The sequence below is a fragment of the Styela clava genome, chromosome 3 (genome assembly GCF_964204865.1).
Source record: "Styela clava chromosome 3, kaStyClav1.hap1.2, whole genome shotgun sequence".
NCBI classification, from domain to species: Eukaryota; Metazoa; Chordata; class Ascidiacea; order Stolidobranchia; family Styelidae; genus Styela; species Styela clava.
Window position 1 is genome coordinate 22913499 of NC_135252.1, and position 72089 is coordinate 22985587.

Genomic DNA, 72089 nt, shown 5'->3' on the forward strand with positions numbered 1-72089 from the left:
GGCGAGCAGATTTCAGGCGAGAGCCAGGAAAAATAAATAGGAGTAAGTAAATCGATCAGCGGGATGGCCAAACGGTCAGTGTGGAGTAAAAATGGAGACAAGGCCGAGCAGTTGAGGAGAGGTCAGTGTGGAGTTTAATAATGGAGACAAGGCGAGGTCAGGCGAGAGCAGCAGCCGAGGAGAGCAAGATGAAAAGAAAAAAAAAATCCGCCATAAGGGCGGATGCAAATAGGGAGAATTGTTACGTCACTTTTTGCATCTTGCTGATAAAATTAATCAGCGGGATGTCCAAGCCATAAGGGCGGATGCAAAAAGGGAGAATTGTTACGTCACTTTTTGCATCTTGCTGATTGGCCAATGTCACGAAGTAAACAAAGATGCTCAGGGAAAGGTCCATTATCTTTGAATGACCTTTCTATCTCTGTCCTCTGATCTCATTGACGACCAGGATGAAATAGCCTCGGGACTATGCGATTGTCAATATATAAGTGCAAACGATATTGAAGAGATTTGTCCAAGCTTAAAGCGAAACAGTTATCTTTTCACAATGTGCGCAAATATGCGTTCGCTTTCTAACCCAAAAAAATTTGCCAAACTGAAAGTTTTGTTAGAATCAATGACTAGTCGACCCGATAAAATTGCGGTTAACGAAACTTGGCTTAGACCCGACCAAGTTGGCGCACATATAAGTTTACGTGATTACAGATTCATTTCTCAAATGCGAGAATAAACCCTAAGTGTGGTGGAGTAGGCTTGTATATTAGAGATGGTATTACCTTCAAAACCAGACCGGAATTGTCCATAATGAAAGAGAAAACGTTCGAATCATTATTTGTCGACGTTTATCTCAGAGACCGAATTGTAACTTGTGGTACTGTTTACCTATCCCCACTGTCTGATAAGTCGAGAAATAAAGATTTTTTAATCTCATGAACACTGTTTTGTCCTCACTATCAAGACACAGTATACTAATGGGTGATCTTAGTTACGACCTGATGGACTACTCGCACCGTTTCGTCAACGAATTGACTGGGTTGATGAACCTATTTTTCTCCCACTATAAACGAACCGACCAGAATAACTGAAAACAGCGCGACAATTCTTGATCATATAATATATGGACAAACATATACGATCGAAAACCTGTCAGTGCTATTCCAACCGATGCAATCTCTGATCAACTACCTGTAATAGCCATGTGACCGATAGGACAAAAAAAACACTTAAAAACGAAGAAAAACAGTTTTTCTCGATCATTTAATTCGGCCAATATGACTAATTTTAGTGGTTCCATTACATTTGAACCCATGACAATTGCACCTGCATACTATTGCACCTATGGAATTTTTTTTTGTTTCACGGATATTCGTTCGAACCCATACTAACCCTAACCCATGGGTTTTAGCACCCGCATATAGATTGAACCCGCGGATATACACATGGGTTCAAATGTACGTGAGTTCAAATGTACGGTCACCAATTTTAGTACGTCATTAGAATGTATCGATTTCTCTGTAGTGTGTGAAGAATCAGACCCGGACGATGCCGTTAGAAAATATTCTTGCAATGTTATGCCAGTTTATAATCGTTGTTTTGCTCAGATTTTGATCAAAAAATCTAACAAAAAGTGGTTTGATAAAGAATGAACAAAACTTCATAAGAAAAACAAAAACTGTACAAATCAACTCTCATAAACAAATTGCACTATTCTAGGAAATCAAGAAAACGTACGAAAAATGATATTGGCCAAAAACCATTCTTACTACAGATTGCTCTTGAGTAAAACTAAAAACGATCTGAAAAAATCATGGCAAACAATGGATACCTTGCTAGAGTGATGCAAATCTAAACAGTGGTAAGATTAAAATTTTTTGTCAGCCGGTTCCTTCACAAAAGTTTTATTTTTCAGTCGGTTCTGTTACAAACAGAACATTGACAGTAACTCAGTCACGCTAACCGGTTCGCTGATCTCATAAAATTTCGAGAGACGGTTCTATAGAACCACTGAATCTAAACTGTCGGAAGTATTTGTTGTAGGAAATAAGGAAACGTGTGATCCTGTATGGATAGCTGATAGTTTCAATGAACATTTTTCTACGATAGAGAAGCGAATGGCTGATAAATTTACTCATGATAATGACGGTAACTTCATGGACAAATCTAGTAACTCTTCAATGTTTCTGTCACCGGTGACAGCCACAGAAATCAGAGCAATGCCATGAAACTTATAATCTTTCCTTGCAATTGTGACAATTTATTGATGTATTTAAAATCGCTAAAGTAGTACCGCTTCATAAGGGCGGAGACATGAAAAATGTCAAAAACTATAGTCCGATTAGCTTACCGCCGATTTTAAGATTTCAGAAAACGTCCTGTACAATAGACTAGTTAACTTTTTAGAACAAAAGAGTTTTTTCTACCATCAACAATTTGGTTTTCGCAAGGGACATACCACCTCTCAGGCTACGTCCCTACTTACAAGTAAGGGTGAATTTGAAACATCTTGCTTTCCAAACTCTACCACATAGGTGTTAGAGGTCATTGCTTTTCGTGGTCCCGTAGTTACCTGTTCGATCGCAAACAAGTGTTAGTTTATGACGGGCACTCTTTAAGTAAATACTGCGACTTAACAATTGGGCCCCTCAAGGATCGTTTATGGGGCCTATATTTTTCTTGATTATGATTGATGACTTCCCTAAATCACTCGAAGACGTTGATGCTATCCTATTTGCAGATGGTACCACTCCGTTCCTACAGGGTAAAAATTTACCAGACATTATTGAAAAAGCTTATGCTGACCTTACGAATATTCAGTCATGGCTAATTGCTAGCAAACTAACAGTAAATGCGGAAAAGACCAAGTACATGATTTTCAATGCAGCTAGAGTAGACAAAAACTATCCATTCTTAACGATGACCTCATTCTGCAGTCCAAGTGCATTCAAAGAGTAAACCAAATTCGTTTCCTGGGTGTTTTGTCCGATGACAAATTGTCATGGAAATATCATTCACAATTGGTACTATCAAAAACAAGGAAAGCATTCGAGCTATTTCAAAAATCAATAAAAATCTTAATAAGTCGTGCCTGTTATCATTATACCATTCATAATAGAAAGTCATATACGATATTGTATATACACTTGGATGCATCGTCAAAATGGTATTACAGCAAAAATTCAAAGTGTCTGTAATCACTTCTTGAAAATGACTTTTGATAGGGGTCGGAGAGACAGTGTTGCGGATTTGTTCAAAAATGAAAAACAACTACGTGTTGAAGATTTACTAATACTTGAGATTTGCACATTATTGTTTTTATCTTCTACTGGTCAACTCCCTAGTTGCTTTGATTGCGTATTCTCGAATAATAATTCCCGGAATAGCAGAAGTCATTACACTGGAACCTGAGACATGGACGTACACGTAGTCATAAACAGACTATTGTACATATCGTCGTTGTCCCGTATCTCGTTGTATTGTGTATTTTACAAGAGTTATATTTGTAAAGTCAATTTCATGTCTGTTGTCCTAGTACAGCGTTTCCCAAACTTTTAGGCCACGGAACACTTACGCTTTTTATCTCGCCTCGCGGAACACCAAAAAATGAAAGGGTGAAATTGATAAAGAAAAATGGTGTAATGGCCCCAAAAGGTATGCTACTAGTGCGCTGTAGCGTGTTGCAAAATGCGCCGCGAAAACTTAACAGAATTGTGTTCAACATAACTGAAATATGATCGAATATTTTGCATATTGCATTTATTATAAATGTTTATTGCTCCGTATTCTAAATGCTGTGTATATTAATCAATAATTCATTTTACATTTCTTTGTCGTTTACTTTCTATTACGTAGTGTTTGCCTCTAATGTTACCTAACAATGGAGTTAGAAGTAATTGCTGCAATTTTGCGAGCTGTTGTTTGTTTATTTGCTGAATCGAGTTTAGCGAACACGAGTGATTTTTTTTCAGCATTTCTAATTAAAAACCAGGCAGAGCTCGAGAAAGAAGACCTTTTGCTTTTATCCGTTTTAGGCCGACCGTGACGCGATATTGAACGGTCGCAGGTTGGCACGTGGCATAAACTGACTATTGTACATATCGTCGTTGTCTCGTATCTCTTTGTATTGTGTATTTTACGATAGTTTTATTTGTAATGTCAATTTCATGTCTGTTGTCCTAGTATAACGCAGTAGTCCTAAACTGCTGTTACAATTGTCAGGAGTACATGCCGCACATATGTGTCTTAGGCCAGTAAGGTCTTGAACATGTATCTCGTCTCTGTTTTACTGTTTAATTATTATGCAGATACTGTTACATTTTTAAGGCAAACAAACCTACATACATACACAATTCCATATTTATCTCAGAAGAGAGAGAGAGAGACCCATAAAATGGTTTTCAAGTTTTTATTGGGTAGGTATACTTATACCTAAGTAGCTCAGCCGAAATTGAAGTTTATCAGATCGCATGACTCTGCTGACACAGCTTAAATCAAGATATCCAATAAAATATAGTCCATTGAGCGTGAAAAGATAGAATTATTTCTGGCATTGGGTGGGGTTTTCATGATAGTTTACACGGCGAAGTCCGGTTACCAGCTCATGTCCGAGTATAGAAATAGTGAACAACTAATCCGTTTTCAGACCGCTTTGATTTAAAAAAGACACAGAACTCCATCGTGATGGAAAAAATACGATCCACAAGATGGAATTACAGGAACATTGCCGAAGATTTAAATGAGAATTTGAAACAAGAGACATAAAAGTGCTTCAAGAGCAATCTCGACCTACGACACTTGACTTTGGAAAAAAATGCACGATGGAATTGAAGATACGAATCTCTAAAGCAGCGTTTCCCAAAATTTTTCAGCCAGGAACACTCACCATTTTTTTCTCGCCTCGCGGAACACCAAAAAATGATATGGTGAAATTGATGAAGTAAAATGTTGTAATGAAGCGGGTCATGAAGGGTGCGCCGTGGCGGGTTGCCAAATGCGCTCCAGAAATTAACTAAATTGTTTTAAACATACCTAAGATATGATTGAATATTTTACATATATATTGAATTTAATATAAAATGTTTTATTGTTTCTTATTGTAAATGCTGTGTATGTGAATCAATAAATTCATATTAACTTTCCGTGTTTACTTTCTATTACGTGGTGTTTGCCTAACGACCAATTTAGACGTAATCTTAATTCCTTTTCCGTAGAACACTCTCGGAAGACGCTCGCGGAACACTAGTGTTCCGCGGAACACAGTTTGGGAAACGCTGCTCTGAAGCATCCCGACAACCCCAGTAAAACCACCCGTTTCAAATTTATCGGGAGTTTCAAATAGAGTACGGGATTTACACTTCTTTAAGTTTTTATACAATTCACTCAAAGGAATATCTGATACTTGAAATAATAAAAAATGGAATGAGCACTGGATAATCAGTTGCAAGCACCTCTGGTATAACAACGTACACATATGTTCATCAATGTGACTGAGAAGTCGCGGATTTTATCGTCATGCCGACGTCGTTAATGATAATGTCGTTCAGTTTAAGTTGGCGGTTTTAATTTATAAACAAACATAAAATCATAACAGCCGACACGAAATATTTAAATCAGCGCAGACTCGAAAATTAAAACACGTTTTACAAAGGTACATTAACATACCGTTCGTAATTTTTATTCGTTATTTCTGTGTTCTTTCCACGTGTGCGTGTTCTATTTATGCAGTAATCTAATTCTAACCTATATTTGTTACGGGTTTTCAACTATTATTATAATTTATACATAAAATATATCCTAGTTTTGTGTGGGCTTGGAACGGATTAGGACATTAACATGTAAAATACGTCCTTACGGAATTTTCCAGGCGCTTCCAGAACGAATTATTTCTACTGTATAGCTGTTGATAAATCATTGAGTAAATCTCCAAAAACAGCGATAAATAAAAGATATCAATTTTTACATTTATTGAACAAATAAAAGTAATATATGCCTTGACACTTGACATGACCTTTGACACAATGGGGCAAGAAAAAAGAATAAAGAATTTTATAGAAAATAAAAGTGAGCCTACAGATGCAGCTAAGTGCGGGCCACAAATAATAAAAACGCTACTGCCGAAGTATGTGAACCAAGATGACGGACATATTAAAAAAAAAAAAGATGGACACCGGAACGTAGTATGTGTACCAGGTCAGAGTTAGGCCATAATAGGTACAAATACTACGGGAGTCACTTGGTTAGTACCAGAACTCGTAATAGAACTAAAATAAGGAAAATTGGAGTAAAATTATGGCCTAACCCTAACATGGTACACATACTATGTTCGGATGTCTACCATCTTGGTTCACATACTCCGGGAGTACCATAAAAACAAGGCCAAGGAGTTATAAGAAAATTTATATTTTGACTTCAAGATATTTTATTACTATTTATTCAAATTGACAGATTTGCCTCAATAAATTCCGGTAATGGGAGACTTATACATTATTGGTTTCAAAACGATCCAGAAAATCGCAAGTGTATTGTGGCTAATAGAAACATATGACAGTTTGGGTAATTATGAGAGTTGAAAATATTTCATATGTAAAAACTACATAAAATGTTATAATTATCATCAGATGATTAATTGAAAAATTGTGAAAAATTAAAATGATGGTAATTTATGATAGTAGGGCTAGGGAAATTAAGAGGAATTGAATACTAAGACTATAGCAGGAATGGCATATTTATTATTCCTGTATGTAAGTATTGTACTCAGATGGATGGTAATTTAGGGGGTGAAATTTGGGGTAATTATGTGAATACAGGTACTAAGACTATAGCAGAAATGGTATGTTTATTATTCAACTCTTATGATCTCAGTAAGGTCAGGGTGATAACGAGGTTGGTTACCAAGGTTATAATAAAAATGATATATTTATTATTCATTTCTTGTGATACGTATTGTGCAACGTAAAACGACGTACCAAGTACCGACGTACCAAGTACCACAGAATGATTAGTTATTAACTGATAATTTCACCATTAAATATTTTAACATATCCCGCAGAATTGTGAACCCATATTACACCTTCTAATGATGATTAGCATAAGACAACTGAATTGGCTTGCCAGATTTCCAAAACAAAATAATATCGAAAAAAATTAATCTTCAATATAAGCTAGGTTAAATCTTGTCATGTTCGTCCAAGGAACTTTTAATACTCAGTACCTTAATACTCAGTACTCACATTCACTAATAAAAGTATTTTGTTTATGAGGGCCATTAATTTTTATCAATGCATTCACCTTAATTTGGGTAGATTTCAAAAATTTACACATTATCAAGCAAAAACTTAAAATAGAAGAATTATTGATATTAGTGGGGGGATGTAACTGGAAATGGTCCGAAAAAACTATGTTTTCCATTCCTTTCCAACAATTTTGAAACACTAGCTTGTAACAATGGTCACATTGTAGAAAACGAGAATATCGGTCAGAGACCGAAGACTCATCGACCGAAAGTTAAGGGATCCCCCAAAACAGCGCTCTTACTCCTTAGTGACACCTTGTGTCCCATCACTAATTAATCAATAACTCGCTAATTATACGACATAATCCATCCAATCTTAATAGGCTTCTAGTCCGAGATACGATGAATGCACATGCAAAATCTGGAGCAGATTCAATCTCGCTTTCATGAAATATCGCGTGCATCTAACAGACATACAGACAAATACCTTACCGATTAAAATCGATAAGTAACAACATTACAGAAATAAGTAATAGTACCGAGAAGGAGCACAAAATTGTGTAGCCAGACATAAGCCCAAACAAAAGTGATAAAAATTATAATTAAAGTTAAAATTATTCGGTAATAGGTGAAAAAAATTGAAGATGAAGTTTTTAAAAATATATAATATGATGATTCTTCAAACACAATGATTTCAACCACACATTATCAATTGCTAATGATATAAAACACTAAAAATGTGGAAATGGCACCGCAAAGATTAATAAGATAAAAATACTCAAATATATGAACACAAATACCGATACGAGCATTAGTCATTATTTCATACCAGAAATAATTATTTCAAAGTAGTTTAGACCCCAAAAACAGGAATTAGAAAAAGAACAATTTTTCTGGATGGAATTACACCAATATATGAAGATAGAAATTTTCAAATATACGGACATTAAATATTATTCAAAGTTATTCCATATCGTATATCATTATTCCAAAGTAGTTTAGTTCAGACCCGAAAACAGGATTTGAGGAAAAAATGATTGGAATATTCCAATATATGAAGAACAAATTACATGGTATTATTTCTTATTCTGTATATTAGGGTGTGCTTTTTATCTCCCCATGTATGAAAAAAAAATTTCCAATGTTTAAGGACAAGGTTTGTTTTGTTCAACCACGAATTACAAATGGCGGATGAAAAGTCTGAATTGAGAAAAGTCCCTTTTTAAGAATATGTTCTGTAACTTCATTTAATCCAGGTGAAAAAGTAATATTTTGAGGCAAAATATAGACTATCATTTATGGGTAATTAATATTTCTGCATTCGTGATAATAGCCCATAGGCTATAAAGTGGGCTAGATTTAAAAACTGCTATCCTACTTTTAGGCCCGCCCTTTTTAAGTACATTTTCCAAGATAATGAGATAGAAATAGTCCTCGTTCCTGTGCAAATACTATTATGGGAATAAGTGAGCACAAATACTGAAAAATTATACTAGTTCATTGAAGATTTGAATACATTTGAAATTCATTATATTCGATATGGTTTATTTTTGAATTTAGGAATAATTTAGAAAACTTTAATTTGAAAATTTTGAGCCGTTTTGAGACAAGTAATTCAAAACTTATGACATCTCAACTGGTAAGAAACATAAGAGAGAAAAAAACAATGACATTTTATTATATTCATGTCATTTTAGATGTGATTTACGTAATTTTTCATATGAATTTACTCCCAGTTTAGAATGTATTCGATATTTCATATCCAAAAATTTTTTTTTAGAATAGTAAAATATTACGTTTCGGACATCCCTGTATTAGTTGCTATATTGTACCATATATTTATGACAATTTCAAATTATTATGAGGTACATTGACATGGGGATAAGAAAAAAAAGAACTTTTCAGAAATCCTAAAAAATATGGGCATAAATACTGGCACCATTAATAGTTACCATCCAATTTCCTATCTATTTCAGATCAGATTGCTCCAAATGAAGAGTACAAGGGGTACTTTCCATATTTTCCACCATAAAAGCGATTATTTTCCGTTACACAACATTTTTTGAGAGGACTTAGGCTGATTAAAAATAAAAATGTTTGTTAGGTTTGATTGCTTTGATTGCAAATCTTGCGCGTTTTTAAAATTTATTTCATTATTCTCGTTCTATCCACGTATTTTTTTAATAAACCATTTTTTTGCCTCTCTCTCCGTTATTTATAAAATATTGTTAGCTAATTATTTTTGGGGTTGGACGCTAGACTTGACAAGTGCTAAAGAGGGGGCACGGCTTAAAAAATTTATCAACCAAACAACTTTAAAGGTTTGCCAATATCCAAGGTAGAGTTAAAAATATCAAATACAACAAGTTCCAAAAAAGTTAAGCACTTTCAGTAGCTAATGTTTGAACAAAAATAAACCTGATAGCACCCTTAGTTGAATTTTTGATCGATATGACTTATTTAGAGAAGCTTGTGAGCTCTAAGGCAGGGGTCGGCAACCTTTTCATCGTAGCGGGCCAAAATTAAAGGTTGCAAGACATTGGCAGGCCGCACATATTTTTAGAAAGTTAATAAACGAACGGATGGCCGATGAATCACACTTTTTCACACAGATCAGAAGTTAAATTTTGAGCAGCGCGCGAAGACGAACAATTACAATATTTTCTGCACTAATCATAGCATCAACTCTCCTGCGTTTTGTTGCCATTTGTCTAATTATATTTAAATTAGAGGCTCATTAAACGAGTAATTGAGAATTATATACTTACCGGTAGGTTAGGTTATAATATAATTTTGTCTGCACATGTCTCACAATAAATTCTGTTATGTAAAGAATATAATTGTCAAAACAGCTGTTTTGTTACTATAATTCAGTGAAGCGTCGCAGGCCAAATTATATTGCCGTAGGTTGTCGACCCCTGCTCTAAGGCTTTATGGGTTTGGCTTTGATGTAAATTTCGATGGTCATTGAGTTAAAAATATCAATTACAACAGGACTTCCTAAACTTTTAAGCTCGCAACACCTTCCAACATATTCAAAATTTTCCGTGCCCCCTGTTAAGTCGAATATGTTATGTAATCTCGCCGCTTCTCTGATCCTATGTATTCTCTAGAAATCGTGAGATTTATGTTTTGCACTAGTTTTAATAATTGTGTTTCGAATCAAAAGTCTAAAATGGTACTCTGTGTGAAATTGGTGTATTCTTTGCGACCCAAAGCGGAGTCGCGACTCTCAGTATGGGCAGCCCCGAAAAACAATTTCTTCAAACGCTGCACCTTCAGTACTTAATGTTTGAATAAACATAGCCCTGATAGCACCATGAGTTGAATTTTTAAACATATTATACCTTAATTAGAGAAGCTCGTTAAAATTTGATAATTAACAGTGTAAAATAATAAGCATTAGAGCTCATATTTTAAAAACAAACCATGTTGACAAAAGAAAAGATAATACACAGCATTTTAAATGAAAATGCAAAAAAGATAAAATGTGCGAGAAAAAGCAAAAAAATAATGCCTCAAAAATGAATACTTCTGAGTTATTATAGGGAATTTAGTTTCTGACTAGGGAAGACTATTCTTAAGAATATTTCGTAAGACTGTATGTCTTGTATGTGTGGCCGTCATTTACAGAATGTTGCCGGTCTGGTTTGGGACTTTAAACTTTAAGAAACAATGCTAGTTATAGAAATGCTAAAGACCCTAATTCCTCATATCGTATTCATTTTTGAGGCAAAAATAATGGAAGAAAAATGATTGTATGTAACCTATGTTACAATCCATCATAGAGTTGGACTCTCTGCTGCGGTGTGGCTTCTTGCGACTGTAAAAACAGAAAAATATTTGTGAAAACTGGGAATAATACTCAAAAAATGTATATTATAACTTATATTCGGGGCTCCCGAAGTATGCGAACCAAGATGGCGGACATCGGAATGTAATATGTGTACTAGGTTAGGGTTAGGCCATAATTTTAGGTATAAATACTACGGGAGGCTCTTGGCTAGTCTTCGAACTGATAATAGGACTAAAATAAGGAAAATTGGAGAAAAATTATCGCCTAACCCTAACCTGTTACCCATGATACATTCCGATGTCCGCCATCTTGGTTCGCATACTTCGGGAGCACCTTATATTCTTTAGACCTAATTTATTCGGGATTGGTACTTTGGCCAGACTTTTAAGAAAATGACTATACTTGATCCTCCTTCTGAAGAATTCTACAATTGGTCCTGCTTTCAATAGAATCTCTGTAAGACCATCCTTTGAGGGAAGGTTATTTTCCATTTTTTCACCCTTTTGGCAGAAATCTCACTATGCAGGACACTTCGTACTCAAGGGTTGGGAACTTTAATCGGAGCTCCAGAAGGGTCAAATTTGTAAAACGAGAATATCGGTCAGAGACCGAAGACTTATCGATCGAAAGTTAGGGGATCACCCAAAACAGCGCTCTCACTCCATAGTGACACCTTGTGTCCTGTGTGACATAATTCATCCAAAATTAATAGGCTTCTGGTTCGACATATGAAGAATGCACATGCAAAATCTGGAGCAGATTCAATCTTGCTTTTGTGAGATATCGCGTGCATCCAACAGACAGACAGACAAACAGACAAATACCTTACAGCATACTTACAGAATAAAATCGATAAGAAATAAGTTTGAGAGTTTTAATTAGGTTAGCATGTTGGATAAAACTTTAGTTTATTTTTTGCTGGTTTAAGCCCTAAACTACTTTTCTAATCCAGATGTAACAATGGTGCGGCACACAACCTGAACATAGTATGTGTACCAGGCTAGGATTCGACCATCTTGGTGCATTAAGTTTCGCTCATCTAGACTGATGGGCCATGTAAGTGTGACATAAAAAGTTACATTTTATGAACAGAAAGTGTATTGATTTAAAAGCAAAAATGTATGTGTACCAGGTTAGGATTCAGGTTGTGCGCCATCTTGGTGCACATACTTCGGGAGTGCCCTTTAATCTTTCTTTTAAACAACTCTGTATGCAAGTGACCTACTTTATGAATAGTTGACCCTGTTTTCAGAGAGTTGCTAATTCTCTTTTCAGTGAAATCCAAGGTCACGAACCTTAGAGTTGAACACTCTGACACTCGTTTTAAAGACTTCTTTATGTACGTGAACAACATTATTACGAATTGACACCCCGTTTCAAAGGATTCAACATAAGTGATTACTTTGATCCCTCTTTTAAAGAACTTTCTATTTTTCACGCATTTCACAGAAATCTCAGTATGCAGCGTACTAAAGAGTTGGGTACTTGAACCTTCCTTTTAAAATATTTTTCAAACCTTTAAAACACTTCTGTATACAAGTGACCTGCTTTATTAATAGTTGGCCCTCATTATAGAGAATTACATACACTGAGTTCATTTTCAGTGAAATCCAAGATGCACGTCCCTATATAATTTAAAATAGAACGCTTTGACTCCTTTTAGAGAATTCTTTACGTACGTGAACAACCTTATTACGAATTGACACCTCCTTCCAGAGAATTCTACATATTGACCCTCCTTTTAGAGAAATATTTATATGCAAGTAACCTACCTTATTTAGAGTTGAATACTTTGATCCTCCTTTTAAAGAACTCTCTGTATGGAGGTGATCGAACGTTGTCATTTTTTCATCGACTTTTAAATCTTCTATTTCCGACTTCAAAGCAGCGAGTTGTTGCTCTATGTGGCGACTTTTAGCCTGGTATTCAACCCTGGTAAATAGATAAAAGTTACAAGTGTTGAAGGAAATTTTCACTAATAATGATCCAATCCTCCAAAATACATATTAGCTTCCCTCATATCAGTAGTTGTAACCACGACCAGCGTGTCAAATCCAGCGCGCTGGGTAATTCAATCTGGCTCGCCTGATGCTGGCACAACCAAATTTTTATGTTTAGGCAGAAAAATGGATCAAGGTTGAGATTGCGATTGAATTTAGGTTTGACACAAGGCGTACTGTTTTCCTCTTTTGCTATCACACACAACACTGTGAATTTTGTTCATAAAATGTAACTTTCTACGTCACACTAACATGGCCCACGACTACCAGTCTAGGGGGGGGAGGGGGGATTTTTGGCCCCTCGTCTAAAAACCTTGCCCACCACTGATGTAGAACCAAGTGGCAAATGTGACACTCCGGGGTGCGCCATATGATCATCTTCTCTCTTCCCTGGGAAAATCCTTGCTTGTTCACACATCGTAGATGAATGAAAAATGAAAGCATTGTACAAAGAGCTAAAAATCAACAAAATGTTGGTAGCAAAATAAAGTTCAATTCGAGCAATGTACATTAAAACAAACCTTTCTTTTTCAATTTCTTGTGTCAATTGCTGCATGTAGTTTTGGCCACCTTGAATCGCTGGAGTCGCCGTGACATTAACACCATTATCAATAGGTGGCGCTGTTGTGAAAGGAGCGGTCGCACCACCCCCGTTTCCACTAGAATACGCAGGGGGTGAACCGTTAGCTGTCGTATTTAGAGGAGCCACAGTGACGCTTTGAATAAGGCTTAGATGCTGAGAGGTAATCTGAGTGCTGTTTGAGTTTGAGCCGTTATGGGTGTGAGTTCCTGGTGCTGGCGTCGATGTCATCAAAGGCCCTCCTGCTGTGTACATGTCTGTTGTCCCGTTGCTTTCCTGGGTACTGGTGTGCTGTAAAATAAGTTTGGGATGTTTAATGAAGCTACGAGCTCCGATTATGTATCTAGTTGTCTGGATGTTAAACCCAACTATGCCCGCAATGCTTAAAAATTTGTAAAACGAGAATATCGGTCAGAGACCGAAGACTTATCGATCGAAAGTTAGGGGATCACCCAAAACAGCGCTCTCACTCCATAGTGACACCTTGTGTCCTGTGTGACATAATTCATCCAAAATTAATAGGCTTCTGGTTCGACATATGAAGAATGCACATGCAAAATCTGGAGCAGATTCAATCTTGCTTTTGTGAGATATCGCGTGCATCCAACAGACAGACAGACAAACAGACAAATACCTTACAGCATACTTACAGAATAAAATCGATAAGAAATAAGTTTGAGAGTTTTAATTAGGTTAGCATGTTGGATAAAACTTTAGTTTATTTTTTGCTGGTTTAAGCCCTAAACTACTTTTCTAATCCAGATGTAACAATGGTGCGGCACACAACCTGAACATAGTATGTGTACCAGGCTAGGATTCGACCATCTTGGTGCATTAAGTTTCGCTCACCTAGACTGATGGGCCATGTAAGTGTGACATAAAAAGTTACATTTTATGAACAGAAAGTGTATTGATTTAAAAGCAAAAACTAACTGCTGATCTGATGAGATACGTTTCGTATATTATCTACTCACAGATGAATTTGCGATTTGCGACAACTTCTCTTTGGCATCAGCTTGTGCTTGCTTAGCTTTCCTCAATTCGTCACGGAGATTGTCAGCTTCTGAGGATCTGAAAGTAATTTGTAATTAGTGTTGGGTGGAGTCTCGGAACATCGACTTGACCCAATCCCCTATTTATTAAACACAATGAAATGATTCAAATTCGTCCTCAACTTATAGGCAGTGGGTGATGGACTCGACTTTTGAATCAGACTTCGATGGCCCGTGATTTGCGACTTGGTGTTTAGGCACATACACCCGGCACTGCTTGTGTACATTTCATACACTGTTCGCATAAGATTTCAAATAGTAGTGCTGGGGACGCTAAGTTGGACTCAGGTCACCATAAAAACGCTATGGAGAGACTGAAACTCGTCAACTTATCGGCAGTGTGATTTAACCCAGTGATTACCTCGAGATTTGGATTAAGATTTTGTTTATAAGCAGAGTTGGGGAGGAGACCTTAACTTTACTCAAGGTCACAAGGTTTATCAAATCTTCGAAAAGTCGAGTCATCCAACTGGAATCACTCAGAATTGCCATCAAGTAGGTGCAAGTGAGACTTAACTTACTTGATCCAGGACTCCACTTGATTCGAGGATTAGGGATTTCTACCCATCACTGGTCGTCACATCGAGTCTTAATCATACTCCATTGGGTTCAGCAAAATTCAAAGTAAAACAACAGACTTGTAGCCAAAGGGGATATGAAAAAATATTGGCGCACACCAGAAATGTGTATACCAATATATATGGAGGTGACTAATTTTGTTCGCCTACTTTACATCAAGTTGTGTAAAGGGACTGAAACCTATGGACAGGGGGTATATATTCACTTTGCTAACGCAGACAGGCCCAATAATAAAACTAAAATGAGAAAAATCGGAATGAAATTATGGCCTAACCATAAATTGATACACACACTACAGGAGTACCAAGATATTGATAGATTTCATGGTGACTTCACTATGTATTCTAAATTGCATACGCAGCAGCCGTGTCACATAAAATATATGATTGGAAAAAACAGGTGAAAATGTTTAAAATTGCTTACTTTGACCTGGACTCCTCTCTCAACTGATGTGTCATCAAATCATAATTTTGAAGTTTCTGTTGGAGTTGAATATTTGCTTCTTGGGTCTGAAGACAGAAATTCAATGGTGATTACGTTTATTAAATGACAAATATCATGAAACTTTAAAAAACCTCAAGTACGAGTCTGATAAAATTCCAACATATAGAAGTGAACGTCTATTCAAGGATTTGTGTCTGAATAGAAACCTTGTATAGCCAATTGACTCGGTTTGGCTCATAGCTTAGCGTTTATGCACCAATATACAGCATTAGAATCTGGAATAGAATTAGGATACGACTTACATATTATCCTGGGGGAGCCAAAGCCGGCAAGACAGCCTAATCATAGAGCGACTCTCGTCCGGTTACCAGTCCATGTCAAGTATGGGATTAGTTAGCCTGTTATTTGTTTTTCGGAAGCATTGACTTGATGGTGGAGGAAGCCATAATCGACCATCAGTAACGCAAGCCACCCTATGGCGGCGAGGATTCAAGAAACCCTCTTACACATAACTATACCTGCGAACCGACACAGGGTAATCAGAGGTACCATGGCAAGTGTTTCCCTAGAGCTTAACACGATGAGCCACATCCGTAGTCTGTAAATACTTGGCAAACAATAACCTGTGTGTTCACTCAAAAGTAAAATGAATGCATTCAATGAAGCAAAAATATGCAATACCTATCTAGTTCATAGCCCTAGTACGGTGGCACACTTGAATTTTTGACCCAAGATCCTGGGAAACTGATCAAATTTGAATCATGAGTCTGCTCACCTTTGCAAACTCTGTTTTAACCCTTTGCATTTCTTGTTCTGAATGATTGGCTTTTCTTTTTAGCAGCATTGCTTCCTCTTCTGCTACCTTTGCTTTTTCTGCCAATAATTCCGCAGTTTCTTCTGAACGACTCTAAAGGATGATAATGTTAACTGTATCTTTATTGTATTTCTGGCAACTAGCATTTTCCCAGATGGCTAAGCACGACCTGTGATGTCTTCAGTCACAGATGAATAATCATGACCAATCAGCAGTGAAAGTGAAGCAGCCAGGTGCTCTCTATAGTCTGGGGCACAGATCAGTTAGTATTGCTTATGGGTTACTTTAGTTGTTGTTCTGGACAATTATTAAAAATGCTTTTGAACTGAATTAACAGTTACAACTCGGGATATTTAGAGTGAATCAGATATTTAGCTATTTTTATGAAGCATATTCACATATTCACTCTGGCTTGGTATAAGCAGCCATTCATAAAGGAGGAGCTGCTTAGGGTTATATTTATGTGGGAAACTTTATGGGTGGCTATTTCCTAGCACTATTCAATCTCAAAGAAGGACAATTAATTTGGTACTCCCGGAGTATGTGTACCAGGTTAGGGTTGGGCCATAAGTTTATTCAGATTTTCCTTATTTTAGTTCTATTACGAGTTCGGAGACTGTCTGTGTTGGTCAAGTGAATATATCCCTGCCCATATAGGTTTCAGTCCCTTTACACAACTTGATGTAAAGTAGGCGAACACAATTAGTGACCTCCATATTGGTACACACACTTCTGGAGCAACATTAATTGTTCCCAAATTTATTGTTGAATTCAACATCTTTTGAAAATATATATATATATATTTAGTGCAATTCTGTGTGATGATTCTTACCAAAGCATCTAGGGCAGCTTTACTCTCATCTTGCATTTCTTTCAGCCTTCGAATGAAAAAAAAACGTTTTAAAAAATGCGATATTTTTGATTTTGCTTAAAACAAGGGTCTGGATAAGACTTCACCATACTAGGCTATTTATATGGTTGATTGTTATTAGATAGTTAATGGACATTATTTTTTAGACAGATGGTTAAAAACGGTGGGGCGCGCCCCACATTAAGGTGTAGAAGTTCATTTAAAGGGGTGAAGACACCCCCTCACGAGACGAGCAGTTCACAACAATTCTTGCTACAGCATCCTTGCATTATACTCATACGAATCCACTAGCGCAATAACATTGAGGAAAAATTGGGAGTTGGTCTCGCATACCCTCTACTGATAGTTACATCTAGCTAATGATTTCAATTTCTGAAAATGTAAAACTAACTTTCGTTCCAATTCTTCCTTCTCCATGAGTATTTTCTCCCGTTCATCTTTTTCCCTGAGAAGTCTCGCTCTTTCCATCTAGAAAATAAAAGCACCAGAAATGTGAGATCAGTGGTTTCCAACCTTTAATGGTGCGTGCCCCCCTGTTTATAACTCCAGCGGTATTCATTGTGTTATTTTGATTGGTGGATTCCAAATCCCATTATGTTAAAACAATTCAAATTCTAAAATGTTATACCTTAACATCTAGTCATCTGAAATTTTAAATCTTGAACTTAATAATAAGGGGGGAGTTGACTTTGATGACCGCCCGGTCGTATCACTCCCGCCTGTTTATATCAAACTAAATCATCATGTGTTATTATATTTAATTACTACGATAATTGTTCTTTTATTTTGGTTGACCAAAAATAAAATCTCTCTCTCTAAGGGTAACTCAATTCATTTTCCAACTCAAATATACCTAATCTCTCACACTAATAGGATACAATTATCCAATAATAAAAATAATGAGACAATTAAACTTGTGGTGGGATTTAAGTAATTAAGCATTCCTAATGATTGCAATTAGGACGGATTAGCTATAGCAGCCTCTACTAAACTCTCAAGAGAAACATGTGATTCTTAAGCACAAGAATTATTTTACTTGTGTGAAGTGATTATGAGTGCTCTAAACTAGGCACTTCACAAGATGCAACTAATATGTAAGAATGGAATATTTCAACATTGCCCTATTTATTACACCTTGGGTGGTTGGAATAGGATTTGTACCCCAAGATTTTACCCTGCAGTTCCACCACGGTCAAGTCTAATGCCTAAACCAGGAATGTACAACCTTTCATACAAGAGGGCCAGATACAAAGAACTAAATGAACACCATTTAAAACTGGCGCTTCTCCTCAAAGTATACAATTTCGCCTTGTGGGACAAAGGTTGGATACCCCTGGCATAAACCCCTAAGCTTGGTTTGAATAAACCTGTATTAGAAAAAACTGACCTGTTTTCTTGCTTTTTCTTCTTGTGCCTGGCTCTTCATCTGTTGAATCTCCATGCTGTCAACTTTACGTCTCTGCATGAAAAGATCATGGTTTCCTCTGCAGAGTTCTAAGATCTTGAAATGTAAAAAGAAGTACCGGTAAATGACTTTTTGTATAGAAAGAATGTTTAAAAATGAATCAAATATCCGAATGCATAAAATTAGACTTCTGATCAGAGGTTTACTTAAGTTTCTGTTGACTATACTAGAATAATCCACATTTTTATATTACAGTAGAACCTCCAGAAATATGCGCACCAATATGGCGCACAACCTGAACATAGTATGTGTGTATCGGGTTGGATTTAGGTTGTGCGACATCTTGGTGTGCATACTTCTGGAGCACCAATTTTTTTTAGGGGTCGGACGACATCGTTGACCTTGTAGTCTTGCCGGCCCCCCTGATTTTATTTCATGATTGCTTTTTGTATCCATTGTAATCTGTACATTTTTGATATACTTGAAAATAAATTAGTATCTCTCTCTCTCGCATTCAAAATGATTTATAATCGGCTCGCCGTTGTGGCGAATCATGCTAAGCGTTAGAAATAGGCTCGCCACCGCACCTCTGATCACCCTGCACGTTTTTTTTTCCTCGCAATAAAATTACTGGAACACATGCAACTCACCAATTTATTTATCCCCGGTTCATCAGTGAAAAAAATGAAATCATTTTTGTTCATATCGATCATATCAGCGGGTGATGACTCTTCTGCACTGGTAGACTGCGTTCGACGAAGCGTTGCGGAACGAGAAGATGGATTCTGTTTTATTGTGAACTTATTATCGTTAAATAACATGTCCGATAACTCGCTCCATTGAAACGATACGATTGGGTGCAGTTGGTTTTCTTTTTCGTATACTGATACGGATACAGCATTTATTCCAAGCCATAGTGATGTTCCTTTGCGATTCTAAAAAAATATATATTTTCTTTGTTATGTTTCATATAAATTTCATTAGAGAAAATGCATGGATAAAGCGGCCACCAGGAATGTCCAAAACGAATTTATTATTCAAATATCGTTTTTAGTGTTTATAAGAAAATCGGGCATCGTGCACACATCTCAGTGTATATTTTGAGATCTCGGTGGCACGGCAATAAATTCATGAGCAGTTTGCGCTGTAATTAATCGTATTCATCCTCCAGTAGCGTTTTTTGCAATTTAGAGCGTATAAAATAGTTTTCAAATATTAATCAGCATCTATCACAGATTTTGTCGTTACTGTAAAATAAGAAATCCAACCTTTATACTAAAATATGAAACTCCACACATCTCAAGATCTTGTGCTATCTTCAAATATTCTAGTTCAGCTTCATCTCGTGTCAAACCTCTATGTTCTGTGTACCTGTGATTAGGAGATAACTAGTTCGGACATCGATAATGGGGGTTGGAAATAAAGTTTTGCTAATCTGAACTTCCGTAGTAATTTTTTTAATAAGGCATTTTACTTCTGTCCATGGGAATTAGGAATAATCATACACATACACGTTTTATTATGACTAAAAATAAAAACTACATTTTTTTTTCGAACATACCAGCTTCATACTCAGGGGAATAGCCAGGGTTTGTTTTGAGGTTCGAAGTATGTCATGAAATATAAATTACAAGCGATACAATTACAATATATAAAATTTCTTTTTTACCTAGCCACAGTTAAACAAAATGAATAAATCTTCTAAAATTAACATTGAGAGGAGAAAAGTGTAACTGGCGATATCAAACATTCCATCGTGTTATAATAGTTTATGTACAATTTTGTATCATGCTATGTGTTGCAAGCTCGAAATGAGAACGGAGTGGAGGCAATTGCACCCACAATAAATTCAAAACAAAAAAATTTGAAGTTAAAAACTTACCATGAAGTTATTTTCTCCTCCCACATCGTCTCAGACATTTGAAATTGGTCAATGACACGTTTTGGTAATAATTCCTGAATCTCAACGAATCCTGGTGCATGGATTTCAGGATCATAATCACCATACTGTATTGAAAAAAGTCAATCATGTACTATTTGAATATCCATTTTGGGCATTCCTAAGTCAAATGACTCAAACCCTGTATGGCATGACATATTGAATTCATCAAACATTAATTACTTCTAGTACACTGTGGAAGTGGAAACAAAGACTTGGAAATTTTGATACAAGCTATTGACTGTCTTGAATTTGAAACCAAATTATGAGATACTATTCTGTTATCTGATATTTTTCTTGGTTTCGGTTAGGTTAGGTTAAGTTATTGTCTCATCTCTCTCTGAAAGGTTTGCAGAGAGATGGGACTTTCTCAAAGTGCTGCAAACGAAGCCCGAGGTTCCGTGAGACTTTTGGCTAACTTTAATAACTATCCAAAGAAGCAAAAACGGCATCAATAAAATTTGACAACTGTAGCGTTGAAATTTGGCAAGAAGGCGGATGTTCAAATATGACTTTATTCATAAGTTTCTCAAAAACATGATTCAAAGAATAACAATGTATTTTTTGTTTGTGTTTATTTTAATAAATATATTGTGGGCTCCATAAATAAGAGTCAACCTCTTCATGGGCTCAGTGAAATCGAAAATTTGAGAAATCCTGATCTAAACCAACTTATCCTATCCTATGCCAAATTGAGAATAAATGTTCACCGATGCAACAAAATACAAAATCTATCAATATATCAATGAAAACACGCACCTTTGCTTGAACAGCGAACGAGGCAAGCAGTACAGATGCCTCTGGAGGGCAGTAAAGATCTTCAGACAATATTAAATGCTGAATCTGTAAATATAGTCCAACATTAGAAAAATAAATTAGGAAGGGAATGCTGAACGGGGAAGTATCTAAACAGAGTGGTAAACTGGATACACTACGATATTAGTTATGTTAAAATATTTATGAATATGGAATATCTAGAACCAACCATCTAGCACAGCCACACAAAAAAAATAGTTTTTCGATATACACAAGAAATTAAAAAATTCTCACAATGAAAAGTCTTAGCTTAGCTCGCTCAGCCTTATAGTATTAATAGATTAATAAATGGACAATTGATAATACTAATTAGTTAATTAATACTAAACTATAGTCATAATTAATTAAATAAAAAGCTAAAAAAGAAGTTGGAGATGAATTTTTATCAACAAAGAACCAAGAGATAAAGCCAAAATGATTTTTTTTACATGGCAGTGAATTTTGAGTCAGAGTCGAGTGCAAATGTTCTACAATCAAGTGAAACAATATAGCATTAAGCAATAGAACCATGATTAGAGCAAAACAAAAGAGCTATGCTCAAATATATGGACATGTAGCCACACATAGTGGCAAATTCGGATGACATCATAGCACACAAAAAATGAATTCCATGCAGCTCACCGGTATATTTGAAATAAATGGAAGTACCGAAATAGCTTTCTGGCAAAAAAATCAATCTACAACCACTGGAAATTTCAAAGCAATTGGTCCAGTATCCGAAGAGAAGTGATTTTTTATTGAGGAAAAAAACAAATAAGAATAACAACAAAACACTAACACGATCCATAGGTCTTATCCAATAACACTATATTACCTGCAGAAAGAACAGGTGTCTCGTGACCTCTTGTATAAGTTCATCTTCCATTGACTCAGGATAAAACTTCGCGAGAAACTTCAACTCAAGTTTGTCGCCGTTCACTGGTTTTGGAATTGCATGATTCAGAAGCTGAATATAAAGAATGGATTAGTAAACGAATGACGAACAAATAGTAAACAATGATTGGTAATAATATCCCTCATGAGAATGTTAAGAAAATAAATCTCTGAAAATCTCTCGTCCATGGACTATCGTTCGATTACCATTCCATATGGAGTATGGCAATTTTTCATAACTAGTTATTTGTTATCGATACATGGACTTATTTTTATTCGGTTTTTGCCCAGTGAATACTCAACAATTGAGGCAATTTTTCAAAGTGGATTTTGGCACAGAAGACATCATTTTAAAGTTAGCTGCAATCCAATAAAACCAAAAATAGATCTGTATGAAAATAAACACTTTACGTCTTTACCTATCAAATTTCATCTGTGTGAATTTATATAAATAATAATAATTTATATGTTCTCTCATTGTGAAAATTTCTATGGTGGTTTAGGAATAAGTCAATGCTGTCACTTCAAAGTGAATTGTAAGTACTCCCCAAGTATGTGCCCAGATGGCAGACACTGAAACGTAGTGTGTGTACCAGGTTAGGGTTAGACAATAAGTTTATTTCAACGAGTTCGGGGAATAGCCAAGTGACTCCTGTGGTATTTGTACCTGAAATTATATCCTAACCCTAAACCTGGTACACATACTACGTTCCGGTTTACATACTTCGGGAGTATTGAATTGTAGCTCTTCCTCAACAATCTCGATAAAAAAAGAAAGCTTCTTGTCACCTTTTTGTCAAGTTTTATCCATGTAAACCTCTTCTTGACATCATGAAATGCGAGACCAAAATACCAAGTTTCTCTCAGACCGATTGTCCGACATATCAAATCAAATACAACTTGAGCTTTCACTTGATTTGAGACCCTAAAAGAATATATTTCAATAGGATTGAGATAAGTTCAGATATTCAATGGTAATAAAATAAGTCGAAATTGTTACAAACTTTACAACTTACTCAAAAAGTTCAAATTTACTAAGCAATCTTAGCATTCAAAGTTTGCAAAATAAAACAGCTGACAATAATGATCTTATGATGAAATAAAGTGTTCTCATATTTTATTAAAAAATGTCCGCATCATTTAAAATGAAGCAGCAAAATGACTCATAAGTTTGAAAAAAATATAAATTTCATTAAGGTTCTAACGGCTACCATCTTTAAGTTTTGAATATTTGGAATCGCTTGGTTCGTTAGTTGTCCAGTAAAGTCGAATTTTCCAACACCAACAATTTAACCAAATGATTGATAGGGTGAATAATTAGTAAAATAATATTGTGGGACCCCAAGAAGTATGCGCACCAAGATGGCGCACAACCTGAACATAGTATGTGTGTACTGGTTAGGTCAGGTTGTGCGACATCTTGGTGTGCATACTTCTGGAGTACCATATTGTGCTTCTTACGTAAATTCTAAATCCGCATCCAAAGTGGATACTCTGATGTTGATGCTTTTCTTTTTCTTGAAGAGTGGGAACGGCATCTCTTATAAATGATGTTAGTGACATCAATTCAGGAATAATTGTGAAGCGATTATCAAGAAGCCATATTATTTAAACTAAAATTAACAAATGTTATTTTCACAGACTCTGAAAAAATGGTGGAAATACTGGAATAGAGACTTATACAGAGATCTATCAAATAGAACACCAACATAGTTTAGATTCAACTGTTAGACCACAGAGCTACTGGAGTTGAAGCGATCAAAGTAAAATGAAAAAAATAGGAATAGGAAAAAAAATAGACTTACTGACCTGGTTCGGTCAACATCCTGCAGTTTTAACTTCAATCTGTCAGCACAGCAGTAACCTGCTATGTCTTATCAACCTCAGAATTGTATTATAGTATTATCATGGGTTCATGTCAACTATCATAAATAGGATGGCTTACCCACTTTGCGGCCACGACCTATTTGCGGCCATCAAACTAACGAACCATGACGATATTCCTCACGCGCTTTCGTCCACTTGTCCCTCGTAGCTCTGGGAAATTACACTAAAATGCATCCACAAACAAAAAAGTTACGATCGAAAACCCGCCCGAAGAAAAAAAAACGAACCCTTTTTTCATATCGCCAACTACCGGTACCCATTGTTCCTTCAAAAAGCTTGAAAATCTATACAAATTTAAAAGATAAAAAGATGAAACTTGGCAGGTCAGCAGGTGGGTAGAGTTGTGTTTCTTTTAACCATCTTTAAAGTTTTGCGTTCCAACATTTAAAGGAGGGGGAATAGGGGGTGCACATTTCAAATACGTCGATAATATCTTTGTCGACCAATTTGCGATCACCGTGTTATTGTCTGTTTGATTGCTGTGATACCGGTACCGTACCGGTACGGCACTTTATTTATATTTTGACGAGTGGTGTTCTTAAAATATATGACGGTCAGAAATGCAATTAGGCTATATGTTTAACTTTATAGAATATATTCAGACATTACACATTTCTTAATTAAAAAAAAGACAGTTAAAAAGGAAACTTACTGAAAGTTGCTGAAATACCGGTAGCCTACCGGTAGTAATTCTCTATCTATCTAGCCTTTGAATTATTACAATATTGTCTCATTATCAGCGAAACTAAAACACAAGACGACGGCAAGTGTGAAAGTTTGTTTATGGACACAGTACAGCAGTAGGCCTACAGGTCAGCAAGTTCATCACCTGATCAATGTCAGACAACATCTTATCTAGCTATCATTCAATACGATATGATTTGAAACAAATCACAAAATTAAAAAATTATATCTCTAAAATTCAAAACTTATCAGCAGGCTAAAAACCATAACGACGTGAAAACAAACGCAAAAGAGTCAAGACAGCAAGAGGAAACCTGAAAATTTCCAGAAATAAAATAAATCGCTGATATACTTGAGTAACTTTCAGACGAGATTGACCCGACCTGAACTCGTGACCTTCGAACCTATCATAACTTTTGCACAACTATCATTCTTCAACGACTTTATCCATTTTCTTCACACAATTACTCGTACCGGTATTAAATTCATTGTGCAATAACTAAAAGAGTGGCTAATATTAAAGATTGATATCTTATCTATTTATTTTATTAGAAAGTGACGCAACGCACTGCAATTTGAAATTTTGACTCGATAACTTCGTTGGTGTTTGCATTGCAGCGGTTCTTGTATTTGCTTGATGCGAACGTGACCTACCGTACTGAGTGTTCGTTTTTTTTCGACACATCTAATCAGGATTGCCGTATGAAGCCTTCTCCAACAGTGAGCGATATATCTATTACATTTTAAATGGCTGGTACCGGTATACCGTAGACTTTTGCCAGTTAATTGATTAAGCAAGATAAATAGGGAAATGGTTTCTTTCTTTTCAGTTTTGCATTCGGAAATTAGATCATATTAAAAAGATTTGTATCTGCAATTATCGTTCTGATATGCAGTTTTTGCAATTCTGTATTTGTGAATGTGAGGCCCTTTCATAAATCCTTTTGCTGTTTTGATTATTCCATGTCCTGATGTCTGAAAATTACACCAAAATTCAAAGTAGATATTCTTCCTGTAAGACAATAAAATCTTCTTAGTGGGGGAATTCCTCCCCAGTTAGAATAACCTGGCTTTAAAAATATAGAAATGAACCTATTTACCAACCATCTATGTCAGTGAATACCAATCTTTTTCATTAAATTCCTCCTTTCACCTATTTTTAATGTTTTTTTTCCTTCCTAGTTACTCATAAAAACTAAACATAAAAACCCTGCCTCTGCTGCTCTGTGTTATGCTCAAGTCGCACTCATACTTTCATACAGTTTTGGTAGTAGAATAAGTAAGCGATATCAATTATGATATTAATAAAGAAATGAAGAATATTAGTAGTAATACTAGGACAGCAAATTCTAAGCAAAATTTAGGATAGGATAGGATTTACATATTTATCCCGGGGGAGAGGAAAGCCGATAAGACGGCTCATCCATATGGCGAACCACGGCCTCTCGTCCGGTTACCATTCCAAGTCGAGTATGGGATTAGTTTTACTGTATTGTTTGTTTTCGGAAGCATGGACTTGGTGGTGGAGGAAGCCGTAACCGACCAGCGGTTACGTGAACCACCCAACGACGGCGAGGAGTCCAGCAATCCTCTCGCACATAACCATCCCTGCATGGGATTCGAACCTGCGAACCCACGCAGAGTGATTAGAGGTGCGGTGGCGAGCGTATTCCTAACGCTTAGCCTGTTGAGCCACACCGCCGCGCCGAGCCGATTTCTGCCCAAGAATGGCGTGGCGGTGTGGCTCATCGTGCTAAGCGTTAGGAATACGCTCGCCACGCACTTCTGATTACTCTGCATGGGTTCGCAGGTTCGAATCCCATGTGGGGATGGTCATGTGCGAGAGGATTTCTGAACTCCTCACCGCCGTAGGGTGGTTTACGTAACCGCTGGTCGGTTACGCCTGCATCCGCCATCAAGTCCATGCTTCTGAAAACAAATAACTAACTAATCCCATACCCGACATGGAATGGTAACCGGATGAGAGGCCGTGGTTTGCGATATGGTTAAACTGTCTTATCGGCTCCCTCGGGATAAAGATGTAAATCCCTTCCTGATTGGGTAACTTTGATCTATGTTCTTTATTCAGATGAGTCTTCTAGGATTCTCAGTTGTGGGGATTTCAGTTGTTTGTGCTGTTGCATACTTCATTTGGCAGCGAAAGAAAAATCAACCAAAGATAACACTTCTGGATCCTGATGTCAAATATCCACTTAGATTGGCTGATAAAGAAATTGTTTCTCATGATACAAGGTATTCACATGACGAAAAAGACATTTGACTAACAAATATTGTTAATTTTAAGCTTCTATTTGTGCTGAAATAGGTTCTGATACAGAATATATTCTTAATTCGTCTTTGTAATCAGGTGCATAGCCAGGAAGTATCATACATCATAAGGGGGAGGGATGTGAGATTTATACTTGCCAAGTCAGACCGTATCTGCTAGCCGGTCAGGAGGGATATTCTGGGTTTTAAGGGTTTTCAAGCTATGAAATAAGGCTCTGCATGATACAGAAGAAAAATGCTTTGAAAATCTTTTTTTTTTTCATTTTAAAAGATTGGCTTTGACCCTCAACCCCTCCCCCCTCTGGCTAAGAACCTGACACCCTTTCTTGCATGATCTCGAAATAACAAAATCCATTCGCTTTCCACAGGCGTTTCGTGTTCACTTTACCATCATCAGAGCATATCCTTGGTCTACCTATCGGACAGCATATCTACTTATCAGCTGTTATCAATGGAAAATTGATAATTAGGCCATACACCCCGGTGACATCTGATAAAGATAAGGGACACATGGATCTTGTTGTCAAGGTAATGTTAATTGTAATTTTATTACTTTACTGCAATAAGGTAACATCGATGATATGGAGATTGGAGACTCAATCCTGTCACGAACCATACTGTTGTGTCATTAACTCGGAGAATAGACGATGTTTGTAGACAAGGCTGAAAATCAACATGAAACAATGGGAGCCACAATACAGTATTCCACATGAGACCTCTCATCTGGTTACCAGTTAGTGTCGAGTATCGCATGGGAATATAATATAAAACAGTTATAGTGCCCACTGACAATAATTTTGCTCAGAAATTTAGAGCCTTCTTACTTCCGAATTAGTGCCAATAACCTTGCTCTGAGCTCATTCTCTCTATAATAAATTTTTTTTAAATTTTTTCTGATATAGGTTTATTTCAAAGATGTTCACCCCAAGTTCCCAGAAGGAGGAAAAATGTCTCAATATTTGGAAAGTCTCCGCATCGGGGATACAATTGATGTTCGAGGGCCAAATGGGCTTCTTATTTATGAAAAACCTGGTTTGTTTTCCATCAAACCTGATAAAAAGTCGGAGCCAATGAAAAAAAGTGTCCGAAAAGTAAGATTCTGATTTACTTGCACTGTTTAAATGCTGGCATTTCATAACTGGTTCAGGTTCTATTAAACAAACCGTCAAGAAAATCTCATTTTGGTAGTTTCCTAGGTTTTTATCAACTATTATACTGAAAATAAAACAAGTCACTAGATATCACAACTAGCATGAGGTATGCTCAAGGACGTGGCAAACTCTTCTGCTACCTGGGCGAACTTCTGGTAATGATGCTCCTTATACCTAACTTCAAAATAATTCGGGTGATAAACAAATTATAGATGTTGTTATACATAAGAATGAATAAATTAAGGGTTAAGTAAGAGTGAAATGTTTGTATTATTGTTAATTAAATCATCAAACTAAGCAACAGACTCACATGTACAATTTGCTGCCGGGGCAGCTAGCCCTATGAGTATGACCCCCTTCAGACGCACCCAAGGGTACGCTAGCTAGATAACATAAATCATACTCTCTCATGTGATTGACTAATATCATCTTCAGATTGCTTACTTCAAACCTGGATGACCTTGCCAACCAAACTGTTGTCCCTTCTAATGTCTTTGCACAATCTGGACCATTATTCATTATGAGGGACTCCTTACCTAATATTTTTTGCGCAGGTTCTTGGACAAAGGAAAACTTGTGCACTTTCCCCCGATGTTAGATTGAGCATTGAAATGAATCTTCCTATGTTTCTGTCCCGGGGAAGATTTTAGTTTATTAAACTTTATTTTCACTTTGTGGTTATGGTGCTATGTAGGTCACATTGGATGTGAAACTTCAAGTCTTATTTTTTGTCAATTATCTTCTAGATTGGAATGATAGCAGGAGGAACCGGGATTACTCCAATGTTACAGATCGTACATCAAAGTCTGACAGATCCTGATGATTCCTGCTTGCTATGGTTGCTGTTTGCTAATCAGGTAGGCTTATGCAATTTTTGTGCAACATCCATGCATTCTAAACGGTGACAGCACATTTGAACTCACGTAAATTTGAACCCATACATTTGCATTCGTATATCCGCGGGTTCAATCTATATGAGGGTGCTAAAATCCATAAGTTAGGGTTAGTATGGGTTCGAATATCCGTAAAATCAAAAAAATTTCCATAGGTGCAATAGTATACAGGTGCAATTGTTGTGAGTTCAAATTACGGGTTCAAATGTACGTGGGTTCAAATGTAATGGAACCATCTCGAACAAGTAAATGGTGAACTATTTTTTTACTTATCGATTTTAATCGCTAAGTATGTTGATAGGTATTTGTCTGTCTGTATGTATGTCTGTTTGTCTGTTAGATGCACGCGATATCTCACGAAAGCGAGATTGAATCTGCTCCAGATTTTGCATGTGCATTCATCTTATCTCGGACCAGAGGCCTATTGATTTTGGGCGAATTATGTCGTATAATTAGCGAGTTATCAATCAATTATTGATATAGTGATCTAGATTTTTGTAAAGCGAGAGAATTTTGAGACCCGCCGAGTGTGTGTGTGTGTGCGATGCGCAGTGCGCAAGTTACAAGAGCGGATGAATCGAAACTGCAGTTTCTGTTTTGGGGGATCCCCTAACTATCGATCGATAAGTCTTCGGTTTCCAACCGATATTCTCGTTATACAGTTGGTAACTGGACAAAGGGTCTTGCTTACTATTTGATGAATCTGACCTATAGAGGTTGAGACTCTGACAGCAAAGAAAGACAAAGTCTGGTCATCTCGGTCAGGAACTTGGCCACGGGGGTCGCGAAACCCCTGCCTTCCACACACACACTTTTTGAATGTAAAAAAGAGCATTTTTTGTAGCTTAAAACGCTTTTTATACCCTTAAGACCCTTAGAAACCTACATTTTCTGGCCTTCGATCAGACCCGCTGACTGTTATTACTTATCGATCTTAAGATCGGTAAGTATGTTGATAGGTATTTGTCTGTTAGATGAACGCGATATCTCACAAAGGCGAAGTAGAAAGGTGCACTATGGAGTAAGAGCGCTGTTTTGGGGGATCCCCTAACTTTCGATCGATAAGTCTTCGGTCTCTGACCGATATTCTCGTTACTTGTCTGTTAGATGAACCCAATATCTCACGAAAGCGAGATTGAATCTGCTCCAGATTTTGCTTGTGCATTCATCATATGTCGTACCAGAAGCCTATTGATTTTGGATGAATTATGTTGTATAATTAGCGAGTTATTAATTAATTAGTGATGGGACACAAGGTGTCACTATGGAGTAAGAGCGCTGTTTTGGGGGATCCCCTAACTTTCGATCGATAAGTCTTCGGTCTCTGACCGATATTCTCGTTACTTGTCTGTTTGTTTGTCTGTTAGATGAACGCGATATCTCACGAAGGCGAGGTTGAATCTGCTCCAAATTTTGCATTTGCATTCCTCATATCTCGGACTAGAAGCCTATTAATTTTGAATGAATTATGTCGTATAATTAGCGACTTTTTAACTAATTAGTGATGGGACACACGGTGTCACTATAGAGTCATGAATAAAAACTGCAGTAACTATGCATTATTGGACACGTCAGTGGACATAACGATCGTTTTGCATTTTATGCTGGCACTCTTCTTGTTCGTTGACATGTTTTTAAAAAGTCGCTTTTCTCTTTAATTACTGGACCAATCGCTTTAAAATTTTCAGTGCTCAAAGATCAAATTTTTCGCTAGAAGGCAATTACTTTTATTTATTTCAAATATTCCGGTGTGCCATGACGTAATCCGAATTTGCCACATGTCCATATATTTGAGCATAGCTCTCTTGTTATATTAGGTTTTGGTTATCTTTATCCCTGTCACCAGAACATTTGCGATTGAGACGCATACCCAATTCTAAGTTATCCTCTTGTTAAATTAGGTTTTGGTTATCCTTATCCCTGTAATCATAACATTTGCAATTGAAACGAATACCCAATTCTAAGTTATCACATTCATTTTTTCAGACTGAGAAAGATATTCTAGTCAGAGAAGAATTGGAAGAGTTTGTGGCGTCTTATCCTGATCGATTCAAATTATGGTACACGTTGGACAAACCAAAAGATGGTAGGTTACAAATATAGGATCTTATTTGCTACAAGCATTAAGCCAAAAATTCTAAGTAACTCATTGATGATAAGGCAAAATTCACTCACAGTAATGGAATGGAGGTGGACTATTCAGAATATCAAAAGTATTTGAATTCAAAACATTTGGATGATAGGATTTGGTTTGAACCTTTTTTGATTGAATTCCCTATTTTACTCCCACAGGCTCGCGGCCCACCAATGCTAAGATTCCCTTTAATTTGATTACTGTCATTTCTTATGAAGAACACAAACATGGTAAAACAGCGTGTCATGGCCTTGTGCAGTGGTTTCCAATCGGGGGCCTGTGGAGCCGTTGAATGGGGGCCACAAGCAGGGTTGTCCAAAACGAATCGAATATTCGAATGTATTCGAATATCAAAGTATTCGAATACCTTTTTGGCTGATTTTCGAATAATTCGAATAGTAGACACTTTTCGCCGTAAACGTGGTGTTTCGTTTTACGGGAATCTTCAAACGACTTTTTACGCTGTCTTACGTATTGTAATGACGATGAAATAGAATCGGCACTTTGATTGTTTATATTCTGTGCGACCTTACGTCGCATAGCGTTGCGACACATTTGCACGTTTGCGTGGGTGGACATTGGCGAAATGTGTCTACTAGGCTTCTAATTTACAAATTCATTTCCATTACGTCGAAAAATTGACAATTACCATATTTCCCGGCTAATAAGTTGCTTTTCTAGGCCATTGAGATAAAGCGATTTGTGACCCTTTCGTTTTGCCGATTCAGCAGAACACGACAGGAAAACACAGCTGTGAAATAACCAGTGGACGTACAGTGTATTACTTATCACATTTCAAAATTATTTCAACATTCGGGTTAATAGGTTGTCCAAAATGATTGTCGCTTTACAACTTAAATTTATTAGATTCGAATATTTTGCGCAGCACAAAATCATCTTAGTAAATAGTTCAATACCTTTAAATACAAACCAATGGCAACCGTTATCCAAATCAGTTCCCAAGAGCGGGATAAAGTATAAATTCTTTTTCCGACTTGTGACAATTTTTCGTGAGTACAAAATAAGAATCAAAAACTAATTATATTCGGCACAATATCACGGCAATCTGTGGACATAAATTGTGTGGCAAACTCGCGATTAATATTAATTTTGGATTCCTATTTTCGTATTTTCCAAAATACAACGGTGATCTGTGGAATGTGTGTAAACTACCCCATTATAAATAGTTTTTGATTCCTATTCTCATATTTATAAAATAATAAAAGTATTATTACTCAAACATACAACGGCGATCTTCGGACCTAAAATGTGTGGTAAAGTTCCCGGATATAATTAATTTTTGATTCGTATTTTTGTACTCACGAAAAAATTGTCACAAGTCGGAAAAATAACTCATACTTTATCCCGCTTTTTGGCAAATAATTTGGATAATGGTTGGTATTTAAAAGTATGGGCGTTTTACTAGGATGATTTTGTGTTGCGCAAATATTCAAATCCATCCTCGATACCACTATTGCCGTATTAATTCTGTTAACATGACTCATGGAATATAAAATATATACTAATAATCAATAATCTGCAAATATGAAATGGCTGGTAATATAGCTAGGTTGTAACTTGTAGATAGCAGTTATTCCATTGCTTATTGTATGGAAATTCCTACATACATTTAGATAAGCTTCAATTAATGGATTTCATTTTCGAAGTATTCGAAATTTCATATTCGAAAAAAATAATTTCGAATGTATTCGAAATAGTGAACTATTCGGTTTTGGCCATCCCTGGCCACAAGTCCCATACTTCCTAGTTTATTTGCTTGATAAGGTTATTTCACAGGATGTTCTGACTTTGTTGCGCATAAATTGTTTGAACATTAGGGATTCGGAATCAACCAGGCAAAATAACGCCAAGTGCTCACCCAGGGTTGAAGAAAATTGAGTAGCCAATGCCGAACCAGAAACATTCTGATCCATTCCAAATGTAATGTCTCCTTGTCTAGCAGTAGCTGCTCTTGCAGAGCCTTGTTTGGGTCATATTGTCAACTGTATATTTATTGTATTTCTGGCAACTAGCATTTTCACAGATGGCTGAGCATGACCTGTGATGTCATCAGTTGAAGATGACTGATCATGACTCTTTGAAGTAGCCATGTGCTCTCTGTACTTAAGATCTTGTTTATGGGCATTTACTAATTATACGTTTATGAGTTGCAAATTGTGTATAAACACATCATAAAATTAAGAAAAATCAGTAACATTTTTGATTCTTTAGATTGGCAATATTCTTCCGGCTTCATCAGTGAAGATATGATACGGGAACATCTCCCACCTCCAGCAAAGGACACTATCATCCTCATGTGTGGGCCGCCTCCCATGATAAAGTTTGCTTGCATCCCTAACCTGGATAAAATAGGATTCAGACAAGACCAGAGATTCTCCTATTAAGAATGCGGTTATTATTATTGAGATTCTAGGATAATTTTGTTATTAAGTATTGAAAAAAAGAAAAGATTTAATTTTTATGATTTTGTGAATTCTGAATCAGGTACGTTTGAATATGCTGCAAAGAAGCAGAAACACTCTCCTGATGAATAAAGTGAGTTCAAGATATACACCAGTAATTCCCAATTTTTATCACTCATGGCCAGTGTTCACTATTAGCGCACTTTTTTGCGAAAATTGCGAAGCACTTTCGCAACTTTTTTTAGGGACTGCGAAATAGCACTTTTTTCCGCTTTTGAAGAGAAATAGCACTTTTTTCCGATTTTGAATGGAATAAAAATTCAAAGTTAACAAATATTTTCGAGTATTAAGTTGACAAATAAGTAACATACTAGTACTTTTGTAACTCAATTCTGCATATCATAACGATATTTACCGGAATTCTAACCTATGAGATGCAGACATAGGAGATAAAGCTTTTGCATAAACGGCAAAATTCTTGTTTATAATATGATTATTATACAAGCACACCGATTCCGCTTCTCCCGCAAAAAACGCTCCCGGGTGATTGAAACCAGATGTTGGAATAATACGCAGTGCGTTTCTTTGAAGAGAGTGGTCATGTGACTATCAATGATATCGATGAATTCAAAATGACTATAAAAGTGTTATGTGTTATAGTCACTTTGGATGAATTCTGACCAAACTGCACGATTTTCAAATCAGACGAAACTTTTAGCAGCATGTCACAGATTTGCAAAATCACCAAATTCACAAAATACCATTAAGTGCCATTTTATTGTAATCACAATGTTGAAAGGGGTGGCATTTTCCGTAATTTTGCAATATTTACACAACTATTTCTCATTGATATGCGAGGACGGGTGGGCAAAATTCAATATTTTTTTGAATCGAATATTTTTAAGGAGTATCGAATAAACGTGGTGGAAACATTGAAAAATCGGCAACAAAGCCTTGTAATCTCTAATTGTTCTTGTCACCGATCGTTTTGGCGGCGATATCCAGGTTTTGGGTAATCTATATTCCCGCCCTCTCTTTTTTACAAATATGAATTCTTGTGGGTTGGCGGACATCGAAGTTTTATATTTCGGGTTTACCGGTTCGTTCACATCGGCAACAGCTGTTGAAGACATTGAGGACTCAAATTAACATTTGCGTTGGCTTTAATATTACCTATCAAGATTTGTATATTTACCGTCCCAATTTTATGCGAATGGTAATATTATTGTCCATACCGTGATGCAGATATTTATTAAGACGATAATTAACTTTCTCATGTATTTCTATTGTGATAAACTTTGCAAATCTGAAATTGTGCCAATCCTGAATGTTGATTTAAAATAGTGATTGAATAATTCGGCAATAAAGGCATTTCTGCGTGGTCATAAGACGAGATGACGTTAATGAACAGCACTTCTTTTACAGGATATTTTACGTATGCGACTTAATGCTAAAAAGATTGGGCTCGAGTGCTTTTTTTTTCGAATGCTGGAGTGCCTAATAGAGGTCAGGCGCTAATTGTAACTAATTCCCTCAGGTTTCAACTGTTTTCAACAAAACAATACCCCGGCGATAATTATAGCTAAAATGTTACCGAGCAATTCACAATTTTATTTATGGAATTTGCAAATTCACCAGTTTCTTGACGATTTTGATATTGTCACGCCCTAATTATTAGTGCAAAAAATACTCCCCTTCTTCCGCGGCGATTTGACGGGTTCTTTGTTCCAATCTTCAGAAAGTTCTGACACGGGGGATATAGAATACTGAATCCGGAGGGTTGAATCCCTGTCCACTCACTGGTGATTTTCCGTTTTGAAATGCGTGAAACATTCTCTATTTTAAATTAAATGACGTTTCGCGGGCTAGAGTTCTCCCCGGAAATGATGTGTTCCAGGCGTTAGTTAGACGATAGATAAAACATTAGATTAATAATTTTCGTGACGCCCCGTTTTCGAAAATACAAAGTTATATCGCAAAAAATGCGTTATGATACATTTGGAATGAATCATTATTTACGGTTAATTCAGATCATATTTTACTCTTCATGACACCCGGTATCCGAAAATACAGTTGTATCTCGAAAAATGTGTTATGTTACTTTTAAAATAAAACATTTTTGCGATTAATTTAGATCATATTTTACTTTTCAGCACACCCGTTTCCGAAAATACAAGGTTATATCGCGAAAATGTTTTTTGTTACATTTAAAATAAAACATTTTTGCGATTAATTTAGATCATATTTTACTTTTCAGGACACCCGTTTTCGAAAATACAAGGTTATATCGCAAAAGGTGTTTTGTTACATTTAAAATAAAACATTTTTGCGATAAATTTAGATCAAATTTTACCTTTCACGGCAACCCGTTTCCGAAAATACAAAGTTATATCACAAAAAAATGCGTTTGGTTACATTTATTTTGCATTCCCAATAAAATACATATTTTCCCTAATTAAGGTCGTCGATGAATCTGTTCCTGTCGTTCAAGCTGGACACACGTTTGGACGAGTGTGGGGCGGTTTTTTGGTCGACGATAAATTAAAAAGTTGTCATATGTTATTTGTATAACGATAATAACTGAAAATTAAGATTTTATAATAGAAGTGAATTTGTCTCAAGATGGTATTTTACGATTCCTGCCAACAGAAAATAAACACGCTGACAGGCTTGGTTATAATTGATATTCGTTTAATTTATTTTACACTATTAATAAACGCGCCAGACCAATTGCGACCATATAAATTGCAGTCGCATCGGTATGGACTGTATGTTTTTGGCGCTCTCACATTAATAATAATTTTCAACAAAACAATACCCCGACGGTTATTAAAGCTGATTTCGTTACCGAATAATTCACAATTTTATTTACGGAATTTGCAATTTCAAGATCTCACTTGACTATTTTGATGATTTCATGCCCTAATTATTACTGCTTAAATGCCTCAAAATACAACAAATGTAATCATTTTCGACGATAACAGGCGCAACAATTCGTAAACGAGACGTTATAACGAAATTCGCGATTGATTTTACCTCTCTCTTGTTTACAATTTTAACATCCCGCCGGCCACGTATGGTCGAATATAATGTTCACATATTCGAAACATGACTTGGCCAAGGATGGAAGGGATCACTACAGAGCTAATAGAGAGTACATACTCGAGGGTATGATATTAATATCGAGAATATTTGTGAGCATATCACAGGACGGAAATATTTTGCACCCGGCTGTTTGTTGGCAGAACAACGATACGCTAAAGTTAATTGATCGATTACAGGGAAGTATTTATTTATCATCTCACTTGCGAACATCGAGGTTTTGGCGGAATTGTACGATCATGTTGTCTTTCTTAAATAATAACTTTTTCAATAAATGTTCATTTTACTTTTGCGTCTTTATTATATGTCTGGTTTTCATTTATTTTAAATTCGAAATTGTCCGAAATACTCCAACAGGTGTATAGGTACAATAATAATAGTACTTACCAAAGTACTTACCAGGGAAGTTTAATACTCACGATGTGTAAAGGGCGTCGTAACTCCCGTTTATTAATTATAAATTTTTTTACATTCTGCTTAAAAAACAACGGCAGTCATTTCACGTAACTCTCGCGACCAAATATTTTTTGTTTTGTATGGCATCGTCTTGGCGACGAATTTATTGCCGACTGAATTTTAATTGTGTTTTAGGTTAGTTATTTTCTGTTTGTTGGTTTCTAAACTTCACAAACTTGGGTAGCAATTACTAATAATGTGAGATTTGTGCATATGAACGATTGATTATCGCGACTGGATGTCCGATATCTGAGAATGCGTAATTCTCTTTCAACATTAATTTTCAGGATATCTGCGTTCATGTGGTCGAATAAAAATTATTTATCAAATGAATTGGTATTTCGAGACACTCTCAAAATTATTTGGGATCCATTATCATATCATTCGTTTATTTTTTATATTCATGTTTTTCTCAAGGATCACCCTCGGTATATTTAGTGTACCTTCGCAAAAGAAAACTCTTTGATGTCATCGTTCCTATTAGTGTAATTGAAATATATGGAAACCTCGCAAGTGGCGTTGTGATGCGAATATTTGATACTAGGTCAGCAGCATTACAAAGAGTGCTATTTATGAATGCTGAAAGTACATGACATTACTAAACATTTTGCCAATATATGATGTTTTCTGCCCGATTTAAACTAACTCGCACGCAAACCAAGGCATGTGGACATTTAAAAATTACTTGTCTTTGGGTAAGCTCTGAAATAGTATAATATAAATGTAAATGAGAAATTAGGTCACGCTAGCTCACGAAACGGGAGGATTTTCAAAGTGATCTTGTGTAATATTTCGGAGAGAAAAGTTTGAAAGGAAAGTAGGTCAACCTATCCCCTAAAACAGGGGAGTATCCTGCATAATATTTCGGAGGGAACGTAGGTTAACCTAACTTTTAAAACAGCGGGTGGCGACTTTCAAAGTGGTTCAAAATCACAAATTAATAATTATCAGATTAGGTTTAGGGATGAATCGAAAAGTTGAATTTCCAGCGCACCTAACCCTAATTAGTTGATTGCTATTAATATTTGGGGGGGGGGGGGGGGGTATTTTGCACCGGATTTGTACAAACGATCCACCCTGTAACTAATATGGTTTCTAGCCGGCCGCGTGTCTGTTAGATGGAAGGAGTAACAAATGTGAAAGTCGCGAGTAAGCAACTGACACCGTGATACATTGCATGAAAGTTTTGTCCGCGGCAGGTGTTAGCAGATGTCATTTCGTTGCCGATGAATTCGCTTGTTTTAATTAAACATGAATTCGCTTAAAGGGAACTCGGTTAACGAAAAGGCTTCTCTTTAATTCATAATATTAACGGAGGAGCGCTTTTTCGAGTATCTATGCCGTTTTAAATGGGTTATATGAAAGGCTAGGGCACCTAACTTGTTAAAATCGGCAAAAGCACTTTCGCACTTTTTTTTTGGACTGCGAAGCACTTTCGCACTCATAATTTGCTTAGAGTTAACACTGCTCATGGCCCCGTTTATCATTTCAGTGGTATTTAGAGTATTATTATGATTGGTAGATTCCAAAACCCATTATGTTCAAATAAGTTATGCTCAACAAAGTGAAAATGCATAGTGAAATAAACTTATCAAGCACTGAAATGGGTACTTTTATTGTAAATGGAAATGTAACTGCTCTGTAGCCCTATTGGGGGGCGGGGGGGACGAGGGTTTTTTCAGAAAAACCGTTACTTCAAAGCAAGTCACTTTTTTAATAAAACTTGCTGTCACTTGTTTAGAGAACTCCACTCTGTCATAATTTTTCTGACTAAATTGTACCAGAATTGATCATATGTCGCTGCTCGGTTTTCTTGTATTAGTGAGATTATAGGATAACTTTAGTATTCAGTGAGAACAAAAAGTCATTTTTATGATTTTTGAATTATTTTGTATGTTTAATTTGTTGCCATTTACTGCACAAAAAGTAGGAAGGTCCTGATAGAAAAAGCAGATCAAAAATCTGCTTTGCAGAGTTGTTTCTTGATGTAAAATCTTCAAGCGTAAAGTTTTATATTCTGCTGTAGCAATTTAGAAGTAGTTCTGTATGTAATAACTTAGATGTGATTGATTCTAATTTCTGATTAAACAATCTATTCAAACGAGCACATTATTGGGCCTAAAATAGCACCTGGTCCATGAAATAATTGTGTTATGAACAGCTGTCGGATTGGGATTTTATGGTTGGTGGGGGAAATCTTAGTGTTGACGAGGGCTACACCAAATGGCTTGGCCGATCGGATTGTGGAACACGGGACGGCCTGTTGCACACTCCTGGCTTATGTTATAGGTCGACCTACAAGTTCATTTTACAGATGGGATATTTTGAACCAAAAGTTGTTTGCAGTATGTGCTATTGATCTGTGTGTTCTAGCTTACAATTCCTAATTATATTTTCAAACAATATCTGTTGGTGTAATAATGTTTGCATGTTGAGAAATTATAGAATGTTTCATATCAAAAGTTGTGCACCTGGTTCTATTTTTTCTATGATTTTTCTGCTTCGCACATCTGAACCTTTATAAATTACTCTTTCATGCTGCGAGGATCCCAGTTTGTGTTCCGCTGATCAAATAAAAGCTTTTTAAATCAATTGATGGTTTGTGTTTAACATTTACACACAACATAGTTGCAAAGTTATTCAACCATGTACATTTTAGACCAAACTTGAAGAAGACGCACTCATAGCCAGGGTTCTCAAACTTCTGGCATTGTGGAGCCTGTGAAGGTCTTTGGACAGTTAGCAAATTCAGTGTTTTTACAAGCAAAGAAATAGCTCGCGGAGCCCTGGGACATCGTATGGAACATTTTGAGAATCTATGCTCTATAGCAGGGGTTGGCAAGGTTATTTATTGGACCAGGGCCCCAACGTAAAATGTTACATTTTCTGAACGATATTCAGTGTTACAAAAACAAATGCGGAAAACAACAAGCCTCGTGCCAAAACTAAATTTAATCTCAACAAATTCCTTGAGCTATTTTTTAGCTAAACATCAAAATTTGGCTTTAGTTTAGTTGTGGCAGCCAGATTGAATTACCAAATGGGCCGGATCGCCTACCATTTGTTTCTTGTACTGCTGGATACATAGGCGTGTAACCTGGGGGCCATGCTATCTCTCTCACTTAAAGTTTTCAATGTTCGTTTTTTATACCGATTTTGTGGTTATTATTTTCTTCCATTCATGAGCAATTCACTGATAATCCGACAAGTTTTGGCTTACTTTCAATCCTTCTCACAGACGAACCGACCGAGATGGATAAAATTGTACGTTTGATCACTCCAACAGCGAAGCAAGTATGTGGAAAGCCTTTTTAATATATTGTTAGATATTAGTGCCCCTAATCCTCATTTTTTTTTTCTAGTCCGTTTTTCTTCAAGGACTAGATTTATCAATAACTGGCAAACTATTTTCAAAGCCTTGGTATTTCTCATGGCATATTCCAATTCATGGTTAAGAGACAACAAAATGGAACAATTATTGTATTTTGCATAATATATATATATATATTTACAATAAATCTTCTTTCAACCAAATTAAAAGTTCACATCACAGACAGTGGGTTAGTGAAAAAAATATTGAACAGGCACCTTGGAAGGAGTATGGCATTGGTAAATGAAGGGAACAAAAGGTGGCTGCTCATTCTGGACAGAAATGATCTGAAAGTGCTTAAATTACAGGAAGATAGATGAGTCAGTCAGTAGTTTATTTTATCACAATTGGAAAAACATAATTAAGATAAAAAAAAATGCAGTTCAGTGTGAAAGGAGACTCGATAAACCTTGTATCTAATCAGAGTTAGAAACAATATTCACAAAATACCGCTCCCATAGTATATGAACCAACATGGTGGAACATAGTCGGTGTACCAGGTAAGGCCGTCATTTTATTCCAATTTTCCTTATTTTAGTTCTATTACGAATTCGGTGACTCCCGTAGTATTTGTACCTGAAATTATGGCCTAACCAGGTACACATACGACGTTTCGGTGTTCGCCATCTTGGTTCACTTACTACATGAGTAAGTAAGTACCCAATATTCTCCAAACAATTTCAATAAAAAGTTACATGAGTTGAATTCTTTCTTTTCAAACCAGGTTTTTAAAGCCCTTTTGCGGTGAAGCCCCCAATATCAGACTTTCTTGAGTGATATTTTTAAGACAATATTTCCCACAACAAAAATCCAGAATTACAGAATAAAAGTAATCTGACAATTAGCTTTCCAAACACCTTCACTAAATTATTAAAACCAGCACACCACATGCATTTAAAAAATATATACTGCAAATATTTTACCGATATTATGAGAATAAAGCACCATAAACAAAAAAGGGTACTCCTGAAGTATGCGCACCAAGATGTCGCACAACCTGGTACACAGCCTGAGTTCAGGTTGTGCGCCATCTTGGTGCACATACTTCGGGAGGTCCAAAAAAGTGGTTACTAATCAGAGGCCATGGATGGGTTCATAAAAACATCCGGAGGATTTATATGGACATAAAACCCTCAAGAATGAGATGATTGACAAATTAAGTGATGATTAGTATTGCAATTAGTGGTCTATTAGAGTTCAATTTCATATTTATCCCAGGGATGGGACAAAACCCAAAAGGACCGCTAGGTTTCTAAATGCCACAAGCAAATGGCTTCACTAGATTTCATTAGCAATTGCTACTTTAATTCCAGATTGACTATGATTTCTTTGTTTATTAATATGCTGGCTTATTTATTTTTAAACGTACAGCAAAAAATAACTGATTGAAACACAATAATCGCAAAACTATGTTCTACTATGAAAGACCAAGGACCACTGATCATGAGGTTACCGTATATACTCGCCGATAGGTCGCACTATTAGTTTTGTGTTAAAAAAGTTTAATTTAGAGTTGACTCGCACATAAGTCGCACTGGAATTCTAGAGATTCGAAAGGCCTTTCCATAGCTTTTCTGCATAGATAACTTCCTATTTTGTTTTTTTTGTATGGCTTGATAAAATCTAAATATGTTTATCGACACCTGTGAACGATAATAAGTGCATGTACGCAAGCGCAGACCATACGATTTTCATGAATAATCAGCTTGCAATAGCCGAAAACTTTCAATTTTGTTCAGACTTGGTGGCGATTTGCACTTATTTCGAGCGATATTTTTTTTTAAATATAAGGAAAAAATTGCGACCTATCTGCGAGTATGTACGGTAATTAAAAGAATGGCTTTTTATGTAATGTACAGAGAGTCTTTTGACATAGATGTGGAACAAAGAAAACAAAAATATATATATTTCTATCTATTTATCTCTACTAACAAAAAATAACTGCAAATCTGATGATTGATTACACAATATTATTGCATTATTGATGCGGAACTGCAAGAATATGGAATGTTGGCGAGCAGATACTTACGGTAACTATAGTGGTATGCAGGGGAGTTGCGGGTTGGGCCCCCTACCCTCTTAAAATGTAAAAAACAAACATTTTTTTGTATAATACATTGCAATTTTTCATAGCTTGAAATGCTTTTTAGACCCCCAAGACTTCTGAAAAGCCCCATCATTTTCCAGCTGGACAGGCTAGCTGTTACGATCTAACTTGACAATTAGAAAATCTTGGCTTTACCCCTGGTGGCATCCCAAGTCTCATCTCATGCCTGCATATCACCCAGAACAAAAATTAAAAATTTGAAAATTACTGGTGAGCAATAATAGGGGCTAAACTGCATGAAAATCCAATATATATCAACAAGCAAAGACAGTCCTGGTATATTTTCCGATACCATCTGATTTTATAAAAATGGAATATAGCAAAAAAAGATTGGGACCACTGCTTTACAGGTATATTTCAGTTGTTCTCAAATGATGGGACACACCCCACAGTGGGCGTGAACAGTTTGAGTGGGCGTGAAGATAACTGAAATATTTATTAGATTTGATCTTGCCAATCTTATTTAGGATATTTACATCTCTTTATTGTTTAAAGATTTCAGGGATCTGTTGTCATTATTTACGTTCCATCCACATATTTTCGACGTGTTTTTGAATAAAACATAGTTTCACCTTACTATCTGTTATTTGTAGCATATTGTTAGCTAGTTATTTTTGATGTGGGCGTGCGACTTGACCAGTTTTAAAAAAGGGCTTAAAAATTTGAGAAGCACTGGTCTAGATAAAATAGACCTTACCAAAGCAGACCAGACAAGAAGAAACATACAGGATTTCTCTGAATACAGAATTAATCTCTTGGATACCCTGAGATTATTTTGAAGAGCTTTTGAAATAAAATTAAATATATTTGAAAATATTATGAAAAATTGACGAGCATTATCAATGTTATCTGACATTTTTTGATATAATTTGTTTGACAATCAATAACTTTTTATGCAAAATGACTAGCGAAACCTCTTTAGTAACATGTGAGATAATGTGGTACAGAATTTCTACTCTTATGAAACGGATCATAGATACCCACTTTCAAATGCGGAAGCTAAGAGAATAAGAAACCCATAATGTGAATGAACCGATTTGTAAATCTCAGGGTAGTCCAAAGTTTAGAATATATTTGATTTTTAGGCTGGATTCGAGGTGAAGGTTTCGGTGACCGTACATTTGAACCCACGTACATTTGAACCCATGTGTATATTCGCGGGTTCAATCTATATGCGGGTGCTAAACCCATGGGTTAGGGTTAGTATGGGTTCAAATATCCAAAAAACAACAAAAATTTTCATAGGTGCAATAGTGTGCAGGTGCAATCGTCGTGGGTTCAAATGTAATGGAACCGAAGGTTTCCAATTTTTCAGATTTCAAATTCCATACTTCTAGTGATGGAAATCAAGGTCGAAACATTTGTATTATGAACAGACAATTAAAGAGTTAATAACCCAGTGTCTGGTATTACTTTTCCCGACTCCATAGCCTCAAATGTGACGACAACAATATAGGTATAAATTTAAAGAAATTAAACTTTGTGGAACTGTAAATTGCAAATTTGGACAGAAAAAGATTTGAAGAAGACAAAATACATAATGATTCGCACCATAAATTAAAGATTTAAAAAATTTGTTAAAACGAAACTAAAACGTCGTGCATCTCCTCGCCAGTCGGAAGATCTTGATCAAAATTAGAATCAAGAATCTGTAGGACGTCAGCGATTAAATTCAATAAAATCCCAATCCATATACTCCACGAAAAAGTATAAGGATATATATTCATCGATATGAGTAAAATTAAAACTTTAGAGAAAAGTTGGGTGGCATGAGTTTTTGCATCCGATGCAGCATGGAAAAATAACCGCATCCATAATTTATTAACTGCCCATCCAAAGATACCGCTACAGATACTTCCTATGTAAAATCTACTCGCATTTAAATGCGGAAAAGATTTTGCTTTTTCATAATGTCCAAATGCAAATATTAAAGGCAGCAGAACACAAGTACTGAAGAAATAATTCAAATATTGCCTTTGTTGGATAGTCAGATTAGAATATGGCCAATGTGGCGTTGAATACCATAAGGATACAGAACGATACGCTCCAGAAAATATTGCATGTGCGATGAGCCACAAGAGGGCTGTATACCATGATTGTTGTATCGCAGACCAAGATGCGATGATTGCAGCGGCAAGTTTAACAGGAAAACTGAACATGGCTATTGTACTTGGCATATGCTCGTTAAATAATAATAGAATAACGTCCCCACAGCCTTGCCCTAGTATAAACATAGGGATAGGCAATTTACTGAGGGCTATGGACCCTGATACAATAGTTCCAACATACAACATCATCGCTGGAACCCATGGGCCGATGTCTCTTAGTACCATTTGTTTTACTTTGAATCCTCCCACTGCATGCATCAGAAATAATCCAATAAAAGTCTGCCATGCTTGAAATATCGTCGGAAATTGAAATCCAAGTGAAGTCAGGACGTACTTGTTACAAATTATGGTTGACGTATACAGCACACTATAAGTAACATATTCAGATATGACTACGTCACGCCTCATGGCAGCTCTGAAAGAATGTGTAGAAAATGAACATATACTACTGTACCATGATAAAACATGAGCCTATTTGCCCTTACAAATGACAAAAAAACAATGCTTGAAACAATGAGGGCACATTCTAGTGAGTAGTGACCCTACTTAAAGTCTCAAAAAAGCCATTGCTTTTGGTAGTTTTCCATTTTTCAGTTTCGTTCATTCCAAATTTTACTAGATTTATTGGTTCACCTTCATATGACCCTGTACAATTTCTTTTACATTTATCCAGAGGTTTACTGATTTAACGGTAGTCGGTAGACATACAGACATTCAGTATAGGCCTATATAGCCATATTACGTACGGTACTGTCAATCAATCAAAATAAATGGTTGATTGACATTGCTGTACCGTAATTTACCGTAAAAGCACGGCTTTTTTGAGACTTTAAGTAAGCCACTACAGCACTAGGAATTCGAAACCAATTGCCGCATTGATCTAGGGTTGGCCATAAGTCTATCAGTTCTGAAGTTGCAGAGAAAAATGTGCTCTTACTGCATAAGGACAGTCAATGAAATTTCACTAATTTGAAGGCATAAGACGGGTGAGACACATTGGCTAACTCATCATTTCTATCTGCCTATAGCTGTATAGACTACAGCTATAATGCCAGTGCCACACTATTACAATATGCTTATTATCGGTATGCACCAATTCAGTAAAGCCACAAAGCGGAGTAGTGACCATACCTGCATACCGGTACCTAATTCAGTAATTTATTGCTGTACGGTAGTCTGGTAGTCTAGTTCATTCATTCTATTGCAACCTAATTCTTTAACTACACAACTAGGTTTGTCTAGCGCCGTATGGGTACCTGGTTACGTGTTATCTCCTTGACATCCTCACCTGGTTAGTATAGTTCCTCTCATTAATTAGGAAAGTCGGATAGAATACTTAATTCTAGATTGCATGATAATTGTAACAAAACAAATATGACTGTTATTAAAAGCCACGACTGTAAAAAACGGAAGCCACGTAAAGAAGACAGTCACGCCAGAAACAATGCATAACAACGAGACAGCACGCTGACTTTGTTTATTTCATTATTTTTATATTTAATAAAAATTAAAATAAAACAATTCATAAAACCTAATTCCTTCCGTAAATATTATTAAATTAAGGTAATTTACAGCATACCAGTTTTGATTGATTTTATTTATTATATTTTTAATGAGGGACCAGTTGGCCATTATCTGGCATACGTTAGGATGATTAGGGATTCGACGGCGGAAGCGGAACGCGAGTGCCGAGTAGACTGATGTTTTCAAACAGGTGCAGATCGTAACTTGAGCGTTTTTCTGGAATTATGGAAAACAAGTGCTAGATGAAGTACTGCTACATATCCGGATATAACAAACGCTAAACAAATATGTTTGAAAAACCGCTATGGAAAACAGTAAGAGGTAAATCAACGCGGTGCCGTTGACACGATGACTCTGGTAGTCTTTCGTGGCCTCGAGTCAATTGCGAGTTATTTTATGCTTCAGTATTCAATTGATTTTTGTATTATCAATATATTCGTTTAATTGTGTACAATATTTTGTGCACGACTAAATAAAACTTCGGAGTTTGGTGGGGTTACAGAAAATGGACCTTTCCCCGACCTTTGACCTTTATTGTTTTGATTTTGGTCGCTCAGACAAACATTGCAAATATTCAGGCTTGCGTAGGGCGATAGAGTGGTACGTTGCTCGTTTTAAAGCCTTCGAATGGCATTTCACTGGTGATGGCGGTATTTTCGTGCTTCTGAAGTTATAACATATTGTCAAGTGATCTATTATTAACGTTATTCCGCCTTCAAATTGCCGTTACCGTACCTGACTTAGTTCCAAAAGCCTATTTAACATACAAAAATGGAATCACTCAGAGATGACTTTTCTATGGACTTGATTCTCCAAGAACTTTTCTTTCCATCAGCTGGAGAAGGATACAAAACTTTTCATTGAGAGGTGATATTTAAACTTATATGGTTGAAGAATGTCAGAAGACTGAGAGACCTGCGTGACTACCGGTACCGTACCGGTATCCCATGGTTCATAGACTAATAGTTAGCGTCCAAGTTAGAACTGAATTTGTGGGTTTAGTATAGAAACAAATGAAATGCAGGGGCAGTTTCAAAAGTGTTTTAAATACATTTTCTAGAAACATTGCACAAACTACAGCAATCTGTAATTATGAACAGATGAATATTTTTTTTAGATACATTCATGATGGTTCGTTCAATCATCAACGCTGGAGTTCAAAGCCAAGTCTCTGCCACCACATCATCTTCAAATTAGTGGTGTCGCTGGATAGTCACCAAGTCTCTGATGTAATTTGTACATGCTAGGCCTAGGCACAGTGAAGGCACTTAAGTTTATGTCCTATCATAGAAACACAGATTTATTAGCTCAGCCTGATGGGTGCAAATATACTATTGAAAGATAGGTTTTACAATATAGTTTATTCATTCAGTGTAGAAACAGAATAAAACAGATTATAAAAACATATGATGAAGGAACAAGCAAGTAAATCCAAGAAAATTACTACAAATCATACAGTTTTCCAGATATTGTGTTGTATAGGATAAAAATACACACCAGATTTATGCTTTTAGGCACAACAATGGAACGTCAAAATAATAGAATTAAATTCATTTCACAATTCCATTGACAGACATAATGTATCACAATGATTTTACTGCTGAGTTATTTTATTAAAGTTGTCTGGTTTCATCTCCTGATAATATGGAAGAATTGCGCTCGCTGAGCACTAACGTTGCCTCATTGTTATATAGTCAGATGGGCAAACACCCACCACTTTGTTCGGTTCTAAAGTTATCAGATGATTATGAACAAGTTGCAATTTATATGACAGTGATAAATGCAAAATAAGTATTTATCACACACCACAGTTGCTACAAAGTGCAGGGCCAACTTCTGGTATCAGGAGCAGCTTGGTGTGACTTTGCAGTCCGCACAAAAAATGATATTATGATCACCAGGGTCACACCGGACATGGCATGCATGCGGAGCATACTCCATAAAGTAACATCATTTTCTCACTAATGGATTGTAAAATATTCTGCATGAAGTCCCAAGTCTTCAATATTAATTTTCCTTCTTTATTCATCATTTTTACAGTTAGCAAACATGACACCAATGCTGGAAGAAGTATGTGTTTTCTCATTTTGAATTACGTTAAAAGTGTTGCCCGATTCTGAATCTTGTTAATTCTTTCGTGCCCTTTTATTATTATTATTTCTTTTTCTGGTGGGTAGCCGCGTACTTTTTGAAATCTATTTTAAGTTATGCTCGACTTCCAGTTTTCTCTGCATTTTGTTTGTATGTTGGCTTTTTGTGTTGTTATATGCCAGAGAACCAAAATAAAATGTTGATGATGCTTGCTTACATTTTTCTGATGTCTAACAAAGCGCTGTCATTTTCATCAGCGGCACTTGAGGTAGTTTCAACTAAAGAGTCTGGGGGCAGATCTGGCTAGAACCTTAACAATCCTTTCTCACTTTCGTCAGATTCCCATGTCTCTGTATCAAATAAAGTATCTGGTGATAGATCCTGCTAAGTTATGATCCAAAGTTAAATTATGGTATAAGTAATCCATACTTCACAATTTGATGGTGCTCTTTTGTTGGGCGACAAGAATCTGATATAGGGTCAGCGTATTCATCAGTTGGTTAATCGCCTCCATGAAAATGCATGATGGAACGCATTGCTTGTATGAAAATTCATTTCACATAAGAATTAACATATCGAATATATATCATAGGTAATTTTTCTTAGGTTGAATTGACTGTGAGGCCTGTTGCATTCCTTTATCCACCTCATTGCTTTTTGGCGGTCAATATGTGGCTTCGGAAAAGGCACAAATTGAACGGCAGGGGTGGTACCGTACAGGTTGTCAGACTGGCAAATACCATACTGCCATATGCGCAGCGTTTACACATAGTTAGTCTACCAAAATAATTCACTAATAGATTCTGTTTAATAAAAATGCAACATCGTATTGAAGGCGAATTCTTCCGTACTGACATACGGTAGTCTACCGGTGCTCTTGATTGCATCAGCATGACTGTCTACTATTTTTTGGTTCGAAATAGCAGTTGGTTGACCTGTACGGTACCGGTACCGTACCGTACGGTACCGGTACCGTACCTGTCAGGTGCATGCAACGGGTACAGCCTTTTAGTATAGATATACAGATTTCGTAAACGTGATTTGCAACAAGTAACATACAGTATTACAGCTTTCTAATTATCGCAGCTCTGTGAAGAAAAAAAAAGCGAAAAAAAAGAATAAAGATCTGCCTAAACCGCCAGCAACCTGTGCGGAACGCGTCCAAAGTTGTCTGAGCGACTTTTCAGCGGAGAATGTTTGTTTACATCTGCTCGCTTGTGATTGGTTGAGAATACGGATGTTTTGATGTCGGGGAAAGGTCCATTGTGTTGGACGAGTTAGCCTACCTTGAAAAATTGAATCAATAAATTTTTTTATCACTCTGACATCAAACAACAACAAACGGACAGACAAAATGCAAAGGAATTGAAGGACGGGCATAACTTAAGGACAAAGGTAAAAGACGTACAAGTGCGTGCCCGTCCAACTAAAACAGTTGAAGAACCTATTAAAATAAAAACACACGATACAAAATTGGGCAATACCTTTTAGATCAATTCAGGATGTGAAAACACCGATCAAAAAAAGAACGCGGCAACACTTTTTTCAAACTAGACAAAAAAAATTGTTGATGCGAATTTTGATCTGCTGTGAAACCAATTACAGTATTGGCTTTTTTATCTTTTACAGTGGTTGCCGTCAATGTATGGATTCCAATTTGTCAAAATGGAATATTTTTCTCTGTGTTGTGCCAATATGTTGATGTTTGGTGTTGTCTTTGTGATAAGGGTATTGTTGCTATTTTAATGTTTGCTTGAATGATTTTGCTGTTCGGTACAACGAGGCTAAGTTTTGTAAAATTCTAATTTTTAATAAATAATCACGGGAGTTGACACAGCAAACTGGCGTAAAGACGTGGTGTCCATTCTATTTAAACATCGCTATCCATCGAACCTAAACTTTGGTAAACGTCTCCATCATGGAAATGTTTACATTTTATAGACTACTTTTATACAAAGGAAATTACCTGTGTTTATTCAAAGGATTGTATTTTTCCACCGCGTTTAACGGTAACCACAAATTCACACCCATGTCTCTAAATATCAATTGAATACAATGTTTGGTATTTTATAATGGTAATTTCCATAGTGCTTTTTGTTTTTGTAGCGTCAAAAGTGGAGCTCCCGAAGTACGTGCACCAAGATGGCGTACAACCTGAAGCGTAACCTGGTACACATACTACGTTCAGGTTGTGCGCCATCTTGGTGCACATACTTCGGGAGCACCCAAAAGTGGCGTGACTTCATATGGTATCACTCCAAAGCCTGAAGTTACCTAAGATTTTCGAACCAAAAACCAAGGACAACAAGAAATTGAGTTAGGAGACCTACAGTAGCACGCGGCATTTCTAATTGTGCGAATTTCGTTTGTCTTTCAAAAAGGAATTGTCCCATTTATGGGATATTTTGAATCAGTCAAATTCCATTATTGTCGTGTAACATTCATGTTGATGCCATTGTTGTGCCAGCGATATACTGCTCTGGCAGACAAGCAGATATATTGTTCGATAGCTCAACGTTTTTCATATGCAGTCCATTTTTTAACCAATAAATCAGCCAAAGTAGACGGGGGTGGGCGTTCGCATTTTAACAGGGACAATCTTGCGGCCAAGAAGGAGCACTGTGGGGTCTAATGTATTTACAGAGTTTTAGAGCTTAGCTCAACTGCCAATGGTTGGGAGAGTTCATTTTGGCGTAACTGCCAATCTTTCGAAAAACAATCGCCGAGATTGAACATTAATTACGCGCTCATACATTCGGCGATTGTTAATGATCACTTTTCGTCTTTGCCATCGCGCCCGGCAAGAACTATCATGAAGATCAATGGGGTTGTGATTTCTGTATGTACCAGATTTCGCAAGTAACTCTGCATTTTCCTGTTGGTTTTGCTTAAAAATCAAAATGATTATCCGATATTGCTACCACTAGATTATGCCAGTGTGCCACTAAAAATCAATATATTTCTACTGTTTAGTAATGTTACCGCTCTCTATAATTTGTTTAATTTATTTTTTTTCTTTGTTTATCAAATGGTGTTGTATGGTGACCGTACATTTGAACCCATGTCTATATCCGCGGGTTCAATCAATATGCGGGTGCTGAAACCCATGGGTTAGGGTTAGTATGGGTTCAACTATCCGTACAACAACAAAATTTCCATAGGTGCAATAGTATGCAGGTTCAATTGTCATGGATTCAAATGTACGTGGGTTCAAATGTAATGGAACCGTGTTGTATAAATGATGACGGAGCAACCCGTCCTGCACAACTCCAGCCTTTTCCATATTATTCAGAAATTTTATTGTTGAATCTTTTTGATTTCTCAAGTGACAAATAAAATAACCTTGACTCTGTTTGTTTTGCTTCATGTCAGAAAACCAAAATGATTAATTGTTGATATTACAGATAGCAATGAATCGGTTTTAATGAAAGGCTTGCCTTGGTGTCTTATAGATAAAATAAATTCATGAATATATCAGGATATTTAGAGTCGCAAATTTTAAATATGTGAGTTGCTTTGGGTATTGAGTTACTGTGCGTGTTGATTTGCTCTCGGTTTATACTACGCATCATATTGCTTCTAGAGTTTACTCTAGACTACCGGTCCGCGATGCTTCATTGCCGGTCCGCGAGAAATTTCGTTGCTTTTATGCCGTCTCAATCGCTTTACCTAAGACGAGGTTGCGTTGGTTTATTACGCAATTTCTCCTCCGCCGTCATATTGCGACATCTTGGCGAAGAATCACACTTTTCTCGTTTTCATTCATCGCGAATGCGCTCCATCAAATCTCGCAAGATTCAGAAACCCAAAGATCAGCACGCGTGCCTTTTCTGTTCTGCGTGCTTTTTATGATTAATATGACCATCCATATAAAACCATATGCATATTTCTTTGTTTAAACCAGAGAACAGTATAATATTCCAGTAAGAAATGAACTTGTTGCGACCCTGACCCACGGTGTGATTTTGAGCCTGGTGCTAAGTTACCGACGACTTTGTCATTGTAATGTAAATTCATTTCGTTTGAGGCATCGATCAACTGCAGAGGGATTAATATGATACACACGACGAAAAAGAAAAAGCTTGATTAATATTGTGATTCTACTTTACAGTCGAGATTTAAAAAAAAAGACTCGAATACCCATCGCTAATTAATCGAGCAATCAAACTGTTTTCTGTCTTTTCAACCAATTGCGTTCTGCAAAAAACATCCTCATCACTCGCTTTAATTAAAACTAAGAAAAGAAATCGGCTATGCGTCGCTGCAGAGTTACGTGTTGCAGAAACTTCTTTGAAGCCTTGTTTGCAATCCTATATTAGAAACGAAACAGCAGCAAAATTCTCATTAGAGTTAATTGTGTTTGTACATGATTTGGCATGTACATGTTTTTTATGCTAGACGTTATATGTGTGCCTTTCTTACGCATAATGGGTGCCCAGCAGTGCATCTCGTTACACAAATCTATGATATTGTTTTATGTGTCACCCATTTCAATTTTTGACCGGCACATTATTTGATACTTTTCTTCGTGTGAAAATTTTTTAAGCGTGCCATTTTTGTCAAGAAGCATATTCAGTGCCCGACATTGCATTATATTACGCAAATTTTAAATATGTAGTTGCTGTGGGTATTGAGTTACTGTGCGTATAGATTTGATTTTGATTCATTTTACACATCATATTGCTTCTGGACTGAAGTCAAATAGTAATTTAATCTCAAAATCCTGTTCTGGTGCCGCATTGACATATTAAACCTGTTTCATAATTCAGTGGGGTAACGGCCGACCATCGGAGAATCGACTGCATTTAGTAAACAAAATATATACAGAGAGTCTGCGATAATTCCTGGTTAAAACCACACGACTCATCAAACAGCTGAATTAAGAATCCCTTTCCGCTTTAATTGAGCCCTGATTATAAGCGTGACGCGTTGATATTTAGACTAAGGTTAGTCGTTACTCCCGTAGTGTGTGCACCAGGTTCCTTTTTTTCCTTATTTAGTTCTATTTCGAGTTCGGGAACTGTCTGTATTAATCAAGTGAATATGCCCTCTGGTCATAGGTTTCAGTCCCTTTATATAATATACAACTTGATGTGAATAAGGCGAACAAAATTAGTAAACTCCATATTGGTACACACACTCCCATAGCGCCGGTTAGTCATTCAACAGAGGGGATAAAAAAGCGATTAGCGATTTTTCGTAACCCGAAACGCTCTTTGGACTCTCAAAACCCCTCGTTTCCAGACCATTTCCCAAAACTTTTGGCTACGCCCCTGTCACACAAACCCCGATCGCATTTTTGGGACTGTTTTACAGTTGATTATTTTCGACATGACGCTATTCCTCCAAGTTAAATCCTTTCAATTCAATCACATGTATACAAATTGCATGAATAATATAATTTATTCAATAAGCACACACAATAAAATCAAGACAATTCTTCAATTTGTTCCTTTTCGCCGGCTAATGAGAGAGTCGATACCTGTAATGCATGAGTATGATCAATAGAAAAAATGAATCTTTTGTACGTTTTATTGTTCAGCGTAAAAATAAGCAGCGTCTCGGAAACTTGGAACTTTCGAAACTCTATTCCATTGGCAATTGAGGGTTATATGTACTACCCCGCCGCCACAAATGCAAATGTGATATTTGAGAAAAACAATCCCGCAACATTTTGAAAATAGCAAATTAGTAATTATCCAGTTTGGGTTTGGTTCAGGAATGATTTAAATACTAGAACAATCTTTATTTCTAACTAAATAATTACTACTTATACTTTGAGGGGGGTGGGGGTATTTTATGCGAGTGCTTTTTTACTAACGATCCGATTAAATAGATTTCATTCTACACGGAACAAAATGGAGGAATATATCTTTTATTCGCGAATGAAATATTATGTGCAACTATGATTATTTCTCAAGCTGTAATCTTGTAAAATTTATGGACAAGTACAATACATGGCTAGAAGAGGTGTCCAAAATGAAAAGAATTTTGGAATCGATTTGGACTTTAAGTTCAGTGTAACAGCAATCATCTTGCAAATAACCATCCCCGCATGGGATTCGAACTAGCGAACCCACTCAGGGTTTTCAGAGTGGGGGGGGGGGGGGGCCATGTCGAGTATGATAGTAGTTAGACTGCAGGGGTGGGCAAGGCTTTAGGATCAAGGGCCAAAACTTTTGCCCGCCACCACTGGCGGTCCATGTAAGTGTGACGTAAAAATGTGACATTTTATGAATAATATTTACAGTGTTACAAAAGCAATTGAAAAACAGTAAGCTTTGTGCCAAAACTAAATTTAATTGCAATCTCAACAAATTCCTTGAACAACTTTTTAGCTAAAACATCAAAATTTGGTTTTAGTTTGGTTGTGGCAGCATCAGGTGGGCCAGATTGAAGTAGTATTAAACGGGTCGGATTTGGCCCGCGGGCCGTAGTTTGCTCATGTCGGAGTTAGACAGTTAGTTTGGGGCTCCCGAAGTATGCGAACCAAGATGGCGGACATCGGAATGTAACATGTGTACTAGGTTAGGGTTAGGCCATAATTTTGGGTATGAATACTACGGGAGGCTCTTGGCTAGTCTTCTAACTGATAATAGGACTAAAATAAGGAAAATTGGAAAGAAATTATCGCCTAACCCTAACCTGTTACCCATGTTACGTTCCGATGTCCGCCATCTTGGTTCGCATACTTCGGGAGCACCGTTAGTTTATTACACTTACCACGACTTAGCAGCAGTAAAACTTCACTTCATAGTTATAACAAGGTGGAGCTCCATACGGTTGCTTGTAATTCTCGCATACGAATCCTTTCTTTACGTCATAGTATGTAAACTTATTCTGAAACGAAACAATGTTGACATTTCTGGGAGTGTTATTCGTTACGTAATTTAAATACAAGAGAGCAATGCCCAAATATATAGACACGAAGATCAACACGAAGGTGTATCGAATCCAGTACAGTACAGGTAGCCTTACCACCAGATCAGTCAGATGTGATTATGGAACCACGGCACTTTGCAATTTTTTGTTTTGATGATGACATGACACATATAGGCCCTTCATACTCTCTCAAAATCATACTCTGGAATCTCTACTAATCACATCGGGGCTAGATATTGAATTACGTGGGATCAGGTAGAACTTTATGCCGGCAAATTGTTCAACTTACCTTGGTGTATCTGGCATCAATTTTCTTGCCAACAACTCTTGCGTGTATTTTCAGAGGATGGGAACAGAATTTGTAATGCTTCCGTAGATTTTCGATCGTTTCATAATCTCCTTTGCCAGTGGGTAAGTCTGAACTCATGTAGGAGGTCCAATAACCTGATAAATGAAATATTTGATTACTTAATGTGGATTTTTGATCTGAATGAAGCTTTAATCTGGGGTTTTCGATGTGGAAAGGGGTAATTCTTCCCTAGGTAGGAGTTTTATTGTGTAAGGCAGGGATCGGCAATCTTTTGTCGCTCGCGGGCCAAAATTAAGGGTTGCAAGTCATTGGCGGGTCGCACATATTTTTAGAAAGTTGAAAACCGAACGGCTGATACTTTTTATAATAAAATTCAAGCAATGATACATCTCTCGAATAACATATAGATTTATTTCGTCATTGCATCTCAAAAAATTCCATTAGAATATTTTCATCCCTTTGCACTTACCATCAACTTTTCTGCGTATTGTTGCCATTTATCTAATTATAATTAAATTATGGGCTCATTTAACGAGTAATTGTGAATTATATACTTGTTAGGTTATAATGTAATTTAGTCTAAAGACTATACTCGTCAAAACGGCTGTTTTGTTACTATAATTCAATGAAGCGCCGCGGGCCGGGTTATATTACTCCGCGGGCCGTAGGTTGCCGACCCCTGACGTAGGGGTAAGAAACTTTTAATTTTGAGTCATAAGTAGTATAGATAAATATTCAATCCATATTCGGTATTACTGCAATGCAAAAAATATAAACTGTTCAAACTATAAACGCCAGATTGCAAATTGTGTGCACAACTAGTTGATGATCCGTTGAAGATTGAACAAATAACGGAGTATTCTATATTGTGAATGAGAAATAAGAGAGCTACGCCCAAATATATGGACACGTCTGTTCTCAGTACAGTACGGTGTACCGTACCGTCAGATCACAGTCTACAAATATATTCACACCAAGCGAGTACAGTAGGACACAAAATGGCGTCCGATGTCCGCAGAACGTTTAATGACGTCATAGCAAACAAAAACAAATCTCACAGAGCTAACAGAAATATTTAAAATGAATAAAAGTAATAGCCTTCTGGGGAAAAATTTTATCTTCAACCACTGACAATTTCAAAGCAATTGGTCCAGTATTCGAAGAGAAAAGCGGTTTTTTAATATTTCCACTAGGTGTGTTATTCTGTGTCAAATAACAACAAGAACAAGAACAACATAATATTGAAACGATCGTTATGTCCAATACGTGTCCAATAAAGAGTTCCAAAATAGGCTAATAGGGGGACACGGCGCTAGGCCCGGAACTTATTTTACATTTCCCTTTACCAGAGAACTCCCCGTTCTTTCCAGTTTTATTGCTTGATTAAGTTATTTCACAGGGTGTTTCCACTTTGTTGGTCATGAATTGTTTGAAGATAATGAGATTTGGAATCTATCAATCATAATCACACGATAAATACTACTGGAATGATAACCAGGGGTCCATGAGTGTGGAAAGCTACCCGTTTAACCTACCCGTTTAATATACTTGATCAAATGTTGCCGTTGGTGTGGTTTGTACGTAAATAGTAACATTATTGGGATTGCAATGTTCTTTGTTCCGTAATAGTTATTATTATATCTCACACATAAGCAGCAAAAAAACTTACACTTTGGCGGAGGAGGCTTGGGTGCACAACAGAATCTAACTTTGTAATCTTCGCATTTTTTGTCCGATTGTTCATTGTTTACGCAATAAAGCCCTTTGTCAGCTGAGATGTGAACATTTTCGTAGGCGGCTTGCCAGGGTCTGTGAGGGTTGAGTGCTCGGGCGTCGATGCCGATTGGTTTGTGACAGATGTAGTATTTGGAACCCCCTTTGCTTTCGCTGAAATAAGAAAAAAATAGGAGTATTTTTTAACAGCGTGAGAGCAAAGTCAACAAGTATATGTCAAGTCAAGTCCGTGCTTTCGAAAAACAGATAACTGGCTAAACGAATCCCATACCCGGCATGGACATGTAACCGGACGAAAGGCCGTGGTTTGCGATATGATTAAGTCACCTTATCGGCTTTCCTCTCCCCCGTGATGAATATGTAGTTATTGATAACAGTTTAATTTACGTCACTGTAGGCAAATTTGGATTATAGTGACAGGAAACGATGAGGCTTTTTACTACTGAGTAGTAATTTTCAATCTAATTATTAAAATTAAAGTGTCTGTTTCTGTGAAAAGAATTTCTTGTAGTTGTGCACATGGGCAGCAGTAACAGGGCGAGAGGCCATGGTTCGTCATATGGTTGATCTGCCTTATCGGCTTTCGTCTCCCACAGGATAAATATGTACATCCTATTCTGATTTTTAACCAACAAAAGAAAAAACTAGAATATCGGTCAGAGACCGAAGACTTATCGATCGATGGTTAGGGGATTCCCAAAACAGTGGTCTTACTCCATAGTGACACCGTGTGTCCCACCACTAATTAATTAATAACACGCTAAATATTAGACATAATCCATCCAAAATCAATAGGCTTCTGATCCAAGCTGTGATGATTGCACATGTAAAATTTGGAGCAGATTCAACCTCGCTTTCGTGAGATATCGCGTGCATTTAACACACAGACATACAGACAGACAAACACCTATCAACATACTTACCGATCTTAAGATCGATAAGTAATAAGTCACTGCACTTACGTGATTAAATCTGAGAGAGTTTCATAGTCTCCTTTACCGGAAGGATTGTCCCGATCAAACCATTGAGTCCACTCTCCTTTGCAAGATGGCTCTGAAGAAATAAAATTGGTTGAATATTTTTCGATATCGTGTTACTTGGACTAAGTTATTTTGGCGCTCCAGAAGTCTGTGTAGCAAATGGATATAACAAATTTTGTTCGCCTACTTTACATCAAGCTGTATAAAGGGACTGAAACCTATTCACTTGGCTAACACTGACAGTCCCCGAACTCGTAATGGAACTAAAATAAGGAAAATCGGAATAAATTATTGCCTAACCCTAACCTGATACACATACTATGGGAGTATCGATTTTTTTTCGAGATTGATTAACTTTGACTAATTTTTTTTTACCAGAGTTGTTTATATGTATATCATAATAAATGAGGGCATGCATAACAACAAAAGAGTCGATTTTCATCTAAGATTATTGCACAAAAAATGTATATACTATAGATCGTTTGGGTTGTTCTCAACTGGATGACATTAGTTGTTGAAAAAAGCCTTCTACTTCGCAATTGATGTCGCTTGAAAGTTTTTACTTTTTTCCCAAATTTCTTTTGGGATCCAACCGAATCCGGATTTCAAGCAAATTTTTTTCTGTTTTATTTTTGATATGGGAACACTTTTCATGAAATCTGGTGATTGTCAGGCCGGGAGATTTGACACGAGAACAATTTTTATAACATATAATGATTGTCAGGCGGAATGATAAAACTCAGGTTTTGCGTTAGAACACTTTTTAAGACATCTGGGGATTGTCGGGCGGGGTGATGATCTTCAGGTATGACATGGGAACACTTTTTATGACATCTGGTGCTTGTCATGCATTGAAAAAAAAAGATAGTGGAATCGAACTCAAGATATTTAGATCACCGATATCCACTTACCTTTGAAATGACAACAGAAACGAACTTTATAATCGTCACACTTGTGATCTTTCTGCTTCTTATTCTCACAAACTAAACCCTTGGTTGGACTGATATCGACGTGGTCACCTCCAAGTTGGTAGGGATCGCCATTTAGCAGTCTGGCATCTATTGCACTTGGCTTGGAACATAATGCGGGGTGTTTTTTTCTGAAAAGTAAGAAAATGATAACGAGGAACAGCGATTTTTGTACACACCCCTATAGGGAGGACACACCCCTAAAATTTATTTCAAACAACCCCTCCCCGCCTTTGATTCCTGGCTAACCCCTGTGCTTGATTATAATGCAAAGATGCTGCAGCAAACACTATTTGTGTCAGTTTCGTCTGGCTTATTGAGACAAATAAAAGTCAACAGAAGAAATATTTTGAAATATCTTTGTCTGAAAAGGTCGACTTTTCAGATCGCATAAATCTGAACTTCTTCAAGTCTGCGTCAATCGGACTTACTTGCGCGTTATTCTATGTGAAAATTCCATATTGCAGGGGTGTACGAAAGGCGGCCACAATCGGGCATGCCAAGCCATTAAGTTTGGCTCTTGTCAACACTCGGATTTTGTCCCCTGAAGCAGGAAATCCTAATCCGGCAGTTTATGTATAAAAAGGCGCTCACATGAGTAAAAATACGTAATGGTTTTTGGGCTTGTCGCTTCGTTAAATCTTTCGCCGTTTTTCTTTATTACTGGATGGGTAAGCGATAGCCAAATTCTCTTCTCTTGCCTTTTCCGTGGCGCTCTGGTTATCGCTAGTATTTTAATTCATGCATACATGGAAAAACTAGAATTTATGTATGGCCTATCTAAATATGTAGAGTTGGTTATATGGCGCACCGAAAAAAATGTCGCACAACCCTGTCATATAGTTCTCATTGTTCTTGAGATTTCTGCGGTTATTCGTTACGTCACTCTGAGATTAGTTTCTTTTTTACTGGATAAGTCCCTTTGGCTTTGCCATGTAAAAAAGGTATAATGTCACACATCCTTTCTCACCTGAGATCATGGAGAGTTTCCCAATCACCTGTAGCAGACGGGTCGTCTCTGTCGTAGAAAGGAGACCAGTATCCGCCATCACATTTGGGTTCTGTAACAGGAAAAATTATTTTTCAAAGGTTTTGCCTAAATTGGATCATTTGTGCGGGGGTTGCAATTTTAGTTGCCATTAACTAGATTTGGCTCTGAATTTGAAATTAAATATTGTTGCGAACAAACGCAGTCATTTTTTATTTTATATTATCAACAATCAGACCAATGCGGTGTCTGTGTGATCTGTCTGAAATGGATTGCGCAATAACCAGTCCGGGTAGAAATAAAAATAATAACTTACAATCAAAATTCGAACCCGGTTTGTTTAACCCGCGAAATGACCGCTTTTGCCATCGTGCCCAAAAAGCTCAGAACTTCAAAGATAAAGTAAGAAACATCCACTAACCTGGGAAACAGCAGAATCTAACTTTGTAGTCCTTGCAAGGAGGTTTGTACAAATCCTTCTGCAATTTGTTTTTACAAACAAACCCGAACGATCCCGATCTGTCCTCATCACGAATATAGTTTCCGCCGAGGTACCAGAAATTTGCGTGGTCCGGGTAGCCCACAATTCTTACATCTACTGCGACTGGTCTCTCGCAGATTCCTTTTTTTTCTTTCCGGAGATCTTTCAGAGTTTCCCAGTCACCAGTCCCACTAGGGTTGTCTCTATCGTAGAATCCGGTCCAGTGCGCTCCTTTTGGACATTCCGGAATGGAGTACACTGAAATTGACAAGAATTTGAGTGTCATAGTCAAAAAAAAATTGAAGACATTGAAAGATATTGCATGCGGTTTGGACGCGTACAAAATAATTACACGGAGGCGTAGCCAGGAGGAAAACATCTTCCCGTATTATATATAAGAATTTTCGTAGATTGAAATGCTGTTTAGACTAGGGCTGGGCATATTCGAATACCTGATGATTTCAGAATCGAATAATTTTTTCGAATCGAATCCCGAATACTTGGGAGATATAAAATTGCATGTAACCTTCTTATTGTATTAGGTTCACTAGACACATAAATTACTGAAAACATAGAATACATCGCTCAGACAGATTGCTGAGCGTTCACACACAATAAAAAACGTGTTTTCATCAATAACTCACTACAGGAAAGAGTCGTATGTCAGGATATCGTTGAATAAATATGGCTTCATAGAAAAAACTGAGAAATTACCTCGACATTGGCGGAAAGAAAAAAAAATGGCGACGATTCAAAATTTTGCTTTGAACCGATTCGAATAATTTCATATTTGATTCGATTCGAATATTCGATTTGAAATGCCCAGTTTAGACCCAAGACTCTTAAAAACCCATGTTTTCGGGCGGGACCCGCTTGCTATTAGGGTCTAACTCAGCAATTAGAAATTTTAACTCCCCCGATCCCCCCACCCCCTCAAAAAATCATGTTTATGCCCTTGTAATAAAATTCGAAGGAAAGAGGCAAATGCTGAAATTACAGAAAACAACATTTATTCAAGGATATTACAAAAAAAAAATAGGTGTTCTTTAAACCTAATCTAACCATACCTTGAAGCGAAAGGTATATCAATAAAAATCTACGGGAATTTTAAAATAAACAATATACGTTTTCTTAATTTTTTCAAAATATTTCCTACACATTCTACGGCGAACAAAATTAGTTACCTACATATTGGCACACACCCTTCCCAGAGCGCCTACAAAAACGCCGTGAAATTATAATAACAACATCACTCACCTTTATATATGCAAACATAAATGGCGATAACTGCCGCTAACACACGCATGTTGTGTTTCTCTTATACCAAATTAAAAACTGCAATAAAAATAATTTTAATATTTTTTTGATAGAGTCACAGAGCTTAGAAAAGAACAAGTATTTTCTTCTCACTGTATTGTTTATAGAGCTGGGAATATTTAATCGGGTCACCGTTATTAAATAGTTAAACGGTTACGAATATTTTCTATCGTTAACTTCATCCCTGTCTTGTTTGTGTCCATTTTGTACTCGAATATACATAGAAAAACATCAAACGCGAAATATTATTACAATCGAAACATCCAGTTTCCTGAATTACAGAAGTCAAAACACTGTACAAACATTATGATCGAATAAGACACATTGGCAAAATTTAATCCACCACCCCCTTTCCCGGTACTTCCCCTTACTATTGTTTCTAAGAAACGCAATTTTTCACACAAATACCAAAATAAAAATCTGAGTCAGCTACGCTCTTGCCCTGCTGTACTAGATTTGCATACTCGGCATTGATAGCACCTTCTCCGATCGATGGCTTACACACCAAAATTGAGCAAAACTGAGCCAAGCTCGAAAAACCTCAGCCCATTAGCTCTGTTGAGATGCTAAATCGCCGTGGTCATTTCAGAATTTAGGCGTTTATATACGATACGGCCTTAAACGAATGACTTGGCATAAACGAGTGTTTTGCCTTGAGGATATGTTACCGGTACCGACACAGTGGCGAATTCGATGTAATGTTTTTGAACGAAAATAATATTTTCAAACTAATCATTTGCGGGAAATTCCGAAATTAAAATACGAAAAATTTACTTACTTTTTATGGTAAATGCATTATGCCAGTAAGAGTAATTTATTAATTCTGATAAAACGTGCTTCGTACAGGTGGAGACGACTCTTTGAAATAGAAAAAATTGTGTATCATACATAACAAGTTTTCGTACCTAAAAACGCTTTTTGGATTATGAGCGTACGAAATCAAATTGGCAGTCCATTCACAGTTTTATCGAGGATTCTAGCTTCAATTACTCTTAGTGTTAATTAAGTAAATTTTATTGTTTTTTTTAAAGTGTAAATTAGTGGTTTTCACTATAATTAAAATCTTAAAAATATTTTGCTTTAAAAATCGTGTTGGTACGAATGAAACAGAGAACTTATTTTTCATGAACTCTTCCAGTTAATATTACCCGGAACTTATCGGAAAATAAAATTCATTTAAACGTAAAAAGGACCGTCAATAAATTTATCATTATACGCAGAATAATGACGGTGCGTTTTTGTCTGTTCGCAAAAGTTGCGCACAACAGACGCCAGAGGTAGATCTATGAAACCAATTAATGTAAATAAAATGCACTAATATGATTTTCATATATTACTGTTCTGATTTTCAAAAAGGAATAAATCGTAAATTAAAAATTGGGATCTTTCGCAGAAAGCCACTGATGGAAAAATGTGAGATTTGAGAAAACACCCCGGCCACGTTTTAAAATAACAAACGAGAATATCGGTCAGAGACTGAAGACTTATCGATCGAAAGTTAGGGGATCCCCCAAAACAGCGCTTTTACTCCATAGTGACACCTTGTGTCCCATCACTAATTAATAACTCACTAATTATACGACATAATTCGCCCAAAATCAATAGGCTTTCGGTCCGAGATATGATGAATGCACATGCAAAATCGCCTCGCTTTCGCGAGATATCGCGTGCATCTAACAGACAAACAGACAGACAGACAAATACCTATCAACATACTTACCGATTAAAATCGATAAGTAATAATTAATTGAGGCTAGAAATGATTTAAAAATTTGAATTTTCAGCGCAATCTGCATTCCTAACCCTCACCCCTACTGGGTAATCACTAATTTGGGGGCTCTCGAAGTATGCGAACCAAGATGGCGGACATCGGAATGTAATATGTGTACTAGGTTAGGGTTAGGCCATAATTTTAAGTATAAATACTACGTGAGGCTCTTGGCTAATCTTCGAACTGATAATAGGACTAAAATAAGGAAAATTGGAAAAAAATTATCGCCTAACCCTAACCTGTTACCCATGTTACGTTTCGATGTCCGCCATCTTGGTTCGCATACTTCGGGAGCACCCTAATTTGTTATTTTAAAACGTGGCGGGATGTTTTCTTCTTATTTTGAGCGCGGGTGGAAGTTTAGTACAAAAGATCCTTGTTTTTGATTTCAAGTTATTACCAAATCTACTTGCACGGTGAGCGTTTTGGCAGCCGATTGGCAAGTGAAGCCACTTTGCTCTGATTTCGAAACTCTAACTCCAATTACTTTTAAAAATCAGTACAAATGATTCAGATATCTTTTGTATAAATCTCCCGTCAAAAAACAAACGAGAATATCGGTCGGGGACCGAAGACTTATCGATTGGAGGTTAGGGGATCCCACAAAACAGTGCTCTTACTCCATAGTGACACCGTGTGTCCCATCACTAATTAATTAATAACTCGCTAATTATACGACATAATTCATCGAAAGTCAATATGCTTCTGTTCCGAACTATGATGAATGCACATGCAAAATTTGGAGCAGATTCAACCTCGCTTTCGTGAGATATCGCGTGTATCTAACAGACACACAAAGAGACAAATACCTATCAACATACTTACCGATCTTAAGATCGATAAGTAATTAGTAATTTATCCAGTTAGGGTTAAGAATGCAGAATGCGCTGAAAATTCGAATTTTTTAAATCAGTTCTTGCCTCAACTGTATATTTGGTGCTCCCGAAGTATGCGAACCAAGATGGCGGACATCGGAACGTAACATGGGTAACAGGTTAGGGTTAGGCGATAATTTTTTTCCAATTTTCCTTATTTTAGTCCTATTATCAGTTCGAAGACTAGCCAAGAGCCTCCCGTAGTATTTATACCTAAAATTATGGCCTAACCCTAACCTAGTACACATATTACATTCCGATGTCCGCCATCTTGGTTCGCATACTTCGGGAGCCCCGTAAGCGTGGCGGGTTTGTTTTCTCACATTTCACATTTCCTCATTAGTGGCGGTGGCTTTGTACAAAAGATCCGGATTTAATTCACCGATACTCACTCATTGGTGGCATCTTGTTCAAAGATAAGTAAACTTTTTGATTTTTTTTAAAGTGTAGATTATTGGTTTCACTTTAATTAATGTCTTAAAAATATTTTTCTCAAATATCGTGTTTGTACAACGAAAAAACATATTGCGTAATCCAGGGGGCGGCAACCTTTTGTCGCTCGCGGGCCAAATTAAGGGTTGCAAGTCATTAGCTAGCCGCGCATTTTTCTAGAAAGTTAAAAACCGAACGGATGATACTTTTTATAATAAAATTGAAGCAGTGATACATCTCTCGAATAGAATATATATTCATTTCCTTATTGCATTGCATCCCAAAAAATGCCATTTGAATAATTTTGGCGTCATTGAACCATTTGCACTTAGCCTCAACCTTTCTTCGTTTTGTTGCCATTTGTCTAATTATAAATAAATTATAAGCTCATACGAGTAATTTGTGGTTATATACTTGTTAGGTTATATTATAATTTAGTCTACACATGTCTCACAATAAATTATGTTACCTAAAGAATATAATCGTCAAAACAGCTGTTTTGTTACTATAGTTCAGCGAAGCGTCGCGGGCCGGATTACATCACTCCGCGGGCCGTAGGTTGCCGACTCCTGGCGTAATGTTTATTTCCACGCCTCGTATCGCGTAATTTCCTCGTAAGATGAAGTCACTTAGAAGCAGAGTTGGCGGGATCGAGTCATTCGTTACTCGTTCAATTACTCTCAGTATTAGGTAAATTGTATGATTTTTTTAAAGCCTAAATTATCGGTTTCACTTTAATTAAAGTCTCAAAAATATTTTTCTTAAATATCGTGTTGATACAACGAAAATAAAATATTACATCATTTTATGTTTATGCCTTGTAATCGCGTAATTTCCTCGGGAATCGGTCGTGAGATGAAGTGACTTAAAAGCAGAGTTGGCGAGATCGAGTCATTCGGCACTCGTTCAATTACTCTTAGTTTTAGATAAAATTTTAATATTTTGTTATTGCCTAAATTATCGGTTTCACTACAAATAAATTCTTATAAATATTTTTATTAACATTCGCGTTCAACAAAAAAACACATTGCGCATTTTCTTTCCTCGCCTCGTATTCCCCCGTGAATCGGTCGTAAGACACGGAGTTCAGGGCCAGGTTATTTAAAAACATCGTATCCACTTCATGCAGGACCCAATAACTCAGAGGTGTGCAACCGGGGGCGCGCGGGCCACAATCTGGCCCGCCAAGCCATTCAGTGTAGCCCTTGTCAACACTCTGATTTTTCCCCATCAAGCATAAAACTCTAATCCGATAGTTTATGTTTAAAAATCCGCTCACATGGGTTAGAATACATAATGTTTTTTCCCTATTTTGCTGCGTTAAACATTTCGCCGTTTTGCCCGGCGTATTTATACTGTAAGGCTAGGCAATAGCCGCATTCTCTTTTCTTGTCAGCTGAATCATTAACATTTGACCAGACAGTTAAGGATTGCCAGAACTTCTGTCAAAGCTGATGTTAACAAACTATGCAAGAACTTGAAATTTCAAGAATCCCACTAAAATGTAAAATAAATACAATTTTGCATTGTGAGAATTTTTTCGTTGTGTACATGGAGAATCTATTTTTTGCGTGGCCCAGAGCTAGATATCTGAAGTTGGTTATGTTGGCCCACCGACGAAAATGTTGCACATCTCTGTATAACTAAATTTAGTACGCGATGCTGCACTTTAATTATTAGTGACATATGCAGTGCCTATTTAGTGTAATAGTGTGAAATAGTTTTTGAATTACCGTTAGTAAATATATATATTTATGATTTTTTCAAAAGTGTAAATTATCGGTTTCACTATAATTAAAATTCTAAAAATATTTTTCTCAAATATCGTGTTAATACAACGAAAATGAAACAGTTTTATTTTTATGCCTTCTAATCGCGTCATTTTTCACCGATTGATCGTGAGATGATTTATTTTATACAGCCTATTAATAATAATTGCGCGTTTCATACGAAACCTTCATTAAATCGAAAATAAATAATCATATGAGCGGAATTTTTCCGTCTGCGTTTGTTGAGATTTTTTCAAAGTTTTAACGTTTGATTCTGGTCGCAAAAAGTACACCAATTTCCCACAAAGAACTCGCCGGATGAGAACAGAACAGGCCTAAGTCACAATTTTGAGTTTTGAGAAAAACGCAAAAAACAATTTGGAATTTTTTTATTTTTGAATTTCTAGATATTCACACTCAGTAAACCCCTGAGCTCTGGTTATTTTAATGTGGATGTGAATATCTTAATCAATATCTTTTGGCACTTCAGCTTCAATTCTTTCCTGCTTTTTTAACCCCACAATGGACTTTGGCCCATTCTGTTCTCAACAACTTCTGAATTTTTTTGTATGGGATGCAAGGTAAAAGAAGGTGACTTAGGCCTAAGTTGCACTGAAGAAATTTTTAGGGATGTAAGTTTCGGACATTTCATTTCTGATGTTCATGCCCATCACATTGGAACTTGGGACTATCTTTTTTCAGTATTTTAGGGTTTTGAGCCATGCTCTACAAGGTGGTGGTCTTGAAATTCTGAATTTCATAATATTAAAAATTTTAGCTGGACTTAGGCCCATTCTGTTCTTAACTTCTACAGTCCTAAGTCGAGCTAAAATTTTTATTATTGAGAAATTCAGGATTTCAAGACCACCACCTTGTAGAGCATGGCTCAAAACCCCAAAATATTGAAAAAAGTGAATTTTGCAAAAATGTGATTTAGGCCCCTTCTGTTCTCATCCGGCGAACTATATATTGTACGTTTTTACACTTTTGGGGCGAAGTGCAATTATTAAAACTAGTGCGAAACATAAGTCTCATGATTTCAAGAGAATACATAGAATCAGAGAAGCAACTCGTCTTAACAGGGGTCGCGGAAAATTTGAATATATTGAAAGGGGTGGCGATCTTGAAAATTTAGGAAGCCCTGGATTAGGCAATACGGAATAAAAAGTGTTCCCCTTCAATTAAAATATGTGTTGTTTTTGCGGATACTCCCGTAGTATGTATACCAGGTTAGGGTTAGGCCCTAATTTTATTCGAATTTTCTTTATTTTATTTCGATTACGAGTACGTGGACTGTCTGTGTTAGCCAAGTGAATATCCCCTTGTCCATAGGTTTCAGTCCATTCACACAACTTGATGTAAAGTAAGCGAACAAAGTTAGTTACCTCCATATTGGTAAACACACTTCTGAAGCGCCGTTTTGCGATGTGGACTTATCGCTATCGTCCGCCAGCTATGGACTGCGCAATCCAGGAAGGTACGAAGAGCAAAGGTGCAAGAATGAGGGATCAGCGCATAGCAGAAAAGGGTAGTCAAAATTTAGAAAACGCATTTAAAGAAGACGACTTGATACAACGCGAACCCAGCGTTGGACACACAATGTCTATAATGGATGTGAAGTTCCTGAACGGCGTCAATGTTCGGATTTTCACTTCTAGTAATATAGGGTGTCCATAAGTCCCTTTACAATTTCAATTTTGTTATTAAGTCAGTTCTCAATATATCTTATATTCATATATCTCGCCACATCGTTCGAAAACTACTGATTTAGATCGTCATGGTTTTACTCGAACGCGCAGTTCTTCACGCACGCCAAAATATATTATTTATTCGATACATTTAACATGGCCCACGAGTTAAAAAAGGCAAGAGGACGAAATTATTTTAATTCTGGCATCGTGGCGTTGGATTAAAGTTTTAAATGTTGAACATGTTTAAATCTACATGTTTGGGCGGTTCCCGATTTTCGCTTCCAAAGATATATTTATATTAGTTCATACTTTCGAAATAGAGATGACAATGCAATATTTCAAAATTAAGTTCCAATTCGACATTTTTGCATAATCATGTTAACTCAACATTTTGTAAATTTTATAATCGCTTCTTTTCTGTAATAAATAACGTTATTACAAAAATCACATTACATTGCACACACTGCAAACATATTGCACCATTTTTTTATTTTCATTGTCCGCATCGCGTAGTTTTCCTGGCCCTTCAGAAGTGTGTGTACCAATATGGAGGTAACTAATTTTGTTCGCCTCCTTTACATCAAGTTGTGTAAAGGGACTGAAACCTATATGGGCAGGAGGTATATTCACATGGCTAACACAGACAGTCCCCGAACTCGTAATAGAACTAATATGAGAAAAATCGGACCTCCTGGAGTATGCGCACTAAGATGGCGCACAACCTGAACTCAGGTTGTGTACCAGGTTAGGGTTCAGGTTATGCGACATCTTGGTGCGCATACTTCAGGAGCAACAAAAAATCGGAATGAAATTATGGCCTAACCTGGTACACACACTATGGGAGTACCGCAAATTTTGCATAATCATGCCTCTTCCGAACATTTTATATAGTCATAATTATACTCGAATGCGTAATTCCAAAACCCAGTTTTTCACTAATGGCTAAAAATATTTGTTCGATTCATTTAATATGGCCCAAAAGTTAGAAGGGTTGTCCAAGGTTGTCGACTCCGCGGGCCACAAAAATATTTTGCATTGTTCTCGGACCACAATAGTGCCAAGAATAGGTAAACAATACAAAACAAACACTTTTATTGTGCAAACACATAGTTATCAGGCATTGCCAACATAGGCTAATAGATTCCGCATTCAATTTTTAGTTTTCTATGATTCCTAGACTGCCAAGCACATCATTCAACTTCGCTGGTTTCCTCAGCTAGTCATAACACTAGTCAATTCAGCGATGTAGCAATATGTCAAAAGATTTTTCTGATCAATTTTATGACGGAACAACACGAAATGCGATTTTTCGATTACTTCCCGAATGTGACGCGGGCCACAGATAATGGAGTGGCGGGCCACATTTGGCCCGCGGGCCTGGGTTTTGACCACCCTGAGTTAGAACATCTATATTGAATGTAAAGTTTCTGAGTGGCGTCCGTATTCAGATTCTCGCTTCCAGAGACATATTATTTATATTCGTCAGATTTTCGAAGCAAAGTTGTCAATGCAAAATTGCTAGTGTGACTTTTATTGCCCAGAATTGGCAAATTTGTGCATTCATGCTATCGGACGTTCTTAATAGGCGCTCCAGAAATATGTGTACCAAGATGACGCACAACCTGCCCTAACTTGGTACACATACTATGTTTAGGTTGTGCGCCATCTTGGTACACATACTACATGAGCACCCTTAATAAATGCACCGGGCAAAACGGGGAAAAACTTAACGCAGCGACGAGAGCAAAATTTTTTTTTTAAACATAAACTGTCGGATTGGTATTTTATGCTTGATGGGAAAATATCTCACAGTGGGGCCACACTGAATGGCTCAGCGGGCCTGATTGTAGCCCGCGGGACACACCTCTGAGTTATTACTGTAACGATCAATCTTTCCCAATTTAGTTGAAATAAATGTCATGGGTCATTTAACACCAATTGCGACGTCACATGGATGTCACATGACGCGAGCCCGCGTTTGACCGACTCAGAATCAAGGTCACCCCGTTGTTTCATGTTACGCTTGCATTTGGCAGCGTCTTTCTAATTTGGGATTTAGCTTAGAATGTTTAGGTTTCCGACTCCGCTTTACCGTCGGTAGATGTCCATTTTATGTTCACTGAATAGTAAGCTTCTCATTTACTTGGTTTAATGTTAATCAAGCCTATTGTCCTACAGATGTATACTTGTAGTTCGTAACCCAAAAAATTCTTTAAATACACGGTATACGACATTAGATTATACAGCACACGGAATTAGAATATAGTATACGGTATTATTATACGTCATTATTGTAGTCAAACTTATTCATTTGTTCGCACTCTTTCGTCACACAAGTATCAAATTAAAAGAACTGGATTAATCATTTCGGAATAAATTTAACACATTGCAAGTCAGTGACAATCATATTAGACGAAGGAATTTAGGAATACAGTCAGCTATATAGTCTAAAGGCCGGCCATCTCGGTCGGGACGTATTTGTCGCCTTCAAATATCATCAGGTTAAAGGATGTCACTTACAATTAGGTCACTTACAATTAGATGAAGTGAATGTGATGTTTTTAAATAACCTGTCCCCGAACTCCGTGTCTCACGACCGATTCCCGGGGAAATTACGTGATGCGAGGCGTAGGAATGAAAAATTGCGCAAATTTTTTTTTTTTGTGCGAACGTGGTTGTTAAGAAGAAAATGTTGAGACTTTAATTACAGTGAAACCAATAATTTACGCATTAAAAAAAATCATAAAATATACTTATCTTTGAACAAGAGTATCGGTAAACTAAATCGGACCTCCTGAAATATGTGCACCAAGATGGCGCACAACCTGAACATAGTGTGTGTGCCAGATTAGTGTTCAGGTTATGCGACATCTTGGTGCACATACTTCAGGAGCACCACTACATCCAGATCTTTTGTACAAAGCCATCACTAATGCAAAAATGTGAGATTTAGTAATTATCCAGTTGGATTTGGGGGCGCTCCCGAAGTATGTGCACCAAGATGGCACACAGCCTGATAACCCTAACCTGATACACATACTATGTTCAGGTTGTGCGCCATCTTGATGTACATACTTCTGGAGGTCCCCCGAATCTTTGCGTATCGGCATTGGTTACCCTATTCATTACACCCATTGCGGCCCCTTCCGACTTCTCTGTAATTTCCTTGGGGACACGGGCCCCCGGTTGGAAACCGCTGCAATAAGCAATGCGGAACTAAAAAGGTCTTTTTCACATAAAAGTCGCTGCTTGTGCAGAGCCTCTTTCATGCAACA

General features: G+C 36.8%; 4 protein-coding genes across 5 annotated transcripts; 1 reads left to right on the top strand and 3 right to left on the bottom strand.

Moving 5' to 3' along the window:
* Window positions 1-5945: 5945 nt before the first annotated feature.
* LOC120342938 (merlin-like) lies at window positions 5946-24067 on the bottom strand. Its single transcript, XM_039411994.2, has 16 exons — window positions 23859-24067; window positions 23187-23322; window positions 22339-22470; window positions 21468-21551; window positions 20652-20776; window positions 20038-20140; window positions 19420-19704; window positions 18752-18865; window positions 17756-17832; window positions 17326-17371; window positions 16455-16586; window positions 15659-15744; window positions 14579-14675; window positions 13546-13895; window positions 12797-12956; window positions 5946-11051 (listed from the first exon to the last, which is right to left on the bottom strand). Exons 1-16 carry the CDS (start codon window positions 23933-23935, stop codon window positions 11001-11003), a joined length of 2055 nt encoding a protein of 684 aa, XP_039267928.2. The 5' UTR covers window positions 23936-24067; the 3' UTR covers window positions 5946-11000.
* Window positions 24068-25464: 1397 nt separating this feature from the next.
* On the top strand, window positions 25465-39411 carry LOC120342281 (NADH-cytochrome b5 reductase 3-like). 2 transcript variants are annotated; one of them, XR_013474965.1, is made up of 8 exons: window positions 25465-25688; window positions 27058-27221; window positions 27626-27785; window positions 28160-28348; window positions 29155-29265; window positions 31288-31387; window positions 33668-35947; window positions 36155-39411. XR_013474965.1 is itself a non-coding variant. In XM_039411048.2 (7 exons), the coding sequence occupies exons 1-7, from the start codon at window positions 25671-25673 to the stop codon at window positions 33838-33840; spliced, it is 915 nt and encodes a 304-aa protein (XP_039266982.2). In that variant the 5' UTR covers window positions 25465-25670; the 3' UTR covers window positions 33841-39411. The 2 variants fall into 2 exon arrangements, 1 of the variants encoding a protein (XP_039266982.2); XM_039411048.2 differs by having other exon boundaries at window positions 33668-39411.
* Window positions 39412-42594: 3183 nt separating this feature from the next.
* LOC120342280 (UDP-N-acetylglucosamine transporter TMEM241 homolog) lies at window positions 42595-45507 on the bottom strand. The gene has a single exon (XM_078110955.1). It carries the CDS (start codon window positions 45407-45409, stop codon window positions 44471-44473), a length of 939 nt encoding a protein of 312 aa, XP_077967081.1. The 5' UTR covers window positions 45410-45507; the 3' UTR covers window positions 42595-44470.
* Window positions 45508-54000: 8493 nt separating this feature from the next.
* On the bottom strand, window positions 54001-62373 carry LOC120343359 (mucin-5AC-like). The gene is made up of 9 exons (XM_039412511.2): window positions 62217-62373; window positions 60900-61217; window positions 60461-60551; window positions 59434-59621; window positions 58505-58595; window positions 57478-57695; window positions 55788-55942; window positions 55340-55456; window positions 54001-54098 (listed from the first exon to the last, which is right to left on the bottom strand). The coding sequence occupies exons 1-8, from the start codon at window positions 62263-62265 to the stop codon at window positions 55346-55348; spliced, it is 1221 nt and encodes a 406-aa protein (XP_039268445.2). The 5' UTR covers window positions 62266-62373; the 3' UTR covers window positions 54001-54098; window positions 55340-55345.
* Window positions 62374-72089: the final 9716 nt, after the last annotated feature.

What these genes read in the sequence shown, in the direction of transcription:
- LOC120342938 (XM_039411994.2), bottom strand. Translation starts at nt 23,935, where the DNA reads ATGCCGTTCCCACTCTTCAAGAAAAAGAAAAGCATCAACATCAGAGTA. An exon ending in AAGAAAAAGCAAGAAAACAG is followed by an intron (nt 17,833 to 18,751) that starts GTCAGTTTTTTC and finishes TTTATTTTCTAG; the next exon opens with ATGGAAAGAGCGAGACTTCT. An exon ending in AAGCTGCCCTAGATGCTTTG is followed by an intron (nt 16,587 to 17,325) that starts GTAAGAATCATC and finishes ATCATCCTTTAG; the next exon opens with AGTCGTTCAGAAGAAACTGC.
- LOC120342281 (XM_039411048.2), top strand. An exon ending in ACATGGATCTTGTTGTCAAG is followed by an intron (nt 27,786 to 28,159) that starts GTAATGTTAATT and finishes TTTCTGATATAG; the next exon opens with GTTTATTTCAAAGATGTTCA. An exon ending in GGTTGCTGTTTGCTAATCAG is followed by an intron (nt 29,266 to 31,287) that starts GTAGGCTTATGC and finishes TCATTTTTTCAG; the next exon opens with ACTGAGAAAGATATTCTAGT.
- LOC120342280 (XM_078110955.1), bottom strand. Translation starts at nt 45,409, where the DNA reads ATGAGGCGTGACGTAGTCATATCTGAATATGTTACTTATAGTGTGCTG.
- LOC120343359 (XM_039412511.2), bottom strand. Translation starts at nt 62,265, where the DNA reads ATGCGTGTGTTAGCGGCAGTTATCGCCATTTATGTTTGCATATATAAA. An exon ending in TAGATTCTGCTGTTTCCCAG is followed by an intron (nt 60,552 to 60,899) that starts GTTAGTGGATGT and finishes TTCCTGTTACAG; the next exon opens with AACCCAAATGTGATGGCGGA. An exon ending in TTGATGCCAGATACACCAAG is followed by an intron (nt 55,457 to 55,787) that starts GTAAGTTGAACA and finishes GTTTCGTTTCAG; the next exon opens with AATAAGTTTACATACTATGA.